The 70401-nt window shown below is 47.3% G+C and overlaps 3 protein-coding genes and 1 pseudogene across 5 annotated transcripts in view; 2 read left to right on the forward strand and 2 right to left on the reverse strand.

Annotated features, from left to right (window-relative positions):
* Window positions 1-9191: 9191 nt before the first annotated feature.
* On the reverse strand, window positions 9192-18678 carry MRPL46 (mitochondrial ribosomal protein L46). Its single transcript, XM_035024101.1, has 4 exons — window positions 18345-18678; window positions 16676-16865; window positions 15745-15918; window positions 9192-9575 (listed from the first exon to the last, which is right to left on the reverse strand). Exons 1-4 carry the CDS (start codon window positions 18627-18629, stop codon window positions 9325-9327), a joined length of 900 nt encoding a protein of 299 aa, XP_034879992.1. The 5' UTR covers window positions 18630-18678; the 3' UTR covers window positions 9192-9324.
* Window positions 13309-15257, forward strand: LOC118023146 (annotated as a pseudogene).
* A 72-nt stretch (window positions 18679-18750) lies between the features above and the next one.
* MRPS11 (mitochondrial ribosomal protein S11) lies at window positions 18751-29034 on the forward strand. Of its 2 annotated transcripts, XM_035024100.1 has the most exons (6): window positions 18751-19022; window positions 19137-19259; window positions 24481-24579; window positions 26696-26825; window positions 27793-27858; window positions 28524-29034. In XM_035024100.1, the coding sequence occupies exons 1-6, from the start codon at window positions 18958-18960 to the stop codon at window positions 28629-28631; spliced, it is 591 nt and encodes a 196-aa protein (XP_034879991.1). In that variant the 5' UTR covers window positions 18751-18957; the 3' UTR covers window positions 28632-29034. The 2 variants fall into 2 exon arrangements, with proteins under 2 accessions (XP_034879991.1, XP_034879990.1); XM_035024099.1 differs by lacking the exons at window positions 27793-27858; window positions 28524-29034 and having other exon boundaries at window positions 26696-27331.
* Window positions 29035-58044: 29010 nt separating this feature from the next.
* The window catches only part of DET1 (DET1 partner of COP1 E3 ubiquitin ligase), a 21234-nt gene continuing 8877 nt past the window's right edge, over window positions 58045-70401 (reverse strand). For both annotated transcript variants that reach the window (XM_035024097.1, XM_035024098.1), the window contains exons 3-5: window positions 69223-69410; window positions 61681-61872; window positions 58045-58704 (exon numbers count right to left, since the gene is read on the reverse strand). In XM_035024097.1, the coding sequence (XP_034879988.1) occupies window positions 58515-58704; window positions 61681-61872; window positions 69223-69410 (570 nt within the window). In that variant the 3' untranslated portion in view covers window positions 58045-58514. The remainder of the gene's footprint in view (window positions 58705-61680; window positions 61873-69222; window positions 69411-70401) is intronic.

A 70401-nucleotide genomic window follows, 5' to 3' on the forward strand; every position in this document is an offset into this window, starting at 1 on the left:
AAGAATGCCACAAGCTCCGACCCAAAAATATCCCGGAACGGGGAGGAGGGGCCACCGTACTCATTTATTCAACAAATACCCAACACCTACTCCGTGCCAGGATTTGATCCAACAAAGATCCGAGCGCAGTTGGAAGAAAACCTGTCGGTCAGGGAAGAGAATATCCTTAAGTGTGAGTGTCAGCAGAACAGCAAGTCGGGTCCAGTTAGGGGAAAAGTCACCCAAGCCAGGTAGGTAGGAAGAGAGAATTTAATCCAGGGAACTATTTACACAGGTGTTTGGAAAGACTGAACAAGAACGGGATGGTCAAACAATCCAGAGATGAGCAAGAGTAGAGGCCACCACCACCTCCGGAATGGAGGGACCGAGGAAAGAGGTGGTGCTACCCGGAGTCTTGACTGTCCTGCAGGAATTGGAATCGAGAAGGCTGCTGGTGGGACTTGGGATCACAGAGGGGATACTGCCACCTAGGCAAAGAATGAGGAGAAACACGTGGCCCTTCCTCCACCCTCCCATCTCTAACCAGTACCTCTTACTGGCCAAACCCAACTGGAACCCAATGGCAAGGAAGCTTGGAAAATGCAATTTTCAGAGGTCAGCACCCGCCTCGATGTGTGCGTGCATACGCATACGCACACACACGCTCTAGAGCACAGCGGGTGAAGGGTGAGGAGCGGCTCTGAGAGCAACAGGCAAATGACCCGAACGGCATGTGAGGTGAATATTCAAGTCTGTGTGTGATGTGAATGCTCAAGAGCACGCATGTGCATTATCAGTTTCAAAGCTGCGTGTGTATAGAATGTGCATGGGCATCTTTTAGTGTGACTGCTCAAGGGTGTGTGTGGATCAGATGGATTTCGAGGATGTGTATAAATGTGTGATAGGAACCAGCATCCAAAGGTTTGTGTGTGATGTGAGCGTTCAAGGGTACGTGTATGTGTGATGAGAATATTTAAAGCTCTTGGGGAGTGTGTGTGTGTGCTGGGAATGTTCAAGGAGGTGTGTATGTGCTGTGAATGCTCAAAGCTGTGTGACATGATGTTCAAGGGTGTGTGTGTGTGTGGCTTTGTGAGAGACTGGTGAGAAGTGGGGATAGGAGAAAGGAAGTGTACAGAAACATTCTTTACGGACGTGGTAGAAAATGTGGCCAGGCGTCTTTGTCAGGGACAGAGATGTATACAAAACTTGTCATTGTCATCTATGCACACAAAAGGGCTAGGAGGAGGGTGTCCGGAGAAGGATGTATATGAGGTGAGACTACAAGAAACATTTTTTTTTTTTTAGGAAAATAATTTTCCATCCAAATGAGTGTCCCCTGCTCCCAAGCATTCACCTTTTAAAAAGTTAAATTCTTATTTTATTGATGCAGCTGCGGCTCAGGGAAGTTTTTGGACCTGCTTTCAGCCAGTTTGTGTGCCATACATAAAATCTACAATCATTGCTACAATCACCCCATATTCTTACTGGGTGAGGCTAGAATTACCCAACTTAATCACTCCCATCTCTGGCTTAAGAACTTTTCCAAAACCCAAATCTCTCTCCTTAAAAAAAAAAAAAAAAAAAAAAGTGCCAATTTGTCACCCTTATGGCCAAGTCTCTTTGGGGTATGTGAGTTAAAACATACGCTTCATCGCCTGATAATTAGCCACTGCCGGTAAGAGTGTGCGGGGAGCGACAGAAACAACTGGGAACCAGATAAAATACCATAGAATCACATCATATAAACCTTTGAATCTTAAGAATTCAAACTACTGTTCAGGGATTTTTAAAGGTGAGACTAATAATGTGTAAACAGTATGGGCATTTCCACTCACTGTAAATGAGCCTCCTGCTCCCACGGGCTCCTGCTCTGGAGTGAGCCTGAGATGGGTAAGGCAACTCCATCTTGGATCCTGAACGCCTATCTTTGTGTGAGCATCTCGTGATAACTGAATGTGGATCTGAATGTGTTCTTCCAAACTGCCCCAATCTGGGCTTTTCCTCGGGGTACATACACCTGCAATTTCCCCTTGGTGACAGGTACGGGAGTCCTAGTATTTTATATAACCTAGCCCCTAAACCCAAGCCACGGGTTAATCCTGTGCTCAACCAAATAAACCATGATTGGTTCCATCACGGGAGGAAACACCAGCAAAGTCTTTCTAAAGGATAGTTCAGTAGTCACTTTGTACATGATTTTGTGCACTGGCTTTAGAATCCAGCCCCTGGGAAGATGGGGTTTCACTGTAATAAGAGATCATGGAACCCATTCTCTTGGTTGGCAGGATGGAAGGATGGAAGTCATCCTTCAGATAACACAACTCTTAAGCATCTTCAAGATATTGTGAAATAATTCCCACACGTACTGCACTCCAGCCTCACAGGACTTCTTTCAGGCCTCTGTGGGCCTAGGCTCCCTACTCCTTCCACTGCCCCAGCTCACTTCTCCTTGCTCTTCAGGCCTCGGCTTGGCCATATGTGTCTGGGAGGCCTTCCCTGAGCCCCAGACCAGGCCGGGTGCATAGCACTGGTGTTTCCATGGCCCCGTCCCCTTTGCTGGTTGATGGGTCTGTTTCCTTCCCCCACCCTCAGCCCTAAACCATTGAGAGGACTTTGGCCAGGAGTATTTTGATCAACATTTCATCCCCAGAGCTTGGCAGTCAAACCACCTCCTCCACAAATATTTGCTGAATGGTCACTGGAATGTTTCAGGAATTCACTTTGATGTTTAATAAACCTAAACGTCAAGGAATTCGTCTCATGTTGTAGTCTCCCAAAATCTCTCCTGCTGCATGCAAAGCTTACTGCCTCTAATCCAAAGGAGACTGACCAACTTCCCTTGTAGAAGTAACATGCACAGTTGAGGACCACGACTCTTGTCATTCTCCAAGTTCAGTGACTTCAACCTCTTCAGTCTCATTGTTCTCAACTCCAAATCCTCTTCATATGCTCCCAAACTACACCCATTCAGGCCCTTCCAGGGATCCGTGGGCCTGCAGCAGACTGACCCTTGGTGACAGGTGCGGGAACTCGATAATACAAAGACAACTGTCTAGGCAGCATTGGGCAGCGGGTGGCTTTAGAGTTCAATCTTGGCTCCACCACACATTAGCTATGAGGCATTCATCCCTTCACCACCCCAAGCTGCTGACCAAAACGTGGGGAGAATAAAAGCTGCCATGTAGGGCTGACAGGAGAATCAAGTGAGGCAGTGGATGTGAACACACATCTGTGTTGGCCAGTGGCACGTTGGCTTCAGGCTACCCCTTGACCCCAGGGGACATGGCACTGGGGGTTCTGCAGATCCTGGGCAAGGAGCCTCTCTCCAAGGTGGTGGCCTAAGGCCAGGCGCTGAGATTGCAAGGGACAAAGTGGTTGTCAAGCAAATTCTGCCACCTTGTGGTACTCATGCATAAGATCCAACCCCACCTGGATCCTGAAGCCCCGCCTTACCCCTCTCCACCCCCACCCTGCTTCTTAGTGGTGGTGGTGGGGGCCCTCTCTCTTCTCAGCCTTGTCTATCCCAAGGCTTCCTGACCTGGAGGTGTCCTCCCAAACCCTGTAGTCCCAGGATGTTCCCAGTTTTGTCTATCAGTAGACCAGTCTACTCCATGGTCCATGGGTTGTATTAGGGTCATTATCCCCCTGCTGGGCCAAAGGAGAACCGGAGCAGGGGTTCTCTCTGCCCACCTCAGTCCCTTCTTCAGCCACCCAAAAGCTACTCGGTGCCTGGGCATCTGATTCTTCAGCAATTAATGGTGTGTCTGTACTTGTAAATCTTCTCAACAAAACCTGCTGCTGGCTCCTCTGGCCCATTTGAGGAGGACTTGGGGCAGGGTAGCTAGTGTGTGCATGTGTGTGTGCATGTGTGCGTGTGCGTGTGTGTGTGTGTGTACATGCATACGGACCTATTCCTTGCTCTGGACTAGTAATGCCCTTCCTGGCCATCTACAACCCAGCGCATAGGGCGCCCCCACTGCCAGGCCCTCAGCTGTGGCACTGCTTCAGCTGCCAGGGCCTCTCCCTGGCCCTTGGTGTATGCTGTAGGTAGGGGCCCTGGTACCATTTCTCTGCTTGGCCAATAGTGACAGTACAAGTAACTTGTGTAAAAGGAGATTTCAGGATGGAGCAAGCAAGCCTGTCTGTTCCGGATACCTCTCCTGGATGCAAGAAGAGCAACTCCCCTCTTCCCTTCCCCTGGGTCTCGGCACTGACATTCCAAGGTAGGTGGGAGGTGACTGATGCCTGCAGGTACTGGCTATCATCCAGGCTTCCAGGAAATACAGCAGAGAAGGGGGGACAGAGGCTGCCCTCAGATTTTAGGCAAACAGCCTTTATCTTGCTGTGTGTGCTTGCAGCTTAGTGATCTGTGAGCTCTTAATAATTAGGTCGCTGACCTTTTCGCTGTGCTTTTCCCCCTGCTGGGGTAATAAACGGGTCCGCGAGTCCATTCTGTTGTTAGTGCTCCACCGGCCAGCACCTAACGATGGCTCTGGATTGCCTGGCCCGGGGTGGGACAGGGCTGGCATGCCCAACCAGCTGGATGTGGTTATGGGACTGACCTGCCACCCACCCATTTCGAAATCGGCTGCTGGAATCCATTAATCTCCAATTCCCCATGTCCCTTTCCAAATAGGTCAGAAACGTTTGGTTGCCACAAGGTATCACCTGGAAAAGGTGAGAATGGGAGCTGCAAAAGCTAAAGATGGTACAGGTGGGTTCGGGAGAATTCAGGAGCCTAAATATGTTGGGTGGGGCAACATTAGCTTAGTGTTTACAACAAGGCATGCGCAGTGCGAAGTATTCTCACATACATGATCACATTACCTGAGAAAGAGGATCACCTTCCTCTTACAGATGAGAAAGGTAAAGTCAAGAAAACTTAAGAACTAGCTTTGTGCACGGATCTGAGCTCAAATGCTGATCCCACGGCTTACTAGCGAGTCACCCTAAGCAAGTTAACTAAGCTCTCTCTGTTCTCACCTATGAACTAGGGCTAATGTTGCCTGCCCTACTGGTTTGGATAGAAACGTATGCTGTAGGTAGGGGCCCTGGTACCATTTCTCTGCTTGGCCAATAGTGACAGTACAAGTAACTTGTATAAAAGGAGATTTCAGGATGGAGCAAGCAAGCCTAGTTGAGAGAATGTCTTATTTTTTTAAAGATTTTATTCATTTGAGAGAGAGCGTGCGTGCGTGGGGTTGGGGGCGGGGGGAGATGGGGGCAGGAGGAGCAAAGGGAGAGGGACAAGCAGACTGTGTGCTGAGTGCGGAGCACCACGTGGGGCTCCATCTCACAACCCTGAGATCATGACCTGAGCCGAAAGCAAGAGTCAGAGGCTCAACCGACTGCCCGGAGAATGTCTTTTAAAATAGGGTCAGGAGGCCACAAGGGTGGAGGAACTTAGGCCCGTCCTCATCCCTCATGGGGTGGGGGCGGGGGGGGGGGGCGACTAGGAACTTCTTGCCAGCTACCAGCCTTCAGCCTGGACTTCCCTTGCTCACCACCCCTGAATCATTTCCATTCTTCGCTTTGAAAAGAGCCAATTCAATCCCTCATTTGCATTAACCTAGTTTCAATCCCTATTTTGCATTGAGGACCTGAACGAGAGCTGTCCTTGTGACCTTTGGCCTTTTTCACTCCTCAGGATGCAGAGTGAGGTTTTTGCCTGAGACCGGGTATCCCAAATGGCAGAACTAATTGCCCAAATAAAACCCCTGTTTGCTTAAATTTTCAGTGAATCCCTTCTAGGTTGACACTTGCCTAAGGTCATAAAACAAATTCAAACCCAGGTTTCCTGACTCCCAAGTTCAGGGCTCAGGGGGAAGGAGGCTGGTTCACTTAAATATTTTTTTTAAAGCGTGGCCACTGAAGCAGGCTCTGCCCTAGGATTTGGAAGTTCAGTTAGGTGTAGGAGCCACACAACTCATTGTCCTATAAAGTGCTAGGTCTAGAAGCACATACATGGTGCAGAAAAGGCACAGCAGGAGGGTCTCCTGAGGTGAAATTACCAGGAAAACGAGTTCGTAAGAGTGGTACTATTTTCTCCATACTACCAGCAAAGGTAAAAAATAGAAGTGACTGGAAATCACTTGGGAAGGCAAAGACCAGGAGGGAGCTCAACTTTTAGAGCAGGCTTCTAGTGAGCTGGGTAGTCTGTTTTACATGTCTTTTACACACACACACACACAGTGGCATTTTCTTGAGGGTGAACAAGCATGCCTCAAACCGCAAGTCCTAATCCCCACCTCTCACACCTTACTCTTTCTTCCTCCCACCATCTTCTTGGAAGGTGCCCATCCCCTGAAACACAGAGAACATCACCTCTTGGTTCCCTAGTGATCTCCCCAAAGGATACACTAGAAACAATTTTTTGGTCATGTCTGGCAGCCAGTGGAAGATTCGAGCTGGCATTCAGCATATACAGTCATTTTGACCATAATGCCAAAAAAGCTTGCATTCTGTGAAATCACACTCCAAAAATAACAAGGCTTCTGGGAAAGGGGGGCTAGGGCAGACCACACAGAAACAATGGGATTTTTGTGGCCAGAGCACAAATAAAACAGGACCAAGCCCAGGGACGCTACTGCAGTTAAGCTCCCACTGGCCACGTGCACTGGTCCCTTGCACCTCTACTCCTGGGGCTCATGCTTCTTCCTGACACACAGAGACTAGTTCCATCAAAATAAAAAACGTGATCCAGAAAGGGACCTTCTTCATCAATTCTGTAAAACAAAGGGGAGGGTGGTGCCTTCCCAGCATCTTTCTTTCCACTCCATTTCCCTAGACAGCCTAACACAGTGGAGACGCTAATAGGGGTTTTTGAAGCTACTAAACCAGCCTCTAGTCACAATAAAGGAAGGTACTTCCATAAAATTTCCGGCCTTTTTCTTAAGGTAATTCAATCCTGTCCCTGATCACTTCAAAATATTAATGTTCTGGGGAAAATGTTATAGGAACTAACCTAATTTCGGGTTATTCTGACACCATTTCTCTATTTACCAATTGTATATGTTATTTCCCATTAAAGAAACAACTTTATACCAAAACAGAGCATCTTAAAAACAGTCGTTAATTCTGGTACCAATTCCAATGCGTGAGTTCTTCCCACACAAAAAGCAATTCTCAGATGCTAGCTGGGTGTCCTACAATTCAGCTCAATTCTGACACCATCTACCTGGAGACAGCATCAGATCCAACAGGTTAAGGGCTCAGTCCTACAAGATACCCCCACCCCCACCCTGCTCCCCCAACCCATGAGATGCCAATCACCTGTCCAGGCACCTGTGCTTCTGAAAGAGGTTCAATCGGACGTTCCAAGGACCCTCCCAACTTGGGTTCAAATACTTTGCTAGAATGGTTCACAGAACTCAGAGAAACATGTTACTTACTAGAATACTAGTTTATTATAAAAGGACGTAACTCAGGAACAGCCAGATGGAAGAGGTGCGCAGGGCAAGGTAGCGGGGGAAGGGTGCAGACCTTCCATGCTGTCTTGGAGCGCGACACTCCCCCCAAATCCCCAAGGGGTCACCAACCCAGGAAGCCCTTTGTATTTTTATGAAGGCTTCATTTCATAGGCAAGACTAATTCCATCATTGGCCATCGGTGATTGAACCCAATCTCTAGCCCCTCTCCCCTCCCAGGTCAGGGGGTTGGACTGAAAGTTCCAACCCTCTAGTCACATGGTTGGCTTCCCTGGCAACCAGCCCCAATCCTTAGGTTACCAAGGGGCTTTCTAAAACTTGCCTCCTAAACATAATGAAAGACACCTTGATTGCTCTCAGCACAGGAAATTCCACAGGTTTTAGGAGTTTTGTGCAAGGAATGGGTACAGAGACCAAATATATATTTCCTACTATAAATCACACTATCAGTCTTGAATACAGTCTCCACCTCACTCTGGTGATTCCTTCCCTTCTAGACTAGAGGTCCCTGAGGCGAATATGCAGCATAGTTCACGTCTACAACTCACCCCAAAACCCAGAAAGAGAAAAGCACCCCTGGTCCTATGTCTGCCCTCTCCTAGCACCCATGTTTCACTCCTGGGGCAGCACGACTGCCTGTGAAATCAGCAAGCCTCAGCTCGGGGACGTCTCCCCTCTGCAATGAGGTTCAGGGCAAGGAGGACATATCAGGACTAGGCACCTCAAGTTCGATCACAGAAAGCAACCTCCCCGACCCTGAGTGAGAACACAAGGCTACATCGGAAGCAGAAACAGAAATCCCATTTCACCAGCTTACATCACACAGGCCAGCTGTCTGAGGAAACCAGGAAGCTGGGATCCAAGATGCAGCCTGGCTACTGGGACCATTATCCTGCGCAGGCGGAGGCATGCCTGACACCCGCCCTCCCTTCCACTCATTTAGCAAATGTTCACTGAGTGCCTTCCGCGTGCCAGGCACTGGGACCAGTGATGACTCAAGCAACACAAGGGGATCGAGAGCCGCAGCCCAGAAGCAAGAGATCAGCCTTCTCCTCCTGTACCATCAGTGACGTCAGACTCAGCGGAGTCCCATCTAGCCATGATTTCCCATTTGTAAAATGGAGGGGACAATCAGAGCCTGTTTATTTCACACAATTGTTTCAAAACAGATAGGACTAAATTGTTTAAAAATTGCTTAAAAATTAAAAAAGAAAGAAAAAAAAACAAGAGAAGAAAAGGGGGAACCTGAGTGGCTCAGTCAGTTAAGCACCTGCCTTCAGCTCAGGTCATGATCTCAGGGTCCTGGGATCGAGCCCCACATCGGGCTCCCTGCTCAGTGGAGAATCTGCTTCTCCCTCTCCCTCTGCAATCCCCCCACTCCTGCATGTGCGCGTGCTCTCTCTTTCTCTCTCTCATAAAAATAAAATCTAAAAAAAAAGGAAAAAGAAGGAAAAAAGGAAGAAATTTTCCTAGGCTAGGCAAATACACTTTCATATCAAATACAAAGTGAGGAAAACACAAAATGGCTAATGGCTAAGGAACTGCATAGAACTAGTTTCTTTGCATGAGCCTAGAAGCTTTCACAGAACTCGGGGTTTTTAGAAAGTCAATTCATTTCCTTCGGTTCTCTCTTTCTGGGTCCAGGAAGCTAACTGATTCACTATGAAGTAATGCAAGACTCAACTCTCAGCCTGGAAACAAGGGAAATCACCCTAAGAGACGGCTCTCTCTACACAGGGAAAAGCCAGTCGTCCTCAAAGGACAAAATCAGCCGAGACCCACAAGGTGATAAACTTGTTTATTTCTCTGAATTTAGTTGGCTGCGTGCTGTTCCCTGCAAAGACGGGACAAGCACATAACGTCCTCGAGGTCCCGACCACAGGCCTGGTCGAGTATTGTCCACTGGCGGCCCCGCCCATCAGAGGTCCAAGAGAAATCTCCTAACCTGGGCCAGGTACTTCGGTTTCAAATAGTCACCCAGCTCCTCCTTACAGACCCAGACATGATGGCCCTTCTTCCCGGTCTGGGAGAAGTCTCCAGTTAATAGCAGTGCTTTGAAGAAGAATACTTTGGCCCCGAGGCTACTCTCTGTCCGCATAGCTTGAGGGAACTTGAACTTGTAGTGGCCACAGGGGGCATTTCCCAGGAACTTGGCTTCCAGGTTGTTTTCTGAAGGGAAGAGGGGAACATTTGGGAGATGAGGATGCACCCACCTGTTTACTCTGGCTCCTCAAATCACGGGGTCTCTGTGAGAGCCATTTCCAGCGCGAGGTAAAGCAATCCCTGAGAGTGAGGATGAGGGTCATTCCTGAAGAGCCTGTCCCCCTCTCCATCCATGGGCTCACGGGCTCTAGATTCACTGGGTCCATCCCATGTGCCAAGCTACTGCTCTCAAGACTGAAGTCAGCGATGCCATTCAGAGACCACTACCTGGAATCAGAGCACCAAGCTTCTAGACTCTGCTCAGCCACCGTCTGCTGATGAAGGACCAAGACACTTAGTATCTGTAAAGCAAAGCTCATTAGCCTTTCAAAGGGAGTGTCATTTGAAAAGCATAAAAAGGACCCAATTTGACTTCTGTGGGGTGAAAACATTGTAACCAAAGTTAAAAGACAAAGACAGATGGCTGGATATTATCTAGATCTATAACAAAGGGTTAACAGCAACCGAGCCATTCCAAAAGAAAAGGGGAAAGGACAGATGAATGACAGCATTTGGAGAGCCAGCTAGCTAAACAGGAAAAATAAAGCTGGATTCCACCAACCTCAGTCCTCACATCAAAAATGATACCACACGGATCAAAGATTTAACAACAGAAATTTCACTTTTGTAAAAAGACTGTGTATTCTGGATGGTGGTTTCATGGATGTTTAATCTTTTCTGAATTTTTCTGTATTTTCAAATTTTTCATTAAAGGAAAAAAAAAACCCGAAAGAGTACTAGAAAAAAAATGTGGGACACTTTCCGTATAATTTTTGAGAGGGAAAGCCCTCACCAAGACACAAAATTTTAAAAATCCATAAAAGAAAAAACTACTGGGGCGCCTGGGTGGCTCAGTTGTTAAGCGTCTGCCTTCGGCTCAGGTCATGATCCCAGGGTCCTGGGATCAAGCCCCGCATCGGGCTCCCTGCTCGGCCGGAAGCCTGCTTCTCCCCCTCCCACTCCCCCTGCTTGTGTTCCCTCTCTCGCTGTCTCTCTCTCTCTATGTCAAATAAATAAAATTTAAAAAAAAAAAAAAGAAAAAAAGAAAAAACTATTTACATAAAACTAAATCTTTTTACAAGGAAAAACGAAGCATAAGAGTCAAAGGCAAAATGGCACACTAAGAAAAATATTTTCAACACACTCCACAAAGGAAGGGTGTCTTCAGGTGTAAGAAGTACCGAGGAAAAAGCCAACAAATCTACAAGAAGAGTGAATTAAGCATATGAACAAGGAGTTCAGAGAAAAATAAATACCACTGACCTATAAACTCATTAAAAGGTGCTCAATCTTATTAACAACTAAAGAAATATAAATTCAAACAACAACATGTCATTACTGAAGTCCCAACACTTGGGAGCTATCCACTACCTGTCAAGGACAAGAGAAAAATGGGCACTCTCACACCATCGGGAGGGGGAGAAATTAGTGTGAACCACTATCTTTGGCAAGAGTTACCAATTTTAGGGCGCCTGGGTCTCAGTTGGTTAAGCGACTGCCTTCAGCTCAGGTCATGATCCTTGAGACCCGGGATCGAGTCCCGCATCGGGCTCCCTGCTCAGCGGAGTGTCTGCTTCTCCCTCTGACCCTCCCCCACTCTCATGAGCTCTCTCATTCTCTCTCTCAAATAAATAAATAAATAAAATCTTAAAAAAAAATCCTTTAAAAAAAAAAGTTACCAATTTTAATTATGCATACCCTTTCATCCAGTGACTCTGCTTCTAGAACTTGATCCTCCCAGATACATTTCTCTGCCCGCATGCACAAAGGTGACTACACAAGGACGCTCATTACAGCTTACTTGTAAAAGCAACAGACTGGTGAAGTGAATGCAGTACACGTGTATTATGAAATCGTATGCTGGGGTTAGAAAGCGTTAAGGTATGGCTTCACATGCTGATAGACAAAGATGCTTAAAAGCTGCATAGAAGAGAAATGAAGGTATATAACCATGCTCCTACTATGTGGGGGAGAAAAATCAGATGAAGTATGTATGTACTTGCAATTTCTAAAAGGATATACCAAAAAAATTAAATAAATAAAAAATAAAAGGATACACCAAAAACTGTTAACAGGGGATGTCTCTGAAACAAGAAAATTACTTCTCACCCTGTATTACATTTACTACACACTGTTTTGATAATTTTCTTTTCACCATATATAACGAATTGCTTCTCTCAATAGTAAAAAAACAAAAGACAAAAAAACCCACTACTGGCCTCAGAAGAGGAAGTGATATATGATGTGAGCTCACCTACAACACAAAATGCCAATAGGGGGTATCTGTGAGTGGTGGAATTACACTGGCTTTATACTTTATACTTTCCTGAATTTTCTCTTTATTTCACTGAATATATACTTATTTTTCTATAATCTGGAAAAAAAAGTTAAAAAATATAGTCAAATCAAGAAGAAAAAATAGTTCATTACAAACTGGGTAAAAAATCACAAAGAAATGCAAGTAGCCAGTAAACACATGAAAATATGGTCAATCTCACTAACAATCAGGAAAATGCTAATCCAAAAGAGATCATTTTGTACTAACTAGACAGGCAAAAATTAAAGAGACAAGTCCATGTGTCGGTGTGGTCTAGACAAACGGGTATGTACATTCTGCAGGACAACTGGACAGTACCCGTGGAAAACTTCAATGTGTTCATCCTTGACCATTAATTCCACCTCGAGGAATTCCATCTTGCAGGACTTGGGAGTGAGGTGCCAACGGGGAGGAAATAAATGGGACTCTTTTACATGTATGTATATATATACACATACACATATTTACATTTTTTGAGCTTTTCTTGGCCATTTTAATTATTTTCTATTATTTGCCATTTTAATAACTTTGCAATAAATCAACATGTTTTCTTCGTTATGCACCTGTTTAACAGTGGTATGTCATTCGTAGGTCTCTCATGCCTATTTATTACAGCAGGAACGTTACAAGGAGGACGGTGAGTTCCGAGGCGGAAGCCCTTTCCACGTGGCACACGGGAGGGAGAGCAGAGCATCCATCATGTATGTGTGAGGGAAGCTGAGCATCTGAACAGTGATCCCGGTGAGAAACCCACATGCCACCTCCTCAGGGACAGCTGAGGCCGTGGGAGAACCGCGAAGATCCCCACCCACTCCATTCTGTCTCGCTCCCGCTCTTGCAGGCCACACGGGGCCCTCGTGGGGAAGGAGCAAGGGGGCACTCCGTGCTGCTGCTTCGTTAGCAGGTGCTGGTGACAAAGGGCCAGTAGAGCGCTGTCGATACTGCCAAATCTACATGCTTAATAAACACTCAGCGGGCATCTACTGCGAGCTAGGCTGAGAGCTGGGATGACAGGCATGATACTGCCCGTACCTTTAAGGGAGTCAGAATTCTAGCTGGGGGGGAGAAATGTGTCAATACACAGATTACAGGCAATGGAGTAAGTGAAACAGCGTGTTCTCCACTAGAATGTAAGCTCCCACAGAACAGGGGTAGTGTCCTGTTCCTCACGGTGACCCCACTGCCTGGACAGTGTCCAGCAAACGGGAGGCTCGGAGTAAATGTTCGCTGCATAAAGGTTACGGGAACCTAGAGGGAGGAGTAGCTCTGTCTACATGGAGGCCTGGAGAAGGTCCCATCACAGAAGGTAAAATGTACAAGCTTAGTCTTCAAAACTGAGTAGTCAGACCAAGGAGGAGTAAACTGTTCCAGTCAGAGGCCAGGATGCCACAGAAGAGATGCATGAATGACCACATTACTGGAGGGATGAAGAAGGTCTGCGAGGTTGGAACTCAGACTATACATCAATATGTGGTCAGATGGAAGACTGGCAAGCTCAGGACCAGAGCAAATGTATTTGTAGGTCATGCTTGAAAGTCTGACCTTTTATGGGAAACCTTCTAGGCAGAATAGTGTTTGAAAGGTCATTCTGGAAGCACTGAGGGGCATGACATGAAAGCAAAGGGGAACTTATTTAGCATCCACTTCAGAGGTCCAGTGCCATGGTTCTCAATCACTGTGACTCCACTCCCCAGGCAGTGTCTGGCAATGTCTAGGGACATTTTTGGTTGTTACACTAGGGGGAGTGGGAATGGGCTAGCACTACCAGCATCTAGTGGGTAGAGGCCAGAGATGCTGTCAACCATCCTATAATGCTCAGAACAGCCCCCACAAAGAACCCTGGCCCCAAATGTCAACAGTGCCACGGATGAGAAAACATGATCTGGTGAGAAGCAAAAAGGGTGACAGCTACCACTGTGGGAATAAAGAAAGAAATACTGAGAACAGACCAGGCAGGACTCGAGAACTTCGGGATGTCACAATGAGGTCAAAGATAACTCCGAGGTTTCTAGTTGGGTAAATGTATTGTCAGGCCAGTAAGCACGGCTGCAAGGATAAGAAGAGGTGCAGGCTGAGAGTGGCAGGGTTGTCAATTTTGAAAGTACACACTAAATTTTTAAATCTCGGCAAGGGACAGGGAGAGCACAGGGATGGTGCCTGCCAGCCCGCATCCCCAGAGGGTATTTTAGCAGATGTGTGTTGAATTGAATGCGTGCCCCTCAAGCCAACCATTTTAAGATAAGCAAATAAGCCTCTAGGCACTTTCCAGGTGGCGGCCCCTGTGCTGGGCCCTGGGGCAGAACCTAAATCACAGCAGAAACAGCTTTATCAGGGATAACAGATTGTCAAATACTGAGTCACCAAGAAATCTTCCTCAAAATGACACCAGACTGCCAAAAAATGAAAAATGTCCTCATTTTCAAAGAGACACTCAAAATTCAAAGTCAATTTTAGAAGGCAGTGGATTACCTAGACAGAGACATTCTGAGAGACCAAGTACTTCTTCAGGATCTGAAGTATGGGCTAACGAGAGAATCATGAGTGAAAGGCTATATTCCAGATATGAAAGAACTAAACACACTTCATGTCTTTTAAGTTCTCAGCACAATGATGTTGCTTAAAAAAAAAAAAAAAAGGATTAACTCTATGCAGAGCAGATCAGGAAAAGATCCATCCTATGAAGAGGTGAAATAAAATCCACTTCCTCAAATAATCCATATATTAAATTAATCAAAAACATGGGAAAAGATAAAGCCAAACAGCAAATCATGATCATTTTTATGAACAATAAATAATGAAGCTTTCAGTGGTGTAAAAACTGAAAAACATTTTACTGTAAATACTGATGACTGGAATCCTGTCTGAACTGTTCCACTCGTGTTCCAAACAGAGACAGAAATGGCACTAAAGAGAAGGTGAGTAGGACCCACGATGGCTACCCACGACAATAAAATCTTACAATCGTGGGCTCAAGGGAAGATGTGGGCCAATTAAACCCGAGAAGGTACTAGAATTATCTATTCCTGTGGAATATGCCAAACTGTGGAAACCTGGAAATGAACATTCTGTACTTTGCTGGGGAGACAACAAGGTTTACTGAGCAGAAATTGAAGCTCTCCATTTTTCAGGTACAAGAGCAGTTGTTAAATTTGCTGAATGAGGAAACCACAAAGATGCACCCTTACGCAACACCGACCTGCTCAAAGAGAGGCACGAGAGGAGGAAGGACCTATAACCAAACTCTTGAGTTCTGCAGAGGAGGTAAAGGCCAAACAAGAGGATCTACTCAGCCAACCTGACAGTTTTACCAACCTCCCCAGGCTTGGAGCTAAGACCAAGCAGAGTCTTTATGAAGGAGCCATTGACTAAAATTTCCAGATCAAATCCTGTTGTCAGACCTCATGCTTTCCCTTCAGAAGAAGCAGCCACTGTGGTGGATGTTATTATTTAGCGAGTGAAAAAGTAGATTTTAGGAGGAAAAAAATTCAACCCACACAAAGGATGGAAAAAAAATATGGAGTTCAAGAAAGCAAACACTTTTTACAAGTAAAAGAAAGAACTATTTCTTCTACCATCAATAAGACCAACATGCTATATTATAAAGAAAGAAAGAAAAGAAAAGAAAGTTTTAAAATCTCAGTGGAACAAAGTCTCTCACCTGATCTAAAATTCTTTCTAGGTGAAATTTTTATCGATTTCAAAGTTCCCATTAACGACACACTTCCAATCCTTCCAGCCATCCTCACAAGTCAGTCTGCAAATCCCACGGCTGAGTGTGAAGGGAGTCTCGTGAGCTTCAGATAGAGGCAGAGAACTCACCTGAGAGTGCGGCCAGGGTTCGCTCCGCTGTTCCCCGGAGGGTTTCCCCGGGCTGCCACTCTGCCTGGGGAAGCATCCAAACATCCTGGTCTCCAAGCTTCTCCTTGACCAACAGAACAAGGTTCCTGTCTAGCTTCCGGTGCAGTGAAGTTCTGTCATTCTTTTTATCGGCTTCTGTGAAGAAAAAGGGATCAGAGAAGACAAAAAGACGGTAATCTGCTAGAACCAAGGAGAAGAGAGTTTTTAGTCTTCCTTTAACGTAGAGCTATAACCTTTACCCTCTTATAATCAAATTATGACCCTGACCTATCTCTCTAATTCAGACTCTTTAAGGGTAGAGTCTCACAATCTTAAGAAAACTACAGTGTAAGAAGACAAAACCAAAAGCTGAACTTCTCCTTTGAAGAGCACAACGCAAGGTACTTTGAGCCGTTGGAAAAGAAGCTATACCCACACTACTTCAAAGACAACTACTTCACTGGCTTTGACACTATTACTGACTTAACTTGGCCCCACTTTCTCTGTTCTTCAGTCTCCATCTGTGAAACAAAGGTAAGAGAACTCAATCCTCTGCTTTAGGAGAGATTTCAGATGAAACACAGGAAACTCTAGTGGGAAAGGCTTAATTTCCCCCCACTCTCACTCCCAAACTCGGAGGTAAACTCAGATAACATTCATGAACTTTAACTGAGAGAGAATAGGTTACCACAACACCCTTACCTCCCACTCAAAACTAACATCGGCCTTTAAAAATTATCTTAGGCTGGAAATGAGGAACAGGGAAAAGAATTTATTTTTCTTCCACCTGAAAGAAGTTTTGCAATCATTTGCTACTTAAAATACAAAGCAGGGGCTAAGCAAATGTCCTCTGTCTGGGAACCGAAATACCCCCCTTTTCCTTCTTTCTTGCTGGCCTGAAAAGACCACAAACCTGTTATGCGAGCTCCAGGTTTGAACTGTAGAAATTTCTGCTCCCATACATCTTCTATATCCTGCACCAGCAATATATTCTGTTCACCTTCTTCTTCATCATACAAGTCAGCTTTCTTCTTTGCCAGTCGTTCGGCTTCATCCAAAGCACGAAGCTCATGGTCCGAATACATACTTCTCTCTACCTCAATCTGGGAAAATTAAAGGACAAAAAACAAAACAAAACAAAAAACAGGCAGAATAGAAAACAGAGCTATAGCACATTTGACATACTCAGAAGTTTATCACCCAGCATAACCAGACATACAATCAAAACACCACAGAAAAAAAAAAAAAAAGAAGGGGCGCCTGGGTGGCTCAGTCGTTAAGCATCTACCTTCGGCTTGGGTCATGATCCCAGGGTCCTGGGATCGAGCCCCACATCAGGCTCCCTGCTCGGCGGGAAGCCTGCTTCTCCCTCTCCCCCTGCTTGTGTTCCCTCTCTCACTGTGTCTCTCTCTGTCAAATAAATAAAATCTTTAAAAAAAGAAAAAAAGTCACCCGCACTTTGGGCTTGAGTTACATTTGCTAAAATGTTAGAATGTGATTGGAGGTCAAGCTGCTACAAAGAACAGAGGACTGGGACAGGCACTGCCTGCCCACTTAACCACACTCCAGTCCTGTCAGTCCTTGATCTCACCATGGACCTCCCTGCCTCGGGGAGTTTACAGATGTTGTTCCTTTTTCCTAGAATGTTTCCCCTCATGCTCGTCTCTTAGGAGATTCCTACTCATCCTTCAGATTTCAATTTAAATATCACTTTCTTAGGGAGATATTCCTTGACACTCCCCATAAAATCAAATTAGATGTCCCCGTTAAAACTTTTTACAGTACCCTGTGTCTTCCTTTATAACACTTAGCAGGCTCTGCAGTTATATAGTCATATGATTATCTGGTTATTGACCGGCCCACCTCCACTAGACTGAACACTCTGAGAACCAGAGGCATGTCTGTCTTATTCATCTCTAACACTTAACACAGTGTCTACACAAAATACGTGATAAATGATTATCTATAAAATAATAAACTATTTACAGAATAAGTTTATAAACCAAGTAAAAAGTACGAAGTGAAGTTTAGAGCTCTCAGCAGCCAACACAGAAAACATCTCAGATTCTAAGGAAACAGCAACCTTCAATCCCTACCTGTTGGGATTTGAGCCCCTCACAGCCACTACACTGAATATTTGCCCGTTTCCTCACTTGCCACTCACACAGACAGACTTTATCACTGTCACCTAATAGATGTGCCCACTACCGTCTCCGAAAACACCACATCACAGACTCTCTCCTCTCTACATTATCGACTACCTACGAGAGGAACTAAGTCGTCTTGTCACCACCGCATACCTAGTGTGTTCAATGAAAAAGAAAAGCAACTCTAAAGAGTTGCCTAACGTGACAACAAAGACAGCCAATGAAAACAAACTTATTGAACACCTTCTATGTACCAAACCAACCCAGTAAGGTGGACACCGATGCTCAGGTTGAGTACGCTGAAGTTCAGAGAGGTGAAGTGACTTGCCCAAGGTCACTCAGGCCGGTGCCGGAGTCGGGATCGAACCGTGGCCCACGTGCTTCTGTTGGTTCCCCAACAGCACCTCGAAGCCGCGAGCCGCACCTCCATCCTACCTGTTGTAGTAGAGCCGCCATCTCTTCCTGCAATGGAGTCAGCGGCTTCGAGACCAGCGGTGGCCGCTGCAGGCACACCGCGCCCAAAAGGCGCCATGGAGACCCGCTGCTCGAGGGTGCAGCCGCAAGGGCCAGGCTGCGAAAACGCAGGCTACCGGCCCAGAGCCCCTCGAACCGCCGCCCGCCCTTCGCCACCCCAAACAGAGTCCGCCTTATGGACGCCGCCATTCTTCTACCCTCCCACAATGTACCGCGGCTCCCTGCGGGGTCCTGGGCCAATCCCATGCTCCCACAAGGCAGCGCGGGAGCGGCAAGACGGAAGGAGTCCTGTCGGGTGAACAGTTAGAACGAACCATTCCAATATGGAGGGGTGGGCGAAGATCTCATGTTAGGAGGTTAGGGGAAAGGGAGGAAATTTCCGGTTGCCACTCGAAACGATAGTTATTGTAGAGCATTTGAATGGGAATAAAAATCTTTAGTGGGCCTTATGAAGAGGACTGAGATGACTTTCCTTCTACGCCCTCCCCCACAAGCGCTCGTGGTGCGGGCCGCTGCGGCTGCGCCGGGCTCCGCGGCCGCCGCGGACGGAAGCTGACGGGGGTCAATCCAAGTCATGCAGGTGGTACGAAAGACGGGGTCTTGGTTCTTGCGGTCGTGGGCTTGGCCACCGACGCCCAGGTAAGAATGATCACACACACACACACACCCGACTGCGCTCCTGCCTGTGTCCCTGAGCCGCCTGGACTGCAGCGGCCTTTAAGCCTGACCTCACCGAGCCTTCCTTCTCCGCAGGGTCGTGGCCGGGGCGCCGGCCTCCACCATCCACACCGGCGCCCCGCAGCTGCAAGACGCGGCGGCCAGTCGGGAGGTTGAGGAGAAGGCGGCGGCTCCGGCTTCGAGCCGCAGCAGCTTCAGGTGAGGGCCACTTAAGCCCAGCTGTCGGGACACCGGCACGGCCGTCCAGAGACCGAGAACCAGTGAATTCCCAACTTTGCCACTTGACATCTTTGGGACCTTATGCAAATTAGTACCTGAGCCCCAGCTTTCTCATCTACAAATGGAAAGGATGCCGAGAGAGTTTGCGAGGATCAAATGAGATGAGCCTTGGCACAAAGTGGGCGCTCTGTGAACAGTTTGATGAATGAATGAGCGAATGTCGGAGGTGTATAGTAAATATCACTTTTTCCCTCTGAGAGGGGTATCACGGCAGACCAACAACCTTCCCTGGGCCTCGGATGCAAAATGGGAGTTGGGGGGCAGGGGGCGCTACGCTGTGGTGTAGATTATTGAGTTGGGGCAGGGTGGATTTTGTGCTCAGCCCTGGGGACTGGCCCATTGCTCTCCATCAGTGCCACGACCCCTATGTGCATTCACATCCATTTAACACGTTTACCGAAAACCTGTTTGGTGCCAGGCACTGTGCTAGGGTGCTGGGAATACAAATACATTCTTCCCCCACGAGTAGGTCACAGGGTACCGGGGAAAACAGACATGCAAGCATTTTCAGCATAATCTGGTCAGTAGTGTGCTGGAGGTAAGAACTGGTTGCTTGGAAGTATGAAGGAATGAGTGTCTCACTCCTGAGGAAATCAGGCAAGACTGCTGGGAAGATAATGTGGAGCTAAGAACTGAACTGAATGAGAGTTCAGCTGGACAACATGAAAGAGATGATTTTAGGCAAAGCTAGTATTCTGTGTAAAGGCATGCAGTATGAAAGCACATGGTATATTCAGGTGTCTGTGTGATGGCAGATGAGGCCAGCAAGAGAAGGAATCAGAAAGCTGAGGGTCTTATCTGTAACAGTGCGACTTTCACACTCTTCCCACTGTAGACAGTGGGGAGCTCCTGAAGGAACTTAAGCCAAGATCCTGTTGGAGTCATTCAACAACATCAGGCACTGTTTTAAGGCATTAGGGACACATCAGTGACCAAACACCCAAAAAACCCTGCCCCCATAGAACTTAAATTCTAGTGGATAGGGGGCAGTAAATAGAAAACACGTAAAACATGAGGGTATGACAGATGGTGAGGGTGTGTCTAGTGTTTGGGAGGAATAGCAAGAAGGTCAGTGTGGAGGAGTGAAGAGTAAAACAGGAGATGGGGGAAGGGGATGAGTGGTGCAGCAGATACACGGGGTGCATCTGTTCCGGCTTGTAGGACTTCGTGAGGACTTCAGCTTTGACTCAGAGTGAGATGGGAAGCCACTGAGAATTTTGAATAGAGAGTTGAAATGATGTTGCTTCATTTTAAAGAGTCCCTTTGGCTGCCGTGTTGATATTGAACTGTAGAGAAGTAAGGATGGAAGCTGGGAGACGTCTTCTAAGCAGTTAGAAGATTTTTGAAATAATCCAGGCAGGAAATAATGGTGGCCTAGACCAGGATGACAGCTTTTGGGGTAGGACATACAGAAAGTGGGACCAACAGGATGTGTTCATGTAAGGTGTGAGGAAAGGAGAGGAAGGAAGGAACACTAAAATTTTTGGCCTAAGCAGCTGGAAAGGTGGAGTCATCATTTCTTGAGATGGGGAAGGCTGCAGGAGTTCGGCTTTGCTTAAAATTAACATCCAATGGAGATACACTGTAGGCTTTTAGAAATGGGCTTCAGGGGACTGATCGGGGCTAGAAACACATATTTGGAAGATTCATCATATCGATGATGTTTAAAACCACAAGACTGTACAAGATCATCAAGAGAGTAAAGGTAGATAAAGAGGAGAAGAGGTCCAAGGACTGAACCCTAGAGCCAAAGAGACAAAGACGGAAACTCCTGAGAGGTAGTAATAAAACCTAGAGGGATTTTTTTTTTTTTTAATGTAGTTCAAGGCTGGAGAGATCAGCTGTGTCAGATGTTGTTATGATAAGTCATTGTGCTGATGACAGAACTGCTCATTGGATTTAACATGGTGAGTTGGTTGGTGACCTTGCCTAGAGCATTTTTGGCAGAATAATAGGGCTAAAGTCTGATTGGAGTGAGTTCAAGGAGAATAGAAGACAGAAAGAAACGTCAAGTGTAGTCAGTTCTTTGAGAGGGAGTAGAGAAATGGGCAATAGCTCAGGGAGGCTTTGAGATAAAGAGGTTTTTGTTTGTTTGTAGGTTGGGGAAATGACAGCATGTTTTGCTGATGGGAATGATACGGGATGGAAACATTGCTGGAGTGATGTCCTTGACAAGTGGAGCATCATAAGAGGAGAGAAGGCAAAGATTGTGGGCACAGATGTTTGGTAGTGGAAGCTGGGAGAAACTCTGATTGCTTGTATTTCTCTACGAAGGTCATCAGCTGGCCGTGAGGAGACAGGAGGGAAGTGGAGGCTTCAGTAGACAAAGGAAGGTATAAAGTAGTCATCCAGGAGAGTGGAAGGATAATTGAATTGGGGACATGCATCCAGTACTGAGGGCCCACTCGATGTTAGAAGTCATTAAAATAAAGCAGTAGTTTTCAGCTGGGGCAATTTGGCCTCCAAGAGGACTTTCAGCAAGATCTGCAGGCATTTGGGGTTGTTACAACTCAGGACAGTGGAGAGACAACTAGTGGGTAGAGGCCAAGGATGCTGCTGAACACCCCGCAACACGCAGGCCAGCCCCTCACCACCAAGAATTACCTTGCCCAAAATGTCAATAGTGCTGAAGTTGAGAAACCATGCTATGTAGAGACCAGTCAACATTGGTGTGGATTTTTCTCTAGCCAGCTGTGCAGAGGCATGCCCAGGCTCAGAGTGGCTGGAGAGATGGATTCAGCCAGAGTTGGGGTTTGCCAGGAAGGTACGATGAAGTAAGAGGAGGCGGAGGACTGAGGGGGTATGCAAGGGAGCGATGATAATGATTGGTCATGAAACTTACTGGAGGCCAGGAGAGAAGAGAAGGCCTGGGGGTGGTGAGGGAAAGTGAACCAGTGGGAGAATCGGAGCGCTTGGAAGGGTTCCTGGAGTGGGGGTCGCATGGGTGTGCCTGGAAGTGCTGCTTGAAACCAAGGTCATGATGAAGTTGCAGACATGGCAATGACAAAGGCCAGGTATGACCACAGGAGGAAGTAGCCAGGCTAGGATAGAGGACACAGGATCATTGGAGAAAAGGAGGTCAAGAAACAGAAGCCATATAGTTGGAAGGATCTTACGGAAGCCGTACGTATAATTATGACAGGAGTGGTGAGCCAGGACTATCAACGCTGCATTTTTCTACATTTATTTGCATTTTTAAAAAATCATCTCTAGCCACAATTAGAAAGTGGGTTGCAGACTGTGAGGCCAGGCTTTCTTTATCTGGGGATGGAACTACAGCGGACCCGGCCCAGGTCCCAGCGTCTGGCGCACTGTCAGGGTCTGTTTGGCGTGGTTGCCCTCCCTCCCATACCTAAGCTGCTTGCGGTGGAAGTCAGCCCTCCCAGACCTTCAGCGGGAGAGAGAAGAGGCTGTTTTCAGTCCTCAGCCCTTCTGAAGAGACACCGTGTGTGCTGACCCCTCCGTTTTCCTGGTTGTGAGCATGGGTATGAAGAGGCAGCAGACCAATGTCGGAGGGCTTTGTCTTTCCTTTGTCTGGGCCTCCTCCTGGTGAACCACTCTTTCGTTTGTACATTGGACCTGGTCGGTTTAGAGGCCTGATCTTGTCTGTGCCTTTAATTAAATGGTTCAAGTTCCAAGTCCTCCCGAGTTCAGAACCCTTGCTGTATATGAAAGCATTACACTAGTATGGTCAGACTTTAGTAGGCTTAGTTTTTGGACCCCCCCCCCCCCCCGCCCGCCGAGTCAGTAGGGGAAATGATCCCTGGGGAAATGATGATGTCCTCTCAGAGCCTCGTCTACTTTCCATCTTGGCTTGTAGGTTGAAAAGCTGGCAGCCTGCTGAGGGGCCGAATCATCTCCAGATCAGGCCTAGCAGGGAGGAACACACTTGTAACTCTTGAAGACCATTGCGTTATTTTCTGTTTTGTTTTTAAAAACATCTCTAGGAAAGCAGGTGGGGCTTGGCAGCAGGATGGCTCTCCTCTAATATAGTATTTTCTAAACTGCAGTCCGTTGAATTTCAGGAGGCATGAGGAGGTATAAAACAGGTCTGGTGCGTATAGGCAGGATGCAACAGCAGGCTTACTCACGTCTGGAATGTTGAAGGACAACTGTATGTTTGAATAAAAGGAAGGACAGCGTTGCAGACTGGGCTTTGAATTGAGGCAGGTCTCCTAGGCCCAAAACCTGGCTTCCCTTGCTGACCCTGTTCTCCTATTTGTATCTCAGTTTCTCCAACTGCACACAAAGAATACTGACCTAAAGGTAGCCAGAGGACAGATTACACCGAGATAGAGAAAGATCTTGAACTCAACACAATGTCTAGATCAGTGTTCTCAACCCTGGGTTCGCATCTGGTTCACTGGGGATATTTTAGGAATAGATTCTCGGGCCCCATCCAGAAGTGAGGCGTGGCGATTAAGCATCAGAATCACGAAATTCTGCCATTCAGCCAGCACGGAATGCTACTGGTCTAGGCTAGAGGTTGGCAAACTGGGTGCTACCCCAATCTGGCCAGGGGCCTGGTTTTTTGTAAATACCGTTTTACTGAAACACAGTTACACGCGTTAACTTACTGTTGTCTGTGGCTGTTTTTGCACTCAAGAGGCAAAGCTGAGTAGTTGAACAGAGACTCCGTGGCCAGCAAACACTGAAGTATTTACTATCTGGCCCTTTACAGAAAAGGCTTGCTGACTTCTATCATGGGGGATGCTGGATTTTTTTTTTTAAAGTAATGATACTATAAGTATTATTAAAATTATTTTGTCCTTTTTTATAAAATAGAGAGTCAAGATACATCTGAAACCAGAAATAGAGATTTGACTTTATTTATTTTAGTTGCAGAAAGAGTGTCCCGTAGAGAGTTGAAAATACTGATCTGAATGTACTAGAAGGGACACAGGAAGGTAGGGAGAGTGGATTAAATGCTCTTTTTCTCCTAATGGAAAGTCACTAGGTGTGTCCAGAGTTGACACTCAAGAAAAGACCACCTCGGGCCAGTGTTCGTGGGTACAGCTACAACACCAGACCGACTGGGGGCAGCTACCCCAGGAACAGGTCCGGGGTGCAGCGCTGCTGGTTTTCATTCACTTAAAACAAAAAAACCTGGGATTTACCTAAAGTGTTTCTTTAATTACAGCATTTACCCTCCAGTTCCAGGACAGGAGAGCCCTCTGAGGTGGGCAGGAAAGAAATTCGAGGAGATCCCAATCGCACACATTAAAGCGTCCTACAACAAGTAAGTGGAAGGAGCACCTGGGCAGATCTCGGTGGGGGGTCGGGGGGGCTTCTTTCTCCTTCGTGGGTGAGGGCAAGCCCAGGGGCCTGCGTTCCGCACAGTAGTGTTGATGCAGGGGTCCCCTGGCGCCCCTCCTTCCTGTTTTGAGAAACCACCTCTGTCTTTATATAGTTTCTTCAGATTTCATGAAAACATGAACTAGGTTGGGCAGATCCTAGTGTTAAGCTTTCTCTGCCTGCCTCAAGACTAGTATTTCCTAGTTCTGCTCAAAAGTTGGAGAGAGTGTTTATTAGGGTGCATGTGTTAAGTGTCACTGGGTACTAGGGAACAGAGGATGGGTGAGATATACATGAGAGAGGTGGTTTAAGAGTCTATGATTTACTGACAGACTAACCAAAATGTAAATCTGCGAGTTAAGAATTGTCCCTTTGAAGCATTCACCTTGGGCCACTGTGCACTGACCTCCAACCTCATTGGGCTACGCAGAGTCGTGATTCAGTGCGTGACTTCCAGATGAGTGTTGGGGCCTTCCAGGTGCATGTTGGCAACAGAAACCTTGCTGACCTCAGGGACAGCTTTGCAGGCCGGCCCCCACTGGGAGATGGGCTCATTGCTTAGTCACAGCCTGCCCAGGAAGCGATTCAGAGAACCGTACAGGGACTGTCGGTGGTCAGGGATGGCGTGTGGAGCACAGCTGAGATGCCAGAGGATTCATCCAGCATTCATGTGACAAGCTCGAAGTGAGAGCAGCTGGGTTTCTTTTTTCCCCTGCTCAGGCTAATAAGGACATAGGTTAGCGCTCTCTGTGTAAGCGCCTCTGCTGAAGTTGTGTCAGGGACAAGCAGTTCTCCTGCGCTTCTGTTCAGCACGGAAAACCCGGGGAGCCCTGCCAGGGGGAGAGGGCAGTGGTAGCCAGGCCAACAAGCAGACGGTCCGGACCCGGGCCCGCCCACCGGCCCCCCCAGCACGGCTCCTCCACCTCCCTCTTGACTGGAGTCCTCAGGGAGCTCCTCAGACCAGAAGATTCAGTGATGTTGGCCACGGGGAAATGAAATGCATGTCTAAATATTTCTTGAAGTCAGAGATGACTAGAAAAGTTTCACTTAAAAAAAGTTTTGTGATCGTGGAACAGAGTGTCATTAGCATTAAAATGATCCAATATGGGAATATTGCTCACTTTTTTAGGTATGATAATGGTTTTATGGGATTTTTTTAAGTCATTATCTTTTAGAAATATATACTGAAATATTTACTGATGAAATGATGGTCTGGGATTTGCTTCAAAATAACCCATTGTGGAGGAAGAAGGGAGTAGAAACAGAGTTTATAGACAAGACTAAATTGGATAGGAGTTAATTCCTGAAGCTGGGCGATGGGGTCCATGGGTGTTCATATACTCTTCTGTTCATTTTCGGGTATATCTGAAACTTTCCCTAACAAAGGCCTTTTTTTTTTTTTTAATTACCTGATGTGAAACATGTAACTTCTTAGAAAAAAAGCCCGACAAAGGTATCAAATCTTAGACACTTCTTCTGGATGACATTTAACCACCCCGGATTCTGCAGCTTGTCTTAGACTCCTAAAACAAAATACCACGAACGGGGGGCTTAAACAACGGACGTAGATTCCTCACAGTTCTGGAGGTCCAGGAGCAGGGAGCCAGCGTGGGGGGCTTCTGGTGAGACTTCCTCTGAGTCTCAGGTGGCCGGCTTCACGTTGTGTCCTCTCATGATGGAAGGGGCGAGGGAGCTCCCTGGGGCCCCATTTGTGAGGGCTCCACCTCCACCCTGATGACCTACCCACATCCCAGAGACCCCCCCCCTCCAAATACCATGAGGTTTGGGGTTAAGATTTCAACATGAATTTTGGGGGGACACAAGCATGCAGTCCATACAGAGCAGTCCTTAGATGATATGACGTGTCCGTTTTTGATGGGGTGATTCTGACCTTTCTTGACACCTGCTGTAGGAGTTCGAAAAGCATTCATCTGAGAAGCTCAGAGGGGAAGTGGCTGAGCGCCCTTTTCCTTCGCACGTGGGCTTGCAGGGGCCTGGCTTCAGTGCTCTTACTTCCCTGACCGGTCGTTAATGTGCTGCGTGCCTCCCTGCTTCCCCAGCACACAGATCCAGGTGGTCTCGGCCGCTCACCAGCCCCTTGCGCGCACTTCCTGTGGCACGGAGGGCTTCCGGAACGCCAAGAAAGGCACGGGCATCGCCGCACAAACAGCAGGGATAGCCGCCGCCGTGGTAAGTGTGCTTTCTGGCTCCTTCTGTGGTGCTCTGGCCTCCGCATGGCTGATCGCCGTGAGGAGGATTCTCCTCGAAGCAGTGGTGTCCCACAGCTCTTGTTCGATGCCCCAGCCCTGGCGGCAGTCTGAAGAGGTCTGTCTCTCTCCTTCCCTCATGCGATACCGATTTCATTGTGAGCTGTTGCGGACCTTTCTAGAAGCCAATTGGCAGTATGCTCCTGTTAGTATATTTATTGACCATCTACTATACGCCAGACCCTTTACATTCATTACCTTAAATGCTCAGAAGACGCTCAGAATTGCCCGCGTTTTTGAGAGCCAGTTAAGATCCAGAGTGCTGCTTGCTTTGAGTCATTGGTCCGGGGCCCCGGCCTGTGCGCGGTCTACCATAGCGCCGGCCTTACGGAGTTCACGTTCTGCCCAACAGGAAGTATTTCCTGAAGGAAAACCTTGGCCTTCAAATGAAGCTTGGTGCCCCAAAATATTATTTGCTGTGTATTAATGATCATCAAAATACAATACAGATTTTATACACTTGAAATGTCAGTGTTAATAGTGGCTTCTGCGTGGTAGGTTGAGTGACTTCTGTGTGTTTTCCAGACTTTCTATAATGAATAACTGCGTTTATAATCAAGAAAGAAAATTTTAAATGATAACACTTAAAATTTTCAGTGATTTAAAATAACGCTTTTTAAGTGGGTTATTTAAGTGAGGCCTTAAAATTCTGCCTTTACTGAGAAAAATGTGAGCCATGTTCAGAAATCTCCATCAGGTGGCAGTGCTGCCCTGGGTTAACAGGGATCACAGTTGGCTGTAAATCTAGAATCCGACATGTGCGGTGCTCTCTGCCCGCGTCTGCCTAGCACCGTGACCATCTGTCCTTTACTGCCGTCCCTGTTTTCTGCCTGTTTACATATGTGGGTGTCTTCTCCCCGGAGCGCTAACCACTTGCTCCTCCTCTCCAGAAAGCTGCGGGCAAGGGCGTGACCCACGTCCGAGTGGTGGTGAAGGGCCTGGGCCCAGGGCGCTTGGTAAGTGGCCGGGAGGCTCTGCAGCGTGTGTGCTTCCTTCGTGAGAGTCAGGAGAGTAGACAAACCCTCTCCTGGATTTCCAGGATGGCTTGAGTGTCTTTCTGGTCTTCTAACCTACTGAGCTTCTCAAAAGCAAGCCCAGGTCACCGAGTTTAATTCATCAGACCCTTATGGAGCACTTGCTGTGTGCCAGGCACTGGGCATAGGAAGGTGCTCCGTGGGGGACTGTCACAAGTGGGTCCCCCAGTACAGACTGGTGGGTGTAGCGGTAAACTCGTGCCCAGGATGCTGGGAGCCCACTGGGTATATCCCCAAAGAGGTGACATCTGTACTAACTTTTCAAGAAGAGCAAGGCATTAGCCAGGTGTGCAACGAGGGAGGGGACATTCCAGGCAGAGGACACTACAAAAAGGTAATGCTTAAGGTGGGTTGGGATTTACAGGTAGTCTTGGTTTTCAGATCATAAAGCACAAGGTGGGAAGTGGCAGGTGCTCCTAGAGAAATGGACAGCAGCGAGGACGCGGTGAAGGGGTTTTGTTGGGAGTCTGTGGGGAGAGAACAGAATCAGGATTGTAGGGATCAGAGCCCCCACCCCGTCGATCTCCAAGCCCTCCGTGGACGTGCTGGGTCCATGGCATTTCTGCTGTGCCTTCTGCTCCTTCCAGTCTGCCATCAAGGGACTGACCATGGGCGGCGTGGAAGTGATCTCAATCACAGACAACACCCCCATCCCACACAACGGCTGCCGCCCCAGGAAGGCTCGGAGGCTGTGACGAAAGGAAGCGTGTGGCTGAACCTGGCAAGTCCCACCTCCAGCTGGACCTCATAGAAGGCACACCGTCCGAGCTCTCCCCAGAGCAGGGCTTGCTGGAGACCCCCTTGCGTGGCGGCCTCGCTTGTCCCTTCGACTGGAGACCGGGGTGCAGAAGGGACTCAAGAGGAGCCCCAGGGCAGCTGCGGTGCAGACTCCGCAACCAGGAAGCGCTGCTCTGCAAGCTAGACGCGCCTCTGCCTCCTGTCTAACGTGTGAGCTTTGGCTTGCCGAGTTGCGGGCAGTGATCCCTGTGGCCTTCCGAGAGTGAGGGCGCAGGGCGCCTGGGTGCCGCAGTCTTTTGAGCGTCTGCCTTCCGCTCGGCTTGTGGTCTCGGGGTCCTGGGATCGAGCCCCGCGTCGGGCTCCCTGCTCGGCAGGGAGCCTGCTTCTCCCTCTCCCTCTGCTGCCGCTCCCCCTGCTCATGCACTCTCTCTCTATCTAATAAATAAAATCTTTTAAAAAAAAATGAAAGTGAGGACGTGACTGTGAATGGGGAGGGGAGACCTCAGGCGGAGGGGGAAACGTACGCACAAGCCGTTGCTTACCCGGCAGCCTCCTCCCTGCTCCCAGATGTTTCCTTTCAGGCCCCAAATGGAGATCTGCTTGCCTTCTCCCTCTGGAGTATTCTGGTGGTAGAAATCCCACCGATAACGGGCATATTTAAAGTTAGCGCCAGTGGTGTGGGAGGACTGCCTGAGCTCCCCCATGGTGACGTCTCCTGCGCACGCGCCGGGGCCTTCAGCAGTCCCAGCGCCCGAGATGGCCCGAGATCCAGGGACCCCGAAGGGAGGAGGGAGAGGGGTATGAGACGGGATTCTCTCGAAAACTGGCTGGATGGAGGGATGGGCAGGAGCAGTGGACGGTGGGGAGCCCCAGGCAGGACTAGCTGCTCAGTGATCGCCTCTCAGCTCCCAGACACCACAAGGGAGCCCAAGGCGAGGGGTCTAGAGACCCGACAGGAGGGACCCCGCCTCCTTGGGCACAGAGAGGGCCAGGGTGGAGAGCATCGCAGACAGGAGGGAGCAGGGCGCGTCCTCAGGAGCGCCGTTCCTCCCATGTGAGCAGGGACCAGGGACCAGCCGGCTGAGCACAGAGGTAGTGCGATCAGCCTGGACTCCAGCGACTTCATCCACAGGTGTCCTCTTAGGAAAGTGACTGTGTTACACAAGGTTGGGGGAGGCGGTGGGGCGGAGACCACAGCTTGGGCATGAATTTAAAAGGAAAAATGTCTCCCTACCGCCTTCTCTTCTGTCCTCAGCAGGATCTGTAAAGGTTCACTGACTAAAGAAACCCAACTAGAGACCTGTTGGATTAAGGCCATGGCCGGAAGGAGTTCCACCATCTCACCGTCAAACTGCCCATAAACGTGATTCATGAAAAAACATGAGCGAGTGCTCATGCAGCTCCTGAGAACCGCTCTGGGATTTGATACGGGTTAGCCTTTATTCAGGTGGACAGAGGACAGTCGGACAGTTTATCAGGCAGGGCCCAAGCAAGAAACAGATGGTTCAAAAGGTTGCGAAGGTTAATGAGGGCTCTTTACAGAGGTGTGGGCAGGCTTGAGGGAATAAACACCCTGGAGCATTCAAGGACTAGCCAGAGCCCGAAGCCGTGTGTGTGTCCCTGTCCCCCCCGCCCCCCCAGCAGCCGGCAGGGGCAGGAACAGGAGGAGCACAGCCTCTGCCAAACCCTGGCCTGGCCGAGAAAGGAAGGAAATGCCCTCACTGTTCCCCTCCCTCCGATCACCTGCGGGCATCCCAGTGGCTGAACCCAACCAGAAGCAAGAAGGGAGGGGAGCAGGCTGGTGTGGTCCTGGAGGGTCGGCCTCCTAGGCCACAGAATGGTGTCCTCTGTCATTCCTGAAACCCTCCATACACTGTCATGTTAGAAAATGTTCTTTTATTTACAGGAGGGCTTTGAAATGGAAGGGAGTGCTTAAGCACGGACAGGACACTGGGAGCTGTACAAGATCAATGGCCTTGGGCCCAGAAACAGGTGCCCGGCCTGTACCACCGCCAGATCCCACGGTCCAGGTATGCCAGAGAACGCGCACTGCCTTATCATGAGCTCTCAGTGCTGTGTCCAGGCTCCGAGGGGCCAGTGAAGCCGTGCTCTCTGAAACTATTACCTCTTCTTCATTGGTCTTGGCCTCTTCTCGGGAAGACTAAAGCACAGTCACCGAAGCCTGACTGATTAAGGCAGTCATCATTGACTTAAAATGCTGGCCGCCCCACCCCCTGCTGCCATAGTCCTGAGAACAGGTGGGCCGTGTGCTCGCACCTCCCTGGGGCAGAGAAGAGGCAGAGCTGGGCAGTGCGGCCCGAGTTTGCACAGAGTGTTGGCATCAGCTTGTGTGACACACTCCCTCCCGCCCTGGCATCAGGGCCTCGGATTATTTCCACGAGGGCATCCTCAGCTTTGCTCCTACCGGCTCAGAGCTGGTGGCCCAGGCCTGGTTACATCAGGGAAGCCTCTACGCAGGCAAAAGGACAAATACGACTTCTTTCCTTTCCGCATAGATGCAGTGTTTTCCCGTCTTGGAGCCAAGGTCATCACCTGACACCGAGATGTACCGTCACCACCAAAATAAGCCTGCCTAACACTCGAGTCCCTGGATGATGGTAAAGTATCTCTGCGCTTGAGGGGAAGCCATTCTCCAGTCGCCTCTGCCTGGGACCTCACTCTGACGTGTCCATTCAAAAAAATGCATATATACCTTCCCCCTGGGCTCCTTTATCCTTTCTCTCAATTCCTTTCTCCCAGTACTGGATAGACACATTGCTTTGTAATCTGAGTAGTACCAGTGCCAAGTGATCGAGAGCAGTCACTGCCAAGGCAGAAATTGTCCATTCAACTGAATTAAGCAAACATAGGTTGTTTTGCACAAACAGGTCAGGCACCGCCGTGACTGTCCTGTATGCAGCTCACAGTCTAAGGAAGCTAGACAGACATGGGGCCAAATTAGTCAGAAGTTCCAGAAAAGAAGCACGAATGGCCCCCTCAGCTTAAGTGATGCTAGGGAAGGCTTTCTGGAGACGGCAGGCAAAAGAAGCAACTGGATCAGCGGGCGCCCTTAGGATCAGAAGCTGGCAAAGCATCAAGACCCAGGTGAATGAGTTAGGGGTTATTGGGTTACGGGATATGGCTTGGTTGGCATGGAGGATCCTGGGGTTCAGACTGGATAGGAAGACAAATAGAGGGAAAAGCTGACCAAAGGATGAGAGAAGAGGAAGGAGTCAAACACGAAGAATAAAGAGCAGGTTTGGCAGATGTAGAGAGGGGGAGGTGGGCGTGTGGAAGTTTCTAGACAAGAAGGAACCTGAGTGTTAGGGACTTTCAAGCTCACTCCTTTACAGGTGATGAAGTTAGGTATGTAGGCGTCTAAAACCGAGTGGGAATAAGAATCCCAGAGGTTTAAGGCAAGAAACTCTGAGCTGCGGGAAAGAAAGCTGTCAGTCTTACTGCTGAAGCTGCAAAGGGAAGTTGGGGAAGGGGACAGAGAAGAAGGCTGTGAGGCTGAAGGCCCCCAAACAAAGTGGAGTGGCCCAGAGAAGAGGACGGCATGACCCCAACCCGCGGCCACCACGTGTGTGGTGCAGAGTTGGGGGAACTGAGCTCTAGGGGCCGGGGGGTGGCTGGAATCCCAGGGTGGACGCAGGCTGCAGGCTGGGGCGGGGGTGCCCTATGCGAAGGGAGTACACACAGAAGGGCCCGGTAGTGCCTGAAGGGGGCAGGGACAGGGACCTGCCGTAGCCCCGTCAGCCCAGGAACCTGCTCTGCTTCTAACCTGCTTTTGTAAGGAACACAAAGATCAGAAACCATGAAAACATGCTCAGTCTTGGGGGGCCTGGGTGGCTCAGTCAGGTAAGCATCTGCCTTTGGCTCAGGTCATGATCTCAGGGTCCTGGGATCCAGCCCCGCATCGAGCTCCCTGCTCTGCGCAGAGCCTGCTCCTCCCTCTCCCTCTGCCTGCCGCTCCCCCTGCTTGTGCTCTCACTCTCGGTCTCACTCTCTCTCTGTCAAATAAATAAAATCTTTTTAAAAAAAAGATGCTCAGTCTTACTAGTAACCAGGAAATGGGAATTAAAATGCATGACCGTCATTCCCCAAATGATGTGAATCAAAGCCATGGTGGGGGTGAGACTGTCCAGGAAAACAGTGGAGAAGGAGGAAGACAAGAGGCCAAGTTATAAATGCTGGAGGAGGACGAGGCTGCAAACGAGGCGGGGGTGGTGTCTCGGAAGCTGAGGGACAAAGTGCCGGCTGTGGCTAAGAGTTCTAGCAAGATGAGGACCGGGCAGGGCCACCTGCATTTGGCAACACGGAGGTCACCACCCGCCAAAGGGAGAGTGGCTGGGAGAGAGTGGGAGGTGAGGAAGGAGGCTGAGCGAGTCTTCCTTCCGGTAAAGGCTGTGTCATGGCAACAGGGAACGTGCCAGGACACCAGCACTGTCCCCCGAGACATGGTGGGCCGGGACTCAGGGTGTGGAGGCGCCCTGGCCTCAGGAAGGAGAGGCAGGTGGCTTAGATCTCGCAGCCCTCAGCAAGGGGGCAGGAAGCCAGGCCTCAGCAGGGAAACTCCGGGTGACAGGCCTGCGGCTGGAAGCTGGAGACAGCAGGGGGTTCGACTGGTCCCCAACAGCACAAACAGAACATCCTTGCAAGCAGCACTCAGGGGACCTTGCTTCCCCTCCACATTGCATACAGTTGTTTGCAAAGAAAAGGGCCGTTACTCTCTGATTGCAGGGAAGAGAAATAGCGAGAGCCTCTTCAGCGGGAGGTTCGGCAGTGTCTGTCACCACGGCAGACGATGGAGCTCTGGCTGCACAATTCCCCTCTAGGAGTTTATCCTGCGGGGCGGCCCTGTCCCAGAGAACTCCCTGCGCCATAGAAATGCTCCATCTCCCCACTGCTGCCTTGTTAGCCACCAGCACCGAAGGACTCTGGAGCCCTGAGATGTAGCTAGCATGACTGAGGAGCTGAATTTTAAGTTTTCTTCCATTCAAGCTAATTGAAACGTGGAGAGTAGCACGTTGCTGGCGGCTACTATATTGGTCAGTGCGGCTGAGGGCCTCTTCAGGTGTGGAGCAAAGATGCAAAGATGCATGTTTCCTGAGGCCCTGTGGGTAACAGCCAAAGACTGCAACCTCAATGCCCATCGGTAGCAGGCCAGCTAAAGGCATTAGGGTGCATCCATGTAATGGAATGTTAGCCCTGAAACAGACCAACAGGTACTGCTAAGTGAAAAAGAAAGGGGTTGTGGGGGGACAATGTGCATAGTACAGCCATTAATTTTTGTACAAAGAACAGGATATGTGTCCATAAATATATATGCATTGAGTATCTGAAAAGACATACCTCCAAATGGTAGCATCTCTGCGGGAGGAAAACAGTAACTGGGAAAGAGGCGGAGAGAAGACTTCACTTTTTACCTTCTCCATCCTTACAATAGAGTGCCATGTACACATTGGTACTTATTCAGATTAATTAATGAACCAACTAAAATAAAATAAAAATAGAAATGAAGGACTGGTTTGTTTAAAAAAATGTATAGAAGCTGCAGAGTTAGATATTATATAAATTATCCGCTAAAGTATGCATGTAACATTTTTAATAGATATTTTAAAAGACTCTGTAATGCCTCCCCACCCCCACCCCAATCCTGCTGATGGTCCAGTATTTGGGGGAAGACATCTGACTTGGCTCGGAAATTTGTTCTGCTAATCAATCTGGCTTCTCCCCTCTGCCTGCCCGGGTTCGAATTAAATTGGGCACATGCTCTGCGATTTAGCATAACAGGTCTTGCCAGAGAGGCTGGCCTCCGTGTCTTTATTGCTTGGCTGGAAGGAGGGGGCAGACAGAGCGCAGTGTTCTGTTTCCATAGTGCCCCGAGGCAGCTTAACCACCTTGGATTTGCGTAATCCCCTTGAGCGGAAACGAAATGTCAACTAAGGGGCAGCAGAGTGTCCAGGGGGCCCTGGCCAGCGGAACAAATGTCGAGGAGACCCAGTTGAGCAAAGACTCCACACACAGGCTGCCAGGCCACACTCCCCTTCCCCCATCAGACCTCAGTTTCCCCCTCAGGTCAAAGAGGGGGTTGAGTGGGATGTAGCTCTGGCGTCCCAGGAGCCTGCGGGCCGTGTATGGCCGGAGGAAAGCCCAGGTCCTGAGACACGAGTGACCGCGTTGGGGGAGAGCCTCAGGGGTGTCCCAGAAATGCAATGGGCTCTTCTCCCCCAACCCCGTGCCTTCCCCAGGGCTCCTCCGGCTGCCCATCCCTTCTAGCCTGCTGAGGGGGGACGAGCTTGGTCTTTGGAGACCAGCTCTGCATCCATCTGAACCTCTGCTTCTCCCCCTCTGAGGGCTGTTAGGGCATTTACTAAGATGAGCGGGTACTGCGCTCTGCACAGCAGGTGCTCGCACAGGGGACCCTCCTCCCCTCACAGCGCTCCCTCAGGCTCTGGGCTGTGGGGACTCGGCGGGAACACAGTGGTGAATGCAGGTGCGGGCCCATCTTGCTGCCGTCATCAGCATTCCTTTCAAAAGCTTTTTTTTTTTTTCCTGTGATTTTAATCAGAAAATGTTCTGTAGGAGCCAATCACCTGTCCTCCTACTCCCTTAAATCCACTCAACTGTAGATTAAGCCAGATTGTTACAAATTTGCAGCCAAAAATTAAATTAAAAAGCCAAATGACTCAAGAGTCTATCCCTCAGGGGTCTCTCTTCCCTCCCTCCTTCCTTGAAAATCTATCAACACTCAGATACAATATGTGTGAAACCCGGTCGCTGCCCTAAGCAGCTTAAAGGCTAGCGGAAGAGACAAATTCTGGAAAAGTCCATTGTAATACCATCGGTACTCTACCACAGAACAGGGGCACCCGTGTGTGTTTTCGGGGTGCAGGAGGCAAACTGCTATTTCTGGGTGGGAGAGAGCCGAGAAGCACCAAGGCTGCTGAGTGTCTCATAGCAGGGGCCTGGGGGGCTGCAGGTGCACCCTGGGTGGGCCCTGCACAGATGAGCTGAAGGGGCTCCCTTCTTGGGCTCTGCTTCCCGGGCCCCCTGAAGATGGAGTTCTCCAGCCCCTGAGCCATGTGAGCCGAGGACAAAGCTGCTTCCAGCAGAGGACAATCAGGGGATCCTGACAGCCCATCCCTGGGAGCAGGCACTTTTTTTTTTTTTTTTTTGTCCTGTCAGGATTGGGATAATTGGAGCATTACGGAAATGCATTTCTCACCTATTTTCTGTCTGATTGAAAAGTACTTTGCAGTCATTTAGAGCCCTCACACCCCCTATAATCAGAGCTCACATCGCTCTGACGGAGGCAGGAAACTGGGTCACCACGTGGGCCCAGGGCCTCCCAGGACACAACCAGCGGAGTGCAGGCCCACCCCCCTCACAGGCCCCCCAAGGACATAGCCAGCTCTGTGCAGCCCCCTCGGTGAGGGACAAGTCTGACAGGATCTGGTTTTATTTTCCTCTCATCACTGCCTCAAATCAACGATGTCAGGCCTCCCTTTCTACACCGCTGAACCTCCAGCCCAGGAAGACACCATGGCTTTGTTGTTACTTTTTAAAAATTTTTTGGAAGGGCGCCTGGGTGGCTCCGTCATTAAGCATCTGCCTTTGGCTCAGGTCATGATCCCAGGGTCCTGGGATCGAGCCCCGCATCAGGCTCCCTGCTCGGTGGGAAGCCTGCTTCTCCCTCTCCCTCTCCCCCTGCTTGTGTTCCTGCTCTCGCTATCACTCTCTGTCAAATAAATAAAATCTTTAAAATAAATAAATAAATTTTTTTGGATTTTTTTTTTTTTTTTAGTTAATATATAGTGTAATATTACACTTAGTGATCCAACACTCCCATCCATCACCTGGTGCTCATCACAACAAGTGCCCTCCTTCATCCCCGTCCCCTATTGACTTCTAAGAATAAGTCCCATTTGGATAGTTAGCACTCTCTTTCAGGGATCCAAAGTCCAGCCAAACCCATAACAAAACTTCCATCTGGCTGTCCTGCACTTCTCCCTGCCCGTCTGCAGCCTCTCTCAAGCATGGCGGGAAGGCGGGGGGATAGGATGGGGCTCCTTCCCCAGTGCCCACTGAGCCACAGGAACCTTGGGGATGCCCCACTGACCCCGGCCCCACCAGATGCCAGCAGCATGGCTTACCCAACCCTGACTCTGCCCCTGCCCTCCTCCACCAGCCTCCCTCCTCCCAGCCCCTCCTGGCAGGAAGCAGAAGCAGGTACCACAGTCTGTCCACGGATGTTCTATCCAAGCTCCCAGAGACGCCTTAGGTACTTCGCTCCCAAGAACTCTCATGTAGAACCCGGCCTGAGAGGTGGCTTGGAGCAAGTTCACGCCTTTCCTGCAGCTGGGCACTCTCCTCTTCCAATGGGCACCCCGAACTCTGCCAGTCCTCCCCCCATCACTTGACTTCAAAGCCCAAGGCATTCCCGGCCCTATGTAAGGTCTTACCAAGTATACTGGGAAGGAAGAAGAGACCATCCCCACCCCGCTGCTTTGGCCGGGGAGATGTTGGAGTTTCTCCAGCTCCATAGGTGTTGAAAGGCAGTTGTGGTAGGGGCAGCAGTGTCCCCACCCTGGGGTCAAGGAGAGGCAGGGGTCTAAGGTCACCCACACACACACTCGCTCTGAAAGCCCAGCCTTCCTGAGCGGACAGGGGCAGCAGCTCCCTGGAGGGTCTGCCGGGATGTTCTGGGCCCTTCCGACAGCGTTGTAAACACCTAATATCCAGTAACAAATCCTTTTCAACTGAAAACAGCCAGAGTAGTTTCTGTATCCTGTTAACTGTACACCTTTCTGAATTTCCAGTCTCTTCCTTCGCCTGGATGGCGTGGCAGTTGCTGGATCTGTTTTGATACCTTTTATTACATCCCGCACAGATGCGACTAGTCCTCATCCTTGACCGTGCACGCGAGTCCCCAGAAGACCCTTGTTAAAATGCAGGTGTCTGATTCTGTGGGTCTTGGATAAGGCCCAAGAATCTGCATTTTTATTTTATTTTATTTATTTATTTGACAGAGAGAGACACAGCGAGAGAGGAAACACAAGCAGGGGGAGTGGGAGAGGGAGAAGCAGGCTTCCCACCGAGCAGGGAGCCCAATGCAGGGCTTGATCCCAGGACCCTGGGATCATGACCTGAGCCGAAGGCAGACGCTTAACCGACTGAGCCACCCAGGCGCCCCAAGAATCTGCATTTCTAACAAGTTCCTGGTAGTGCCTTTGCACTAACCCTACTGCAGGCCTGCTGAGTACTTCGCATCTACTGCCCTCGGCTGTGGGCCTTTAGCTGCAAAACCAAGGCAGCAGGAAGTGGCCCCTTTACCATCCTGCACAAGCGGGGCTGGGCCAGGTGAGTGGGGGGCACAAAGGTGAGTTAGACGCACTCAGGGCCCTCTAGGATCACAGCGAGTAGCTCGTACTGCGCACAGAGCCTGGTGGGCAAGGGGAACACGGCCTCCTGCCTCCTCCACACCTTGTGAATGAAGAAGTCTCGCTTCCCAGACACAGGTCACCAGTGCTTCCTGGTTGGACTCGGGTTTTGGGGACCAGCACTGTAGAAGCACAGGGGAGCAAGGCAGACACTCTGGCTGGAGCTGGGAGGGGGAGCACGCTGTGGCTCTGAGCTGGGTCTTGGCACCAGTGACAGGGTGGAGGGCATCATTGGGGAGGAGGCAAGGAACAGCAGAATCACTGCTGAGAGGAAGGGAAAGGGGGCTGGCCAGCCACACGCTCTGGAAACAGCCCCGAGACAGGGTGGGACAGGGTAGGGTGCAGTGGGGGCAGGGGCAGGCCGGGAATGCTGAGAGGAAGGATTGAAAGAAGGCTGAGGCCACGCTGGGAAAGCCGTACAAAGGAGTTTGGGGTGCGCCTAAGGCTCCTGAGCAGAGCTCTGTCAGAGGCATGACAACGTCCCCGAGCAGAGGGAGGTGGTGGCCTGAGGAGCGGGGACACACGATAAAAAGGTTCTGAGTTCACATGTCCTCCCACTGGCCCAGGGTTACAGGAACCCGGACCTTATTATTTATATTTTATAAACAGTCTATTCATTCAGGTGGCTTTCATGTTTCTTCAAAAGTTAGAACACTAAATGGAACAATAGAAAAGGACATGTTGTCCATTTAGATGACCTCATAAACATGTGCCTTCGAGGGGCAGGTAGAAAATACTGAGCGCAGAACTCAATAAACATGGGTTGTGTGTGTCAGGTGAATGAGCGTGCAAGGCCAGAGCAAGATGCCTGGGGTGGGGGGGTGTCCCGGAGGAGTCCGGGTTGCCCCGATCAAGGCGGTGCAGCCTATCCCTTTGGGACCATCCTCTCTGTTCCTGCATCCGTAGCCCCGAGTCAGCAAAGTGGCGACTAATCACTAGGAAATTGCAGATCTTTTCCCTGAAATGTCTAACAGATATCTTGACCTAACATGGCCAACATAAAACCCTTTCCCTCTCCCTGTCTTACCCAAGGCAACTAATGGAACCGCTTGCCCAGTTCAGGGCGGGAAACTTTGGACACGTCCTTGATTCCTGCTCCTTACCCCTGTGCCAAATTCCTCAGCTGATCAGTTGGCCTCACCTCCAAATTAGATCCCATTCTGACTTCTCACCATGTCCACTAACCCCCTAATCTTGCCTGGCCTGATGCCTGGCCTCCCTGTGTCCTGTCATGCCTTCCCTCAGACCGACCCATTTCCCACCCAGCAGCCAGGGGGGTCTTTTTAAAACGTAAACCAGGGGATGTCACTCGTTTGTTGCTTTTCTTGTTTAGCTTCTGCTTGTTGGCAGGAATGTAACTCCACAAAGGTGGGGGCTTGTGGATTTGGGGGGCCCAGGGTGGAAGAAAGATTAGGCCCGTAATGAGTGCTCAGCAAAGGGTGGGGGCGGTGGGGGGGTAGGGTGGCTCACCTCTAGCCTCAGTTACTCAGGGCTGCCCCCACCAGCTCCACACTGCAGAGGAACACTCCCCAGCTGCTGGCTGAGCCATTTTCCAGGAAAATACCATAAGTGTTGGAGGGCATTACGTAAAGTGATTCTTACAATGGTTTTCTAGAACATTTCTGGAGAAACATTCCAAAGCAATAAGTAGAAAGGATCTGGATTACCAACAAGGTGAACGGCTAAAATGATATGTAGGGGTCGATTCTAGAGTGTTACCCGGAATTCAAAACATTAGCCAGTGTCTGGTTCTGAAGAGACCCCACAGCAGTGTTTCCAAATGTGGCAAAAGAATTTAGAAATGAAGGTGAGAGATATTTTTCTTTTTCTTTTTATCAGGTACTTAATAAGTATTTACCGAATGAATCAACTGCTTGTGTAATATGAAAAAGAAGGTATGCCCAAAATGTTGCTTTTGGGTGTGAGACGGACGGGAATGGCTGCAGAAGCCGTATTCTGGAAAGCGGTCACTAAGGAACCCTAGCAGTCCACACTCACCTCTGGGGGCCCACCCATGTATTCTCTGGCCCCAAGTTATGCAAATATTTATTTTATTGTCCTCCTGTTTGGCATGTATTTTTGATAGCTGCTTCGAGCCCTTTATGAAATGAGACAGGAAACAGAAGGGCAGACAAAACAAATGAAACCAGCAGACCCAAATCGGAGGTGACAAAGAGGCCCGGGAAGAGAGGAGAATTGAGAGTAGGTCAGGAGAGACTGTCCGTCCCAGTTACGGACTCCGGGCCCATCATTCTAGCTTTACATCTTCCTTTCTGGAAGGGAGAAGATTCTCTGATCAAAAAGCACCCGGCCAGCAAGAGGTGGGAGATTCCATGGCCTGAGCCATGGCCCTGTCACCTCCTGCTGCCATGGGGACAGAGATTAGCAAGTGCTAAGCTCCCAGGGCTGGGAGGTGCCGGCAGGACCAGCCAGAAGGGCCCACTATGCGTCTCCCCCGATGGTCACTGAGGTTGTTGGGTACACCTAATCCAGCTGTCAGCACACACTCGCCCTGCTCTGCAAACAACAGCTGGTCCGGGCTGGGCTCCACGGCTGCCCATCTGCCACCCGCCCCCCCGGCCGGAGATTCACGGGTGTCTTTAAAGGCCCTTATCCCTTGGAGCATCTCCCCTTGTTCCCCTGGCTTGGATCTATGGCTCAGCTGGGGATTTTCCATCCTTCCCACAGAGCTTTCTGCCGCCAGTGAGTCCCAGATACGCCATCTGCCCTCCTGTATCCCACGTCCCTCCCCGGGGCCCCTCATCGCATGCAGGGGTGAGGGAGTGACAGTTCAGCAGACTCTGAGGTCCAGTTTGAACTCTGGTTCCAGCTGTGTGACCTTCAGCAAGTTACTTAGCCTCTCTGTGGCCTAGTTCCTGATAGAAGATGGAGACAATAGGAGGCATTCCAGAGAGCTGAGAGGATTAGCACAGAGAAGTTTGCACAATGTCTGGCTCAAGTGCCCAAGAAAACGCCAGCTGACCTTCCAGAAGGCACCTTGGGCAGCAGACATCCCCTTTAACTCAAGCGGGGCCTTCAGCTCTGTGTGTCTGCCCTGCAGTGAGGACAGCCAAAGCAACAACTTTATAATCCTCTTCAGCACGTGTCCTGAAACCTAGGAAGGGACCTTAAGAATCCAGTGGGAAGACTATAAAGCAAAAGGCCTGCCCGTGAGTTTTGGCCCTGTTGGAGACTCCCATGTTGTTCTGAGTTGCTTTCCCATTCTAAAAATTGGGAATTATTTTGCCTCATCCTCATGACTCCAGCAGTAGGTTCTCGACAATTGTACGCTACTTCCAGATGTGAACTGGCTTTAGAAGAGGCAGTTTTGGTGTGAAGACTTCAGTAGCTGGGACTCAGGACTGCCCTAGGAAGGGAGCTGCCCACGCGGCCCTCTCGCAGAGCTGGTGGGAGGGGGGTGGCTGGGAGAGCCTCGGCTGCAATGCCCTTCACGGGAGCTGCTCCTGGCTCCCTCTCGGAGCTCATAAAATGGAGGGTCCCTCAAACCCAAAAAGAGATTTGAATGCTGGGGGAACCAAACACCAATGTCACTCGATGGTATGAAAAGCAGAGGTGTAGGCTGAGCCCACTAACATCACTCAAGAGTGAACGGAGGCCTTGGACTTGAAACTGCTGGGAGGCTCTGAATTAGGCGCCGTGTGAAATGGCCCTCAGTTCTGTGACATTTGAGTCCAGCCACAGCTTCGTATTTTCTGGAGAGGGACAGCCTTCCACGGCCTTCCTCTGCACGGCCACCCCCTCCCTGCCGGGCCAGGCTTCCTGTTGGCCTGCGGCTCCCACGACATAAAGCACGTGCCTAGAAGGTGCCTGCAGGTGGAGGCAAGCCAGCCTTCGTCTACACAGCAGGGGAGCCTTGAGGTGGTGGCTTCCTATTTGCACCTCATCAATAAGAAGCAGCTGGAAGGGAAGCCAGAACCAAGGGTTGTCGTCCCCCATGGTCTCTCCAGAAATGGGAAAAGCTTAGGCCTTTCCTTTCATGGGAAGGAGGACAGGAAAATGCCTGGTTAACCCTTCCGACACTCGCTCGCTCCACCCAGGCCCTGGGAGAGGCTGTCCGCTCCCTGAGAGGGTGCTTTCTGCCGCCCGTGTCGGGCACGGACTGTGTCGGGCGTGTGGCCCCTCATTTCATCCTCACGACCCTGAAGTCAGTATTCTTGTGTCTATTTACTGGTGAGGAAACTGAGGCTGAGCGAGGTGACACCAGGGGGCCAGAGACGGGGAAGGGCTGGCATCAGAATTCTAGAGGCCAAACATTCTGGCCTCACTAGACGCCCTCCCTCAGTGAGAGGTGAGCGAATGTGCCCTCCAGCTCTGCGCTCCACTCCCACCTCAGGCTCTCGCGGGTGGGGTCCCCACTGCCTTCTCCTTTGCCAGCTGGCCCGGCCCTGCATGAAAGCAGCTGGGGCATCAGAATCTGAGAGAGCTGGATTCAGTCCCTGACGATGCCCCTCACGGCGTGCGTTATTTGGAGCAAGTTACGTCTCTGGGCCTTGATGGGCTCATCTGAAAACAAGAATATGGTTCCTTCTTTCACAGAGCTGTTCAGAAAGGTGGAGATGCACGGCAAGGCAGGACAGTTCTCAACAGAAGCTTTGGATCCAGGCCACTCGGGCTCACATCTCGACTCTTCCGCCCAGTGACCAAGGGCCAGTGGCTGAGTGACCCAGAAATGTCTCCTCATCCCTCCTTCCTGGTCTTCCAGGTGTTGACTGCAACAGTGTCTGCTTCGTGAGGTTGTGGGGAGGATTTAAGGTGCTAATGAGCATGCGGTTCAAAATACCATGCTTGGCACACAGTAACTGATCAATTGACTTTAGCTACTGTTGTTATATTTTCTTCTCAACAAAAACATTGCCCGGGGTGATCTTGGCCCTTCCATCCTGACTTCCAGTCTAGAGCTCTGGCTCTCCAGGCTCATTACCCAGCCTCCTGGGGATGCCTCACTGGGTGTCCCACAGAAAACCAGCCGTGTCTGATACTGTTCCTTCCACGACAGCCTCTTCCTGGGTCCCGAGTCTTGGATTTTATCATGTCAAATCCACTCTGGAGCTGGAGCGGTCTGAAAACACAAATCTGACACAAAATTTCTCGGATGACACTCTGCAGGGGTCTCTAACTGCAAGCCCTCAGCAGGCCACCCCCTTGGGCGCTCTTGGCCTCAGGGAGAACCTTGGCCTCTGGTCTTGTACGCCAGTCCCCTAACAGGCCCCTCTGGCTGGGGTCTCCTTCTCTTCCCTTTCCCCTCCCCTCCTCACCAGGCTAACCCCTGTCATCCTTCGGGATTGGGCTTGGGTGGCATCTGTGCCAGAAGCTGGCCCTGACCCCACCAGTGTGGGTCAGCCACCCCGGGTTTCTCCCAGGACCCCTTGTGCACCTGTCTCTCAGCTGCTTTCAGTGAATCCCCAGCCCATCTCCTTATCTAACTCCCCAATGGGTCCGGAAATGCAGGACTGCAAAGGTCACACCTTCTGGTCCTTTCAGCCCAGTGCCTAGCTCAGGCTCTGACATGCCGAAGCAGCTCCAGAAACGTTTGTGGAACGAATGAGTAAGTACAAGGGGACCTCTGCAGGCGCAGCCTCCCTCACCCCTGTGGCTGCAGATGGGCGTGCAACAGGCGTGAAGTGGGGTTACACAAGCTAGTCTAGAGGGGCCCTAACCACGGGGCTGTGGGTCTCCTGATGGCGGCATGAAAAAGCAGGATATTTTACAAATCCTCAAAATTGTAAAATCACCACATGTGCCAAATAAAGCATGTCATTGAGCAGCACCTTGCCTCACAACATCCAGTTGCAGCCTCTACGGAAGAAGCATCTGGGAGGAATCGGGGCCTGAAGTCAGGCCCCTGAGCCGCCATCTCTTAGACGCCGTGAGGAATGGCAAGTTCAGGTTCAGGGTGGTGGATGCCACTGACATCTACCTCCCCACGCCCTCTTTCCAGAGCCTCAGGAAACCCAGGGATGAGGCTTTCCTTTTCCCTTTGTCCAAGACGGGGTGCTCCCAGGGCACCCCCAAGTCCATTCTGACAGGCAGACTCTGCCTCCTATGGGGGAGATCATGCTCTCTTCCCCAAAGTCTCTCCACTGCACTTCACAATCCCAGCGGACCTCTCTAGACCATGTTACTCTGTGTTATAACTAGTGAGGTTCTTTCTGTCTGCTCTAATCATGAACTTGAAGGAGGGGTGGGATGGGTAGTTCAAGGGTCAAGAGGTTTAGGCACCACATCTGGCTTTGCAGGAATACCAGGTTCAGATCACTTACTTCTTTTAGGGAATTAGCCCTCAACCCAGGGACCCCTTGCCCGCGCTCCCATGCTAGGCTGTGACAGCGGGTGGACTGGCCACCCCCTTGTCTGGAGAGAAGCAATCAGATGTGAGGGCTGCCTGTTGCTAGGAAGCCACTGGCAACAGCTGGCTGCGAAATAAGTCACGTCCTTGGGAAAGCATGTTCCTGGCCGCTAATTAAATGCTGCTGCAGCATCTCCTCCTTCGGGGAGCCACAGAAATGCGCTGAATTAATGCAGGCAGGAGCAAGCAGGGAGCAGCGGGTGCACAAGCCTGTGAAGGCCCCTCCTGTCTGTACAAAGGAGAGGCTCGTGGGGCAGGAATGAAAATTGCTCAGCCCCCGGGGGCTAGTAAACAAAACCCCGGCGTCAGATGCTGCAGCTCAACTAGCCCACTGGGTGCGCACCTAACACCACCTTGGCTGCTCCAGGGCAATTCATTGGCTAACTACTTTTTTAAAAAACCCATTAAATCCCACTTCTGGGTCTATATCCAAGAGAACTGAAAGCAGGATCTCCAAGATATATTTGCATACTCATGGTCACAGAAGCACTATTCGTGATAGCCGAGAGGCAGAAGCAGGCCAAGTGTCCACTGATGGATGAATGGATAAACAAAGTGTGGTATACCATATAATGGAATATTATTCAGCCTTGAAAATGACGGAAATTCTGACACAGATACAACACGGACAAACCTTGAGGACATTGTGCTAAGTGAAATCAGCCAGTCACAAAAAGACCCCGAAATGGACAAATACTGTATGATCCCACTTACATGATGTCACTAAAGTAGTCAAACTCATAGAAAGCACAGTGGCGGTTGCCAGGGGCCAGGTGAGGGGGAAATGGGGCATTACTGTTTAATGGGTATAGAGTTTCAGATCTGCAAGATGACAAAGCTGCAGAGATTGGCCGCACAGCAATGGGAATATATTTAACAATACTGAACTGTACGCGAAGAGATACGCTGGTACATTTTATGGTTTGTGCTTTATAGCAGAGGGCACGTACTGCATGGAGCACTGGTGTTATACGCAAACAATGAATCATGGACCACTACATCAAAAACCAATGATGTAATGTATGGTGACTAACATAACATAATAAAATAAAATTTCTAAAAAAATTGAAAAAAAAACTCATTAAAAATGTTAAGTAATACATGCTGACGTTAAAGAATTACAAAGATAAAGGAAATAAGCTAAAAAGTAAATGCCCACCTTCCCTTGCTCCCAGGTCTGCTCTCCAGAGGTAACTACTGTTAACAGCATCTTCAGTATTGCTTTCCAAAGTCGTCTACGACTCGATGAGCATGTGTATATTTCTATCTATACTGACTTCAATTTCAGTACATATTTTAGGTTTTTTTTTTTTTTTTTTTTTTTTTACTTTTACAAAAAATGGCATCACACTAAACACAGCTGCTCAATTACTAGTAATGGCTCACAGAGCTTTCCAAATCAGTATGTATGGACCTGCCCCGTTATTTTTAACAGCTGTATCAGATCCGATCTTATGGACATCTTATCATTTATTTTGTCTGTCCTCTATGGATGCGCAGTTAGTAGTTTCTGCTTTCTCATAATGAAAAAGCTGCAGTGAAATAGCCTTGCACATAGTCTTGCTCACGTATGCTTAATACATAGAATTTAACTGGGTTTTAAAAATGAGCCTTTATAAAGACACTGCTCTTTTGTCCTTCAGGAAGTCTGAGTCAGCTTACTCCCCCACCAACAGTGTGGGGAGAGCACACTACATTCTTGATGATATGGGGTCATCAAACATTTAACCTTTGCTAATCTGATGGGTGAAAAATAAATATCACAAACATTTTCATATAGCTCTGGATCATGTGTATTTATTGTTTCTGTGAACACCCTGCTAATAAGACTCTTTGCCCATTTTTCGCTTGGGATTGTTCATCTTTTCATTATATATTTTTAAAATGTTTTAGACTAAGGAAATCAATCCTTTGATAAATGTCTCGTCATTTGTCATTTGATTTTTGATAATTTTTGTTATGAATAAGTTTCCATTTGTTTTTTGCTTTTTTTAAAGATTTATTTATGTATTTATTTGAGAGAGAGAGAGAGAGAGAGAGAACACAGAGGGAGAGGGAGAAGCAGGCTCCCCACTGAGCAGGGAGCCTGATGTGGGGCTCGATCCCAGAACCCTGAGATCATGACCTGAGCTGAAGGCAGACCCATAAGTTTCCATTTGTATGTATTCAACTTCATTGGCTTTTTTCCCCCACTTTTTTTTTTTTTTTAAGATATTTTTTATTTATTTATTTGACAGAGAGACAGGACAAGTAGGCAGAGTGGCAGGCAGAGGGAGAGGGAGAAGCAAGCTCTCCGCTGAGCAGGGAGCCCGATGCGGGGCTCGATCCCAGGACCCTGGGATCATGACCTGAGCTGAAGGCAGCTGCTTAACCAACTGAGCCACCCAGATGCCCCTTTCCCCCACTTCTGAAAAGGGGCTTACTCACTGCACAATTATAAACCGAAATCGGGAAGCCAAGAGCACCTGGGTAATCACCGGTCCACTTTGTGAGGGTCTCCCGTCTTTCTCTGACCTTGGCATTCTGCCTGCCCTTCCCGGAACCCACTCTTTGCAAGACCCACAGAAATGTACCTGAGTTCCACTCCAGCTCTTTCCACTCTGCCTTTCCAAAAAATCACTATTTTCCTAACACAACACTTTTCAACCTTCTAAAACTCATCCCCCTATTTGACAACCAGGACAATCTCATGTCCCTCCAAGATTTTGAGGAGATGTGTCTCAATTATGAATCCTTTTCTTCTGCATAGCCTCATCAGAGATTTTTTTAACTCTCTGCAATCTGTAATATGAAAACTTAACATTTTTTTCATTCTCCCAATAAAAATATCAACTTTTTTCAAAGAAACTTCCCTCAAGATTCTAACATGCCCACTACCTCGATTTTATCTGTAACCTACCCTGAGTTGACAATCACTTTTCAGATAAGCTTTATTCTTAAAAAAAAATTTAACCAGATTGACATTTAAAAATTTTTTTTAACAACTGACTTTGGAAAACAATCTAGAGGCAACTTATTCTGAGTAATACATCCTTCCTTAAGGACAGATTTAAAACCTCCTAACGCCGCCCCGCCCCCCCCAAAAAAAACCTTTAAAGACAAGAGAGAAGAAACTGAGTTTGGAAATCACCTTTATTTTCCTTCTGCGTTCCCCCACTCAGAATATTTCCAATCCCTCCTTTTTTTTTTCCTTTTAGTAGAAATATAGACCCCTCTCTGCTCTTTCAACAATTAATTGAAGCTAAGTGACTGTCTCCTCTCCTAACCCTGGGAAGTTAATTACTAAGTTTGGAAGAGAAACAGTAGCTGACGACCAGGACATCTCTAGTCTGAGGAAGACGAACAGCACGTGCAGCACAGGGCCCAGGAACCCCGCTTCTGGTGGCAGCCAGGCCTTCATCATCAGAGTCAGTAAAACAAGACACAGAGAAGCCGCGGGCTCCCCCAACACGGCCATCCACTCCGTGGCTCCTTCTTCCCTGCTCCGCGCTCAGACTGGTTACCTGGCAGCTTCACTGAAGGCGCAATGGGTGAGCCAGAGCGACACCAGGGCACCTCTCTCTTTAAGACTGGGAGAAAGGCGCAGGCATACCTCATATTATTGTATTCCTCAGACACCGCGGTTTCACAGGGCAAACCCCACGTCTAGCAAGTTTATTGTTCTAATAGCATTTACTCACTTTGAGCCTCTGTATCACATTTGGTAATTCGTGCAGTATTTCAGTTTTTCATTATTATATTAGGGCCATCTGTGACCCGTGATCTTTGATGTTATGTAATGGTTTTGTGTGTGTTCGGACTGCTCCGTCCACCAGCTGTTCACCCCTCTCTCTCCCTCTCCTCGGGCCTCCCTGATCCCTACTTGAAAGTAGGCCAATCAACAACCCGACGATAGCCTCTAAGTGTCCAAGTGAAAGGAAGAGTCACACATCTCTCACTTTCAAAAAAGCTAGAAATGAGTAGGCTCAGTGAGAGGAAGGTGTGTTGAAAGTCTAGATAAGCCGAAAGCCAGGCCGCCTGCCCCAAACAGACAAGTTGTGAATGCAAAGGAAGAGTTCTGGAAGGACATGAGAAGTGCCACGCCAGCAAGCGCATGAATGATAACCAAGTGAAACAGCCTTACTGCTGATATGGACAAAGACTTAGCGGTCTGGACAGAAGCGCCAACAGCCACAACATCCCCTTAAGCCAAAGCCTAATCCGGAGTGAGGCCTCACTCTCTTCAATTCTGTGAAGGCAGAGAGAGGGCACGAGGCTGCAGAAGACAAGTCTGAAGCTAGCAGAGTTGGTTCATGAGGTTTAAGGAAAGACGCCGTCTCTGTAACACCAAACTGTGAGGTAAAGCAGCAAGGGCTGATGGAGAAGCCGCAGCGAGGTCTCCAGAAGATCTGGCGGAGATCATTCATGAAGGTGCTTCCACTACACAACGGATTTTCAGTGTGGACCAAACAGCCTTCTATCAGAAGACGATGCCATCTAGGACTTTCACAGCCAGAGAGGGGAGGTCGGGGCCTGGCTACAAAGCTTCAAAGGACGGGCTGACTCTACCGTTAGGGGCTAATGCAGATGCTGACTTTAAGCTGAAGCTTGCGCTCATGTGCCATTCTGAAAATCCTAGGGACCCGAAGAATTAGGCTAAAGCCACTCTGCCTGTGCTCCATCAACGGAACAACAAAGCCCAGACAGTACATATGTTCACAACATGGCATACTAAATATTTCAAGCTCACTGTTGAGGCCTACTGCTCAGAAGATTCCTGTCAAGATATTACTGCTCATTGACAATGCACCTGGTCCCCCAAGAGCTGACGGAGATGCATGAGACAGATGTTCTTTGCACACCTGCTGATACAACATTCATTCTGCAGCCTATGGATCTAGAAGTAATTTCAAGTCTTATTATTTAAGAAATACATTTTGTAAGACTATAGCTGCCATACATAGTAATTCCTCTGCTGGATCTGGCAGAGTAAATTGAAAACCTTCTGGAAAGGATTCACCATTCTGGATGCCATTAAGAACATTCGTGATTGGGACACCTGGGTGGCTCAGATGGTTAAGCGTCTGCCTTCGGCTCAGGTCATGATCCCAGGGTCCTGGGATCGAGTCCCACATCGGGCTCCCTGCTCCTTGGGAGCCTGCTTCTCCCTCTGCCGCTCTCTCTCTGTCTCTCATGAATAAATAAATAAAATCTTTAAAAAAAATAAAAATAAAAATAAAAAAAAAAAGAACATTCGTGATTTACAGAAAGAGGTCAAAATATCAGTATATCAACATTAACAGGAGTTTGGAAGAAGTTGATTCCAACCCTCGTGGATGACTTTGAGGGGTTCATGACGTCCGTGGAGGAAGTCACTGCAGATGTGGTGGAAACAGCAAGAGAACTAGGAATAGACATGGAGCCTGAAGATGGGACTAAACTGCTGTGATCTCATGATCAAACTTGAACGGATGAGGAGCTGCTTCTCGTGGAAGAGCAAAGAAGGTGGTTTCTTGAGATGGGATCGACTCCTGGTGGAGAGGCTGTGGAGATTGTTGGGATGACAACAAAGGATTTAGAATATTACATACACTTAGTTGAAAAAGCAGCTGCAGTGTTTGAGAGGACAAACTCCAATTCTGAAAGAAGCTGGACTGTGGGAAAGAGGCTATCAAACGGCATTGCCTGCTACAGAGAAATCGTTCATGACAGGAAGAGTCAAATCGATGCAGCAAACTTCACTGTTGTCTTATTTTAAGAAACTGCCCCAACGTTTAGCGCCCACCAGTCCAAGGCAAGACCCTCCACCAGCAAAAACATTACAACTCACTGAAAGCACAGACGATAGCATTATTTAGCCATACTTTGCACATTTAACAGACTATAGCATAATGCAAACATAGCTTGTATGTGCACAGGTAAACAAAAACATTCGACTTGTTCTATCAGGATACTCATTTTCTTTCAGTGCTGTGGAAGGAACCTGCAGTATCTCTGAGGTGTAGCTGTATTCGGAAACCTTTTCAAAAACTCAAAGGTTGGGGCCTATTACTTACAAATTCTTATGTTCTTAGTTCCTGGCACTTTGTAGGTCCTCAATAAAATTGAAATACGTAAGTGAACAAATAAGCCAACCTACACACTAGTGTGAAGAGGGAGAAATATGTGGAATATATTTTCAACCTCAAATAAAAGATACCTTTGTTGGTCGTGCCCCCTGTAAGGGAAGGAGTGGACACAGAAGCACAAAAACATCAGAATTCCCTATTAATGTTATTGGTAATCAGTAAAATAGACCTATATAAATCCAGGATTTGAATGGATTCTGACACAGGCTGGATTACAGTTTTACCTACGTAATGATGAGCAAATCACTTAGTCTCGGCATTTTTCAAATACAAGGTGTTATAATGCAAAACATACCATTATTTGTGTGTTAATTATATATTGTTATATGACAAATTACCCCCCAAATTCAGCAGCATAAAACGTTTATCTCACACAGTCTCTGAGAGTCAAGAATCTGGAAGTGGCTTGGCTAGGTGGCTTTTTTTTTTTTTTTTTAAGATTTATTTATTTTAGAGAGAATGTGCACATGAGTGGGAGGGGCAGAGGGAGAATTTTTTTTTTTAATATTTACTTATTTATTTTAGAGAGACGGGGGGAGGGCGCAGGGGTAAAGGGAGAGAATCCCAAGCGGACTCTGTGCTGAGTGTGGCTTGGCTGGGTGGTTCCTCTTCAGGGTCTCCCCTGAGGCTGCAGTCATCCATTGGCTTGACTGAGGCTGAAGGATCCACTTCCAAAATGTCTCTCTCACATGGCTATTAGCAAGAAGCCAAGTGGGTCTCTCCAGAAGGTTGCCTGAATGTCCTCATGACAGCTGCTTTCCCTGAGTGAGTGATTCAAGGAGGGGTGGGGGGTGGGAGTAGAGTAGATGCAGAAGCCTAGCCCTGAAATGCCTTTTATAACCTGGACTTGAAAGTGACTCGCTCACACTTGTGCTTTTGTATTAGTCACACAGACCTGTGCTCACACTAATACTTTTGTATTAGTCACACAGACCAACCCAGATCCAACGTGGGAGGGAACTACACAAGAGAATAAATCTAGGAGATGGAAACATGATGGGCCGCCTTGGAGGCTGGCTACCAACAATGCGTCACTAACAAAAAAGAACCCAGATAATAATACCATGACAAGGCTTTCTTATTACTTGGAACTACTATTTTATACTGTATTAACCATGCCTTTTATTTTTTGATGCTTTGACATGTTAGGACCTCACTGACCCTATAGGGACTGGCCCTCCCAGGGTTAGCTAATTCCTAGAGATAGCAAACAACTCACCTGGGAGTGTGCCTTTATTTGCACACCAACCAATCCAGAGCCAATACCCCAACCACCTCCTTTATGGTAATCTTACACTCTGGGGCACTATCTGCCTGCCCAAATACCTCAGAGCCAGGTATCAGACAACTAGAACAGTCCCTATGTTCCAGAGCACACCAAAATTATTCCCATTAGCCAACCTTGCCCTGCTCCTTCTCATAGAAACCACAATAAAGGGAGCCTGGATGGCTCAGTCGCTTAAGCGTCTGCCTTTGGCTCAGGTCATGATCCCAAGGGTCCTGGGATGAAGTGCCGCATCGGGTTGCCTGCTGAGTGGGGAGCCTGCTTCTCCCTCTCCCTCTGTCCCCCCTCCCCCCTGCTCATGCTCTCTCTCTCTCAAATAAATAAAATCGTAAAAAAAAGAAAAAGAAAAAGAAACCGCAATAAAGGCCCTCACCTACATTTCCCCTGCTCCCCTACCTCCTGAGTGACCCAGGTGCTTCCCCACGGAAGCAAGGCACGCCATGTCTCCTGTGTCTAGAGACCTGTGAGGAAAACAGACTTCTTCCTTCATGACAGTCATCTCCATGTCTGTGTGTCGAATTAAAACAAGTCCTAGGACCCTTAAAACATATACTTATCCAAAGAGCATTTTAGGCCTTTTTTTGGAGTTAGAGGCAGGAGGGGCATGCTGAAGAACAGCCAGTGTCAGCCTTTTTCATCTGACTTCAGCTCTAGTGTCATCTTCTTCCTATTTGGAATCACATGGCCCCTGGAAGTTAATCAGCTTCTATTAAAGTCAGCATGAAGTTTCTGACAATTTTGGTTCACACCTTAGTGATTAGTCCTGTGCTTTGCATGAATTGGTCACACCAGGCCTCTCACTGCATTAAAACTTCTTCCATTTATTCCAAGGCATGTGATAGCTTTCCCTTCATTCATGTGCCCTGTTTGGTGTTTGACAGGCAATCCTTGTGCACTAATCTCAGCATGCCAATAAAACCTCATTTACCAGTGGTTATCTTGCTTTCTTTCTTAGTTCCAAAAAGCCCTTGATTGCTGCTTTGCAAAAATATATGGCCTCACATTCATTCCTTCAGTGGCAAACCTTTGCTTCACTAATACCAAAATTAACCATGCTACTCTGCATCTGTACCTGTCTGTATACAAAATAACCTTTCATTTCAGCACCAAATCACAGTGTAATCTTTTTGAAGACATTTTAAATAGCATGCACATGGTATCCCCAATGCATATTACTCAACAGGGCTGATGACAAGTGTGTCACATGAACATGTGACAAGAGGAGTGACGTCACAGTCACTGTCTAGCATCACTGATAAGACACTGATATTAGATACACTCCAATCCTGAAAAATGCATCCCCAAATTGATGAAATAAAGGAACACCTTCCAATATAAGGTACTTACCTAGCTTCTGGCCCCACAGTAAATGCTTAATACATGTTCACAATCAACAACAACAAACTCTCAGCAAATAAAGCTCCTTGGTGCAAAGAAGGTCAGGAATGTTCTGGTCTTCTCAGACATGGCTCTGCCGGGGACAGAGGCTGTGGCAGTAGAAGGGCACCACCTCAAAAGCCCCTGGTCTCCTGTGCAAGGGTTGGGCCTGGAGAAGGGGCAAGCTCATGCTTCTCGATCAGCAAGGAACGAAGAGGCACCATCGGGGCTGAATATAGTCTCTCTAACATGAAAGAGGCAGGAGCCTCCCACACAGACCAAGAAATCTAGAGAAAGGCAGCTAGCATTTATTAAGTACTTACTGTATTTAGAGCTTTAATTAATACTCATTTAGTGCTCACATCAGCCCTGCAAAGTAAACATCAGCCCATTTTACAGAAAAACTGGAACTCAGTCAAGTTATTTTATGAAGCCCAGGGTTTGCACCTGGCCCCACTCGCAAGCCTGAGCTGTTCCTGCAGTTCTGTCGGGACACCACGGGTAAAGAACGAGTCCTACTATGTATCTCTCTCCTCCTGCACTATTTCTGCTTCTGATAATCAAATGTCGTGTGATGGAGTCTTCAGAATTTTTTTCTTTTTTTTTTTTTAAACAGCAGAGGGTTACAGCTATAAAGGGTATACACTGTGCAGATGAATGTTGTAAATAAAACTGCCCTCTGGAACATCAAAATCACTTAATATGCTCAACTCCTTTCGAAGCACGTAGTGCAGAGAACTGTTATGCTGATTACCAATAATTATAATCCATTCATTAAGGAAAAGTCTCTAAGGGCTTCTACAAAGGAACACTTCATGGCTGAGATGGAGTTACTCGGTGTACTTGAAAATAATGAAGCTACTGTTCTTTTAAAAATTATCTAATTTAAGCTTTTCACTGATTTACACTGTGCTTCTCTACAAGGACTCTGAATGAAAGAGGTTTTGCTGAATTTAAATGGAGCCTTTCTCTCAAAGGTCCAGAGCAACTTGGCACTGATCATTGACATGCCGGTCCCTGTAGAGTAGGGATGAGAGGAGAGAGTTTCAGGGAAGAACTAAGATCTGAAAGAAATATCCCTGGAAGTCTCTGCTTTTCTTAAACACTTTGATTCCAAAGAACTTGTTTCTCCAAAGATTCTTGAGATTCACTGGACATCTGTAGAGAGAAGGCACTAGAATTTACTGAGAGCAGCCTTAAATCCCTTAGAAACAAAGTTAATATGAACACGTAGGGGTTGTGAACTTCATATGGGTCAAGTGCTCCATGAGCTGAATGCTTTCTCATTTTAGTTACATCCTTTCAGGTACAAGAGGCCATCCGAGGTATGGATGCAGGGGGCTATAGACGAGCCAGGCATCTTACATAAATCCAGGAACAGGAATCATAATTGGGCCTTTTCAAACCCAATCTAAGAAGGTACCCAGCCAGCAGGAATTTCATGACTCTTTCCACAGGGGACCAGCCTTCCTCTTTGCATCCATTAATTTACTTTCAATTATAAGAAACAAAAAACCCAATTCGCAGTGCCTTAAACAGTATGGAAACTTATTGTCTCACAGAACTGGAAATCCAGCTATAAGGTGGGTTTCAAGGTTGTGTGATCCAGTCAACCGTGTCCTCTGTGATCCGGGTTCTTTCCTCTCCATTCTGCCCTCCAGGTCAGCTTCCTCCTCAGGCTGATTCTTTTTGGATAGGATCATGGGTGGTGGATAGTGGAACTATGGGCTACATGGTTCCTCACTGACATTTTCAAAAGAGAAATGTTCCCCCAGCAGTTCCAGAAACCTTTACCTCACAGTATCATTGACCTGACTTAAGTCACATGACATTTGTAAACTAATCCCTTCTGCCAACTGCTCTTGACCTAGTTCTAGTTCTGGTCACTAACAAGGAGTATAAGATTACCATGCTTAGTTTAGACTGCCCAGGGCATATCTCCAGAGTGAAGTCAGAGGTGTGGGTGGTGTGGGGAGAGGAAGGGGATGGGAAAAAAGGAAAATTGAAAACAGTTCCTAAGTTATTGCCTGAAGTAAATGGGTAAACACTGAAGCCATATGGTAGTTCTTGAAAGAAAAACAGGTTGGGGGGGTGGCGGTGGGAATCAAGAGCACTGTTTTGGATGTGCTGGTTTTGAAACACCTATTAGATATTCAAATGAAGATGCCATGTAAGCCACGGGATATAGGAATTTGGAGATCAAGGGAGGGGTCAGGGCTGGAGTTATAATTTTGAGACACATCAGCATATAGCTAGAATTTAAAACCTGGGGAATGGAAGAGATCAATTAAAGAAATTACAGACAGAGGAAATGAAGTGAGGATCCAAGGCCAAGGGCTGGGGCACTTAGTACCTACACGTAGAACTGAAGAGGAGAAGCCAGCACAGGACCAAGAAGCAACAATCAGCAAGGCAGGAAGAAAACCAGAAACACGTACTGTCCTGGAAACCAAGAGAAGCAAGTGGTTCTTGATAGAGAGAGAAATGAGTTATGCCTAACGTCGGGAGGCTGAGTATGAGAGGGAAAGGGGTGAGCGCAGAATTGGCACCTGGAGTCACTTGGACACAAGTTTCAGTGGAGTGGGAGGACTGAGGCCTATGTGGAACAGGCAGAGGAAAAATGGAACGTGGTGGGGTGACAGCGTTTAATTTGGACAACTCTCCTGAGAAGTTTTTCTGTGAAGGGTAACAGAGAGATGGGCGGTAACTAACGGGGGAAAAGAGGCCAAAGCAGGAGGTTTTAACGGAAGAAGATCCTGGAGGGTATCTAACGTGCTGACAGGAATGACCTATCAAGAGGAAGATGCAGGAAAGAATCATCGCCGGAGCGAAGACATGGAGAAGTCAAGAAGAGACAGGATTCAGTGAGCAGGTGGAGGAGCTGGCGTGCTACAGAAGCAGGGCTACTTCACTCGGGAGGAAAGGCAGGGAAGGAGGGCACATGCCAAGTCACGTGGTTGATATGGTGAAAGATAAGGGAATTCCCACCTGTTTCTATTTCGGTCACGGAGTGGGGGGCAAGGTGATCATGAGAAATGGGACGAGGAGTTGTGAAGAGAAATGAAGGTGTCAAGCAGCAATTCCAGGGAGTGGGAGAATAAACAGACGAGGAGGGTGTATGAGGACTGCTCAGTAGTCAGACGTAATGAAAGATACGAACAGGGGAGTGGATGAGTAAGGTGGAGGGAAGTACAAATTGAGCTTCAAAAAGGCGAGGAAATGGGCCCAGGGTCACAGAGCTAATGGGCAGGAAGGCGGCGATTCACACTGAGGCCCAAGTGACTTCACACTCCGTGCTCTTTCCACGCTGCGAGTCCCTCAGGCACAACTGATCGACCCAGTACAAAGACAAAGCTGCAGGTAAAGTGCGTCTACAAAGAAAGATTCCTTGAGCCCCACAAACGTGACTGCTGTGGGACCCTGATTTTGTTATGACCTACAAAGAATCTAGGAGGATGCCTCAGTATTTCACCCTTCCCGATGCCGCCCAGGGATGTCATCCTAACCCTCCCGTTCTCCTTTGGATTGCCACCTACAGGCCTGTCGGCTTATTTCCAGTCTCTAGTGCCCTGACTTCCGGACTGCTAAACACGGTCTTTGTGAAATTCGGATTAGTTCTTCCACTGCACAAAATCCTAGCACCACGCACAAGACTCTTCTTCACGATTCGGCCACATTCCCCTGGCCTCCCCCACAGCTCGTGCCGCAGCCCTGTTATTTACCACTCCACAGCCCTGACAGCCCTTTTCATGCTTCTACACCTTTGGGCATGCTGGAGCTTTCCTTGAAACGTCTGTCCTCGGCCCTGGTTCACACGACACACTCCCATTTATCCAGTTCCAGTGTCCCTTCCCCAGAAGAGCTTTCCTTCTCCATCTCTCCTTCATCCTCCTCCACCATTCCCAGACAACCGCTATAGGGGCTTTGGCCGTACTGCATTAAAATTCTCTATTTCTCTCCTCATCCTCCACATCAGAGCACAGCATCTACCTGACTCATACTAGGTGCTCAAATCCTGTGTTGAATGCTGAATGAGAGTGAATTTAGCTGTTCAATACCGAAGATGATGAAATGAGCTGAACTGCTTTTAGTGGGGCTCAGTGTCTCACACCACATTTGTCATGTTCCCAAGGAATGTCAGAGGGATACAGAATCCATCTGCATCCATGGCACCTTTCACAACCTGCTCTGAAACCCAACATTTCGAGGCTGCTTTCAAAGTCAGAGGTTACTGAACAAGCTTACTACATAAATGGTGGATACATTACGCAAATGAAACATAAACAGCCTGACCAGGCCGCTGGAGGACACCGGCCGAGACCGTACAGAAGGAGGTGGGCCGGGGCCCAGCAGGTGTCAGCAGGAGCTGTGATGGCTCGGTCGTCCAGGAACAACCGGTCTGACGTCTTTGGCGACGCCAGGAGCCTGCCAGCTCTCTCCCCAGTCGCGGTACGTGCTACACAGCATCTGTATGTGCTGTGGCCAAAGAGAACTGCTCACTCCTCCACCCGCATGACACAGACGGTACAGATGGGAGCATGCTTCCTCATGACAATGTGCAATTATGCCCAGTTCCTCCAGCTGTAACAATTACCAGGAGAAAACCCGAGGGAAGGAAACAGTCCTGGCCGAGAAGGCTCTTCCACACTGGCACACACCACTAAGTTCTCCCCAGGGTGGCTGCAGGAGCCACGGCCTCCAGCCCCTTTCACGGTCCGTCCCGGAACCCACAGAGGTGAAAAGCATTCGGTGAGATCAGGACATAAGGCAATCATCAAACGGGATATATCTAAGTAAGAAAATACCAAGGCTTTATTATTCTTTTTTTTAATATAAAGATAGCCCTGTTGTCGGCCACATGGAAGGATGTGCACAGTTCCCGTGAGTCAACAAGACATCCCTGCTTCAGACTGCATATACCATAATGCCAAAGAACGGACGCCAAGGGGGAACGGGGTAATGCTCTCATCTTCATAGCAACAAAATGCAAAATAAGACAAAAATTAAATGGACTTAATTAATGCTGGACATTCCCACAGGGAAAAGACCAGAGGATTTTCAATCAATCAGTAGTTGGAGACCATAACAATTCCATTAGGCTGAGCCACCCCTCGCTCCTCTCTCTGGCTCTCCCCATGTGAGGCACCACAGTCTGGAACCAACAAAGCTGGCAGCCAGGAGCTCTTGCTTCAGAGTCCACCGAGATAAGCGGGGGGCAAGGTCTTGGAAGACCAGATAATTGGGCTTTGGTGAGGCACCTACGTGCAGCAGTGTCGCATATGGAAGTTAACAACATACTCAGCATTAGTCCTCTGCACCGAAATAGCAAAAGGCTCAAACGGGTGAAAGGTGAAGGCAACAAGGCGTCGCACTGTGTGGTTGATGGGGCGGCCCAGTAAGCCTGCCTGGATCTCAAACTTGAGCAGACCAGAGTCCCGGGCATAGAACCTGAACAGAACAAGGAGAGAAAGAGAAGATGGTATAGATATTCACCACCATCTGGGAATCTGCACAGCATGAGAATGCAGCAACTCGTTATTTAATCTTACAGTATCTCCTCCTACATCAGCTCCAGGTTACCAGAAATGCAAAACCGCCTTCGTCTGAGCAGCTCATTTTATGCACAGGGGCATTATGAATTTTACTGCGCTGTCCTGAATCACTGGGTCATTTCTCTTTCCCAAGATGACCCTTAGTCACGGCCTTAACTACAGCCTACCCTTTTCCAGAAAAGCTGCCCCGAGACTGTCTAGGCCAGGCTAGAAATGAAATGCAAGCCACGTGTATACTTTTAAATTTCCAGGTAGCCACATTAAAAAAAGTAAAAAGAGAAAGGTGAAATTAATTTTAGTAATATATTTTATTTAACCCAATACTGGTATCTAAACTATTACTGTTTCAACCTATAATCCAGGTAAAAAAAAAAAAAATGAGGTATTTCACATTCGTTTTTTGTGTTAAGCCTTTGAAATCTGATGTGTGACACGTGAGCACGTCTCAATATAGACTGGTCACATTTTAAGCGCTTAACAACCACATGTGGTGAGTGGTTACTATCCTGGACAGCGCAGATCTTGGCCCATATTTGAGTTTTTCATTTTTAAGAACAGATTCTTTCGGAAGGTCCTTCTTTTTCACACACAAAAACAAAATACTAAGTAGTTCTTCATTTTTCATCTAATACTTCCATTCGTCCCCATACTTAAAGACATTTTCCCATACGCAAAATAAGCGTCCTTGGGTATCAGGAACTAGAGATGTTCAGGGGTTGGGGCTGAATTAAGGGAAGTCCTAGAAAATGAAGAGCTCTGAATTACAGAGGTCTATAACTTCCCTTTTGGAAAGCAAACATATGGCAGATATAAAGATATTCATAGCCTCTGGCTCAATAATCCCAGTTCCATGAATTTATATCCTAAGAATTTAATTTAAATGGAGGACAGAGTGATATGGATAAAGACGGCAACTCCAGCACAGCTCCCATGTAAAAATGCAGGAGAATAAAGGCTCAGTGACAGGGGACTAGTTCAGTCAACTGCGGTACATCTAACTGAGGGAATAATATGCTGTCATTAGGACTGTAACTCTGAGGACTATGTAACAACACACACAAAAAAGCAGGCTACAAAGAACGACGCTAACCAGGATTACAACAATGTCCATGTGAACATGCGTACTGACAAAGACTAGAATGGAACATACAATACAGGTGTTCAAGTCATGGCATTTCCTCTTCCAATGCCTTTAGTATCCGCACATTTCTCATTTTAAATTAAAAATAAGTGAAAAATCCCTTTAGTCAGCGGCAATAGGCATTCCCAAATTTGTTACTTAGGTTACTCTTTTCAAACTAGAAAGGCAGGTTAGAAAGGAGAGGAATGTATCTCATGCTACCTTGACAATGTCAAACGAGGCCCGTGATATGCTTTTATGTGTGAAAACCACAGTCACCTTACCCACATAGTCCCCAACACACAAAGGGCTTGTAAGGTAAAGTGGGTTGTTTGAACTTCTAAATCTAACTACCAGCTCATAGGAAATGTGTGAGGATGAGAGAAATCGTAAATACTCCTCCAGGGATGCAGTGAGCAGACTCCAGAATGTGGGCAACACTATAGGACAATTTCACTGCCAGGAACATAAGAGGGAAGCAGAACCTATAGGATAAAATGGACTTAAGGGAGTAGCGACCAAATGCAATGTATGATCCTGATGGGAACAAATGGAACCATAAAAAGGATATTTACAAAACAGTAAAATGTGAAAACTAGGTACTTGGTGGTCATCATAAAGTTTTGGTAATTTTCTTAAGACAGAATAATGGTATGGAGGTTATATTTTTCTAAGTCCTTATTTTTTAGAAATTCATGCCGAAATATCTATAAGTAAAATGTTATAAAATCTGAGATTTGCTTCAGAATAATCAAGGGTGGCAGTTGGGGGGGATGAATGGGAGTGGATGGAAAGAGATGACAACATTAACCATGAGTTGATAACTGTTAAAACTGGATGATGGGTACATGCAGGTTCATTATACTCTTCCACGTTTTATATGTTAAAAAAATTAATTAAATTTATATATTTATAATTTATAAATAAATTCTATAATTAAAAAAAATTAACTGGTTTTTGGAACATGGCTGCAATTTCCCAAAGGAAATACCATGAGCGGTGATTAACTGTTTAGAATGTGTTACACAAGCCTATTTAATACACAATGAAGCTGGATCATGAAACACTACCCACCACTGTTTCCATGTGAAAAAGGCCTTCCACTCTCCAGCTAAGGGTTCCAGGACCACACCTCCCCTGAAATCACCCCATGGGTGGTGGTGGTACAGGTCCTCTCCCTAGGACCTAACACAGCACACAGAACAACACAAGCTCCCAAAACGGAGAGAAGGGGGGGGTCTGTGGAGTGGACATTTGTGAGGGAAGGACTGTTTAGTTTTCAAGGTTCTAGCAATAACACAGTAGTCTACACTCCAAAATTTCTCAAGTGAGGAAGCAGGAGTTTCTCCAAAACCTGCCTGTTCCCCCAAATTATCTCTGCTATCTTTTCTACTAAATAACATGAGGGGATAAAATCATTTGAGTGAAATAAAATTAGAAAGTCTCAACTATAAACACTACTACGAAATGGTGTGTGCTTTCCTACCCTGGATATCTTTAAAAAGGAACAACACTTATCTGAATTGGATGTTTTGACGAGAAGCAAAGAGCAGAGCTACTTAATTTATGAGACTAGTGCCTACATGATCAAAAGCACTCACCACATATAGAAACAGCCTGTCCTTCCAATTCAACCCATGAGTACAAGTGGGCACAGTCACAGTGGAATGAGGTCCAAGGAGAGAGAGAGAGAGAGAAAGCGGGCCATCTTTAGCCCTTAGGCAGTTAGCAGCTGAAGCAGTGATGGTGTACCTGATAGGGTGATCTCCACAAGTCTTGGGTCGCTCCATGACAGACACCCACTTGTCATCGTAGCTGAAGAGAGACAAATCAAGGTAGGGGCTACCGCTGTAAGACTGGGCACTGATGGGGAGCTGGCCCAGCAGCCGGCGCACTGCCTCTGTGTGCCCTCCGTACTTGGCATTTACAATAGTGTCTTTAAACCTAAAAGAAAGCACCAGTGAGGAAGGCTGCGTTAGCAGGCACGCAAAGCTGCCTTGGATTTTAAATTGATAAAACATGTCTAAAAACAACTCATGCTGTAAATAGAAATCTAGATAGTGAAGGAAGTCAGAACTCTCACACATCCCAAATCTGCCTGGCTACAAATATTCTCAGAAAACAGAATTTGAAGTGGGAACATTAAGTTACTTTAGAAAAGTTAACAAAGACTCTCCAAACAAGCTTAAAATGAGTGTAACTATTCTATGACAACACTTCTGATACTCAAATCTACTTCCCCCAAATAACAGCCTCAGCATTAGAAAGGAGTTACAGAGCACAGAGAATCCCGTGGAGAAGAGCAGCCTCTCTCTGACTCTTCTTGGGATCAGTTATAAGCCAACTTTCATCAAAACTTTCGATAAATTCCTTATCCCTCGTTTCAAGTCTCGGAGCTAGCTGCCTGTACTCCCACAGAAACATCGGTATCTAAAGACCAGGAACATGGACACAGAGTCACGTATCTCACTTACTTTTAGTAATAATAACAAGAGAGCAATTTTTTCTCACAACTGTCATGAATACTAAATTTAATACCCTTTGACCAAGTATTTCTACTCTTCCAGAAATTTACCCAAAGGAAGCAATCCCACATGCAGAAAAATCTCTGTGCACATTCAATACAGCACTGTTTATGATAATGATAAATATATGGAAAATTAAAAACCTACTGGAAAACTGTAATTTTCAAAGATTACACAGTTACAGAGAAAATGTTTATCATAATGGTAAGTAAAAGAAACAGGCTACATTCTGTCTACACAGTATGATTAAAAAACAAAGAAAAAGGGGTGCCTGGGTGGCTCAGTTGGTTAAGCGTCTGCCTTCAGCTCAGGGGATGATCCCAGGGTCCTAGGATACAGCCTTGCATCGAGCTCCCTGCTCAGCAGGGAACCTGCTTCTCCCTCTCCCTCTGCCTCTGCCGCTCCCCCAGTTTGTGCTCTCTGGCTCGCTGTCAAATAAATAAAATCTTTAAAAAAAAAAAAAAAATTCAGGCCTAAAAAAAGACAAAGAAATATATCAAAATGATAATTGTGTTTGTGTAATCACATTTGATTTTAATCTTTTCACTTTCCCATAGCTTCTTAGAAAGAATGTCAAATATCAGTAATATATTTTTAAAAATCTCTGTATCAAAGCATATCGTATGGTTTAAAATTCAAGGGGAAAATAGTTATTTTTAATCCAGGGAGAAAATATAACATTTCATCCCTGAAATTAATGGAATGAAAACTAATGAAATAAATTTAAAAACCTGGGGCACCTGGGTGGCTCAGTTGGTTAAGCGACTGCCTTCAGCTCAGGTCATGATCCTGGAGTCCCGGGATCGAGTCCCGCATCGGGCTCCCTGCTCAGCAGGGAGTCTGCTTCTCCCTCTGACCCTCCTCCCTCTCATGCTCTATGTCTCTCATTCTCTCTCTCGCAAATAAATAAAATCTTAAAAAAAAAAAAATTTAAAAACTTGAACGTTCCCAACTTTGTGGAGACTAGAAAGCTTGATGAGATGGGTTCTGATTTTTGTCTTCACCATTAACCTGTGATATTGGACGGAAATCAACAGTTCTCAGTTTCCCCCAAAGAAAGCCTAGCTCTCAGTACTGCTTTTCTATTACTCCTCTTGACAGTAATTTTCACAGCCTCAGTGTAAATCATAAAATTAAATCTTGGGCCAAAGGGAACTTCTTTCTTTCCCTTTGGATGAGCTGGAATCAAAGACTGTGGGCTCTGGTTTTCAGCTCCTTTTCAGCCACGATCTAGTACTACCTCTCATAATCCACACTCTGCCTTGCCTAGCTCACTGACTTCAAATGATGGGGGCTGGCCCACGGCTGCATGATGATCCTAAGTCACAGCCTCCACAACAATCTCTAAGTTGAAGCAGTTCATCTTCCCCAGAGGCACTACCAGCTCCACTCTCCGTGCTCCTCACTGACAAAAACATGAAGCAGTTATCCCTGGGACGTCCTCTGGCGTTTAACTCCTGGCTCACTGTCACTCTGCCCAGTTATGCCTCTCTTCAATTCATGGGCACTCCTAAATTCATAGAGATTATCCTTCCAGCACCTCCAGTACTAGGTCCCACAACCTCTCCTACACTTAATCAATTCCTCCCCACCTTTTCCTAAGCCATCAGCTTCCCCCCAACTACATAGTTTCAGACTATTTCCTGTACCATGCTTTTGTGGTTTATTTTCCAGAGGCTTCCTTAGAAAAGGTATAGGAGAGGTAATTTTTTGAGAACTTTCACGTCTGAAAAGGTCTTTGTTCCACCCTATTGGATATAAAATTCTAGACTGGAAATCATTTTTTCCACAGAATCCTGAAGGCATGATTTTATTGGCTTCAAGCTATCTGATGGCTTATTTTTTAACATGTGAAATGTTTGTTCTTTATACAAGTTTTTACAATTTTCTTTCTCCCCACTGTTCCAAAACTTCATTTTTAAAAGATTTATTTATTTTAGAGAGAGAGAGATAGACCATGGGGGGAAAGGGGCAAAGAGAGGGAGAAAAAGAATCCTAAAGAGGTTCCACATGGCGCCCAACATGGGGCTTGATCCCATGACCCTGAGACCATGACCTGAGCCAAAATCAAGAGTCGAACACCCAATCCACTGAGCCACCCAGGTGCCCCCTCAATGTTCCAAAATTTCATGATGATATGCTTCAGTATGGGTCTTTTTTTCATTAGGTAGTTGATGGAGCTAATAAAGATTTAATAATTATTTATCTGGGGGCAAAAGCCATGATTTGCAGCACTTGCCACTTTCTGTGCTGTAAATCCTACTGCTATGGCCAATTTCAAGGTACCAATGTGACATCGCTGAATGTGGGGCTACTGAAAGATGAGCAGTAGTGCTTAACTAGATAGTATTTTCACCATACAGATAAAATAGATACAAATGCACTCAAAAGCATAAACAACAGTAAAGTAACTACAAAATAATTTTTTTAATTAAGGACATGATTTTTTTTTAAAGATTTTAATTATTTGAGAGAGAGAGAAAGACAGAACACGAGCAGGGGAGGAGTAGAGGGAGAGGGAGAAGCAGAGTCCCCACTGAGCTGGGAGCCCAACGTGGGGCTCAATCTCAGGACTCTAGGATGATGACCTGAGCCAAAGGCACACACTTAACCAACTGAACCACCCAGGCGCCCCCGAAATAATTCATTTTGAACAACGACCGCATTTAGCAATAGCTTGCAAAGATCCCTGAAAGCTTAATAAACTGGCTCTCATGAGCCAGTAGGAGTCAGTGGTAACACACCACTGAAAGGTCCTGCCAATCTCGAAATTCATGTTCTTCGCGACCGGAAAATTATTCACATTATTTCCTCCCCGTCATTTTCTCTACTGCGCCTTGTGGAAATAACCAGATGTTGGACATCCTGGGCAAATTCTCCAATTTCTTTTCATCTTTTCTCTCCCATTCTCCTACTTTTATCTGTTTATTCTATTTTCTTGGAAAATTCCTCAACTGTACCTAACAAAGTTTAAATTTCTCTTCTAGGAATGTTTTTTTTTTATAGCTTAAATTATTTCAGTGATTGCAGTGTTGTTCCTTTATTCTTTCTACTGTTTGTTTTATTTTGGTCTCTTTCAAAATAAAGATTTTCCTTAAGTAACTCATGATCCTTGGTGTCCCCCTTCTTTTTTTCTTGAACATTTAGTCTAACCTATAATGGATCACTTTCACTTATTTTTACTAAAAGATTAGTAAAATTGCACATTTTAGAGCCATGTGCTCACAAGAAATAAAAAATAATTCCAATTTATATATACACTGTATTTTCAATGCAGCAAAGCATGAAAAGCATGACAAGATGGTTAATGAAATGTTACATTACGATACAGTTCTGTGGGGGAGATAAAATAGATATACGAATTCAAACATAAACAATGTAAAATTTCAAATAGTATTGGCACAATCTGCTCTCTCCTTTATTTTTTGTTTGTTTACTTATTTGACAGAGAAAGAGACATCGAGAGAGAACACAAGCAGGGGGAGTGATGCTGAGCAGGAAGCGCTCTCCTTTTTATATCAAATACTGAATACCAAATTCCTATGGCATCTAGATTCCCCAGGGTTATGTTTTAAAGTGTTGAGTTGGGGCACCTGGGTGGCTCAGTTGGTTAAGCGTCTGCCTTCGGTTCAGGTCATGATCCCAGGGTCCTGGGATTGAGCCCCAAATCAGGCTCCTTACTCAGCAGGGAGTATGCTTCTCCATCTCCCTCTGCCTCCCACTCCTCCTGCTTGTGCTTGCTCTCTCTCTGTCAAATAAATAAGTAAAATCTGGGGCGTTTGGGTGGCTCAGTCGTTAAGCGTCTGCCTTCGGCTCAGGTCATGATCCCAGGGTCCTGGGATGGAGCCCCACATCGGGTTCCCTGCTCAGTGGGAAGCCTGCTTCTCACTCTCCCACTCCCCCTGCTTGTGTTCCCTCTCTCGCTGTGTCTCTCTCTGTCAAATAAATAAAATCTTTAAAAATAAATAAATAATATCTTTAATAAATAAATAAATAAATAATAAAAAATAAAAATTTTGGGTTATACACCATAAACGTATACAATGTTATATGCCAATTATTTCTCAATAAAGCTGGGGGAAAAAGGCTTGAATAATTTTATTTTTAAAAATCAGTATTAAAGGGGGCGCCTGGGTGGCTCAGTTGGTTAAGCCACTGCCTTCGGCTCAGGTCATGATCCTGGAGTCCCGGGATCGAGTCCCGCATCGGGCTCCCTGCTCGGTGGGGAGTCTGCTTCTCCCTCTGACCCTCCCCCCTCTCATGTGCTTTCTCTCTCTCAAATAAATAAATAAAATCTTTAAAAAAAAAAATCAGTATTAAATACACACTGAAATTGCATTTTCTGCAATTATTCAAATTTAACAGCAAAAAAATTTTAAGATCAACGTAAAAATTAATGTATGAGGATATCTACAGTTGATCAAAATCTTTTGGTGGTATGATACAAAATTCTGAGGATCACAAAGCTGGAACTCCACCTTTCTTCTCAACCTTTATCTTCTCCTCCTGAGTTCCTACAATTTCACGTAATTCCAGATGCATTCTGAAATAACTCTCAAAAAACAGCTTCTTCTAATTACTGGGTGATTTTATTCATTTAACAAACACATAATGAGCTGCTCCCACATGAAAGACACTGGCCTAGGTGCTATGGGTACAGCAGTGAATATAATAGACTAGAATCTCTGCCCTCATGGGAGTTTACTTCTAGTGACTTGATATTTTGTCTCAGCCAGCTGTACCCAGCTTTGTAACTAGTTGATAATGATCTGCCTGATTTTAAAGCTATCTTAAAAGAAGAAAATTCAGGGGCGCCTGGGTGGCTCAGTCAGTTAAGCATCTGCCTTCAGCTCAGGTCATGATCTCAGGGTCCTGGGATCGAGTCTCATGTCGGGCTCCTTGCTCGGTGGGGAGCCTGCTTCTCCCTCTGCCTGCCGCTCCCCCTGCTTGTGCTCTCTGACAAATAAATAAAATCTTACAAAAAAAAAAAGAAGAAGAAGAAGAAAATTCAGGGGCACCTGGGTGGCACAGTTGGTTAGGTGTCCAACTCTTGGTTTCGGCTCAGGTCCTGATCTCAGGGTTGTGGGATCCAGCCCCTCACTGGGCTCTGCACTCAGTGCAAAGTCTGCTTAAGAGTCTCTCTCTCCCTCTCCCTTTGCCCCTCCCCCTACTCTCAAAATAAATAAATCTTTAAAAAAAAAAATAAAAAGAAGAAAATTCATTCCAAAATGAAAAAAGCAAGTTCTGATCCATGTTCTGCCTCCAAAAATCCTTCTATACCGAACAGAAATGCTTATAAGGCAGAAAATTTATGTGAACCAGAGAAAAAGGAAAAGGCAAGTAACTTGTCTGAAAACCAATATCCATCTATTTCTAACTGAGTACTATGCTTTTATATAAAGATGATGCCACTACATTAATGTATCTGCAGTTCATTTTTTCCAGTGGCAGTGATGCTCATTCTGAGTCATCTGTTCACTCTGGTCTGACCTATCTTGAAATTTAAAGCAGGTATTTTCCCTAACTGGCTAGAGTTGGCGGAGCAATTTAGTTTGTGGCGTCCAATAAGGCACTGACTGACTAGAGTAGGATTCAGCTTGGGCCAATGGCCCAAAGTAACCATTCGTTTCACAATAATATACTCAGATAATTACATCTGAAACTCTGGTTCATAGGAAGACCTGGCTGATGGGGGGTATTAATTTAGAGTGACCCAGCTGTTTGTGGAGGGACTCCAAGTATGAACATCTGAAGGTCTCTTCTTTGGGTTGGTCAATTTCCCTAAGGAAAAATCTCTAACCTCCTCCGGGAGGAGCATAAGCCTGGCTGCCAAATCTGATACAGGGGACAGGAATCTTACTTTCAGTTTGTTGGTTTTCACTTAATTCTTGTTTTTAGCATGACAAATCTCATCCCTACCTCAGCTGTTCCTCATGAACGTGAAACCAGAGCCTACATGGTTCAGTTTCTCCAGAGACTAAACCTCCAGCCTTCTGAGGAAAAGACAGTCACTTGGCAGAGTAGCTTAGAGAAGGGGGCTAGAGGGCCTGATTAGTCCTTTCCAGACCTTCACCCAATCCTCCTGTTTAAGACTACATCTTAGGTATCTTCAGAGGTACCTAGGGCCTCCAATTCTCCAACTCTTTCCAGAGTTCTCCAGAGCAAGGCAACTTGTTTCTTGATGACTAAGCTCTGCAGTCTTAAGTTTTTGTTCTCTGAAGTGTGCCAAGTTGGTTGCCGATGATCAGGTAGCTTCTCAGCTCCCAACACCGATTCAGAGCTCTCTTCTGTCGCCAATCATCTCCTGTCTCCAATGTCTCTCCTCTCCCATTCTCTTTGCTCTTGTTATATTTACACCTCTTACTCCTTTATTGTCATTTTAGTGGGGTTTGGGGGTGGAGCAGAAACAAACACATGTGTTCAACACATCATGTTTAACCAAAAGTTCTAAAATTATTTCCTTAGTCATTCACTCAAAAAATACTTAAATGCTTGATAGGACATCATGAACATACAGCAATAAATAATAAAGACACGGTCTCTATCTTTCTACAGGTCTTAGAGCTCTCCTTCCTCTAGGACGAATCACAGATAATGCACAAGTAATTCCACAGGTGCTGAGAGACAGAAAGAGGTTCAGGATGACCCAAGGGGTTACAACAGGCAGACCAAACCAAAGCGAGGTGGGCAGAGAGAATACAGAAAGGGTTTTTTGGAGGACATGGATTGTCTAAAGAAAAATTAAGTTTAGCCCAGTGGAAGAGCTTACCGGCGCTGGATCTGCCTTGCAAAATTGTTACTGGAAGCTGAGCAGGGAAACTGGACTTCACTGTGTAGGGTAGCATTACGGAAGAGGTCACAGAAGTTCTCAAAGAGTTCTAGAAGCTCATCTGATGTATTCTCAAACACGGCAATCACCTCTGTTGTCACCATATTGTATACCACAAAGAAAGATGCCTGCAGAAGAACAGAGAGAGCTATGAGACAGCTAGGTATACTGCCATGCCTTGGAAACTTACCACTTGGTTAAGAATTCAAACAAGTGAAACAAGCAAACACTTCTGCTCCCACACTAGCATAAAAACATGGCTCCAGGTGGTTCTGGGAGAGGAGGAAGCCTCGGTGCACTTTATCATTCAAGGGCCATCAGTCATGGCCAGTACTGCTGGATTTACCACCATATCTGTGCTGCTAGAATTACTGAGCTAGCCTGCGTATATGTGTAGAAAGGGTTCCAATCTTTCATTTCTGACTCTGCAAATTCAACATTTTTCCTTCCTAGTATTTATTTCCTACTTGCTCCTCAACCCAGCCTGAAATAAAAAGCACTTTTTTAAAATGCCAGATTTAATTTTCCCCTGCTGAGAAAGTGATTGGTCGCCTGTGGCTGCCTGTTGGCAAATTATTTTCTCTTGTATATGTACAGTTGAAAGTTCAATTTAGGGACATTTATTTTCCCTCTTAAGATTTCTAACATGCAGAGAGACACCTGAAGTACACTGTGTCCTAAAACTGCCCAGGCAAGTTGTAACCAAGCAGGGAACTGCTGCTGAACAAATGAAAAATCAGGGAGGCATTTTCCTTTCTTTCTTCATAAATGTTCTTTCAGCCAGGAGCATTTGGAAGATACACTTGAGATTTGTAGCAATTAAGATCAAAGGGAGAACCTGAAAAGCATTCAAATGCCATAGGTGGCAGAGTTACTACCTTCCCTGAATGGGCCCCTGGGTGACTAGCCCTCTAAACCATCAGTGCTCTGCTCTGCCTAACAGGGAAGCTCCAGGAACCCCTGGGTTTTGTCCCAATGAATGTGGCAATGTGAATCAATCTGCAAGCTTTCAACAGGACTCTAGAAGTTTTCAGAACGTTAAGATTAGTACTCCCCCTCCTACGATGGGAGTTTAAGTCTCCATCATCAATTCCTGGACCCACATGGCCCACCTGTTTT

Source organism: Mirounga leonina, unplaced genomic scaffold, assembly GCF_011800145.1.
Source record: "Mirounga leonina isolate KUSES-001 unplaced genomic scaffold, KU_Mleo_1.0 Mir_178, whole genome shotgun sequence".
NCBI classification, from domain to species: Eukaryota; Metazoa; Chordata; class Mammalia; order Carnivora; family Phocidae; genus Mirounga; species Mirounga leonina.

What these genes read in the sequence shown, in the direction of transcription:
- MRPL46 (XM_035024101.1), bottom strand. Translation starts at nt 18,629, where the DNA reads ATGGGATTGGCCCAGGACCCCGCAGGGAGCCGCGGTACATTGTGGGAG. An exon ending in ACCTGGAGCTCGCATAACAG is followed by an intron (nt 15,919 to 16,675) that starts GTTTGTGGTCTT and finishes TTTTCTTCACAG; the next exon opens with AAGCCGATAAAAAGAATGAC. An exon ending in AACCCTGGCCGCACTCTCAG is followed by an intron (nt 9,576 to 15,744) that starts GTGAGTTCTCTG and finishes TCTTCCCTTCAG; the next exon opens with AAAACAACCTGGAAGCCAAG.
- MRPS11 (XM_035024099.1), top strand. Translation starts at nt 18,958, where the DNA reads ATGCAGGTGGTACGAAAGACGGGGTCTTGGTTCTTGCGGTCGTGGGCT. An exon ending in GCTTGGCCACCGACGCCCAG is followed by an intron (nt 19,023 to 19,136) that starts GTAAGAATGATC and finishes CCTTCTCCGCAG; the next exon opens with GGTCGTGGCCGGGGCGCCGG. An exon ending in ATTAAAGCGTCCTACAACAA is followed by an intron (nt 24,580 to 26,695) that starts GTAAGTGGAAGG and finishes CTGCTTCCCCAG; the next exon opens with CACACAGATCCAGGTGGTCT.